Genomic DNA, 72,089 nt, shown 5'->3' with positions numbered 1-72,089 from the left:
ATCCAGAACTCGTTAGTATGGAATTTCGGATAATCATCCTTTTCTAAATAAGAAGGAATGTATTAGCACGATTTGATTTGTTAAATTACCATAAATCACAGAAAATATAGAAATATAAAGGAAATATTTTCTTGATATGTTTAGAGGTTAAGTAGAATGAAAGAGTTATGTAACATGGCACATGATGACGTTATGATCTGTGAATCATCATGTCCCATTAGAAACTCAGCATGACTTATTGTAATATAATCACGTTGATCAAGTGTCATTATATTATACTAACTCATGCATCAGTTCCCAACGTTACTTCAATAACATTCATATTTTAAGCTCGAAAATTTACAGAATATAGAAACTATCAGTTTCTATATGATGTAACGCTGATAGTGCGAAGAGATTAATGATTTCAGATAAGAATAGTTATGAAAATATCTTCAAAAATATGGAGAATATTTATAATGAAAGATACGATGATATCTTGGAATTTCTAATATCGAAGGATGGTGAAAAACAATTTTCCGCATGATTTTAACATGACTTCGGAGCAAGATATTCTTTAAAGATTTTATCGGATCCAGAATTATCTGGATTCTTTAAATATAGGGTATGGTCCTTGTATTTGTCCTTGGTCTCCTTCGTGGCTAGCTCAATCCGTTTTCCAGTTCCAACTTTTCTGAGCTTTTCCAACATACTATTCTTTATCATCAAACTGCCGATGATTAAAGGTCATTTACGGTTGTCTACGGTTTCTGCTGCTTCATTCAGCTTTTTCAACATTCAGAGTATTGATTTGTAGACTGAGTGCTTTTCAGAATTTCAGAATGAAAGATCATAATTCTAAGAGATAAAGGTTATATGTATACTTATAACTGTTGATGTAGACATGCTGCGAGATTTCAAAATATTAATTGATAATTCCCAGTGGTTGGTATAGTAATTCTCGTTATAAGTGTGGATGAGTATATGATAAGGTTTTTAATGAACTGTTGGTTTTTCGGAGAAACTTAAATCAATGAGTATTGAAACTCCTGGTAAGTTTACTGCTAATGTGGTGGAATATAAACGGTTCCTCGGTAACGATGACGAAAGGCAAACTTATATATTAAGATTATAATAAGACCAATCTGGATGAAAAGTTGAAGTTGACTTGCTGAAGCTGTGACAAAACTGGCTATTTTGGAAAGAGATTGCAAAGTTATTTTCGGTAATAATAATGCTAAAGGAATTAGCACAGCTACGCGTTAAACGTTTACACAGGTTCCGAGTGTTTTCAGGTGCATAACTATATGCATCAATATCTTCTTCTGTAGATGGAGTGCGGTTGGTTCATCTTCTCAATTGAGGTGTTTTCAAGAATCATAAAAGATTTGAACGCAGATTGTAATCGTCAAGATACAAATAAGGTTTAAGATGAAAGCAAGTGGCAAACTTGTAGAAATGTTTTAGTTTCATATGTTATAATCAATATTTTAATTAATTTTAATTGTCCAATATTATTAGTCCACAGTTGATAGTCCACAGTTAACAGTCCAATAATTCATATATAATTTAATTTATAATATTCGAATTAATTAATACATATCGTGACCCGTATACGTCTCAGACTCGATCACAACTCAAAATATATATATTATTGTAGAATCAACCTCAACCCTGTATAGCTAACTCCCGCATTACTGCATATAGAGTGTCTATGGTTATTCCAAATAATATATATATATGCGTCGATATGATATGTCAAAACATTGTATACATGTCCCGATATTTAAAATGCGTAAATAACAGTATTTAAATGACGATAAATAAAGTGCGTAATATAAATAACAGAAATTAAATGATGATAAATCAAATTGCGAGAATATAAATTACGATAAATAAACTGCGATAAAATAAAATGTAATACGGAATTAACAGTTAACTAGGAACAATTAGCTAGGATCTTGTGAGCGTGGTTTCTTAACAAAATTTCATATTGTTAATTAGTCTGTTTCTAATCAATTTTTATTGTGTCCATTATTTCTTCATTATGCCACTTGTTGAATTCTGATAGGTCAAAATTCAAATATGAAATTAAATGAAATTAGTTATTCTGCGGTGAACGGATATGTATATCTGTGGATGTAACTAGGATAGTGAATGACTATTGAATTAGATTCGAAGAATGTATAGTGTAACTTATTAATGTGAAATCTAAATATTTCTAGGGTATTACCTACCCGTTAAAATATTTTCACCATTAACAGTTTGTACAAAAGAATTTTTAATTACAATCTTTATGAAAATATACTTGCATATATATTTTCTTCAGATGTAATCATGGATTTAATGAGTCAATATGATATTAGACTCACTTGATTTACCGTTAGAATAAGAATATATAATCTCTAAAACACTAAAGATTATATAATCGCCATGTCGAACGAAGATAATTAATGTAGAATGATTCGTAGAACGATGATTATACTCGAGGTACAAAATGAGATGTTGAGCATGTAATGTTGAAACTTATGTTGTTGGTTGTACTGTTGATGTAGGTGATGTTGCTGAAGCTGGTACATTTTGCACCATATTCTCCAAATTGATTACTCGAGCGCGAAGTTCGTTGACTTCTTGTATTACTCCGGGATGATTGTCGGTCGGAACGAGCGAATGAATAAGATCTAGGATTTGAGATAGTATATAGTCGTGACGAGATACTCTGGAAATGAGGCTGAAAATGATGTTTCGAATAGCTTCGTCGGTAAGTGCTTCAGGTTCTTCGCCAAGAGGTGAATTCGGTTAGTGGAAGGGATCGCCTTCTGCGCGTCTCCATTGATTAAGTCGACTACGAACCCATCAGATGAATTGGTTGATTCATTCTGGTGACACTACTTTCGGAGCTTAGGTGAAACTCCAAATCGGAATAGCTGTCGGAATCCGAGGGATTCGAACTGGTTGAGGGATTCGTCTTGTACGATCATATGAAGGATTTTCGATAAGAATAGACTATAGGATGTAGATTAGTACCCTGCAATACATAATTTGCATATGCATATAAAATACTAAAATCCCATAAGTCACGGAGGAATCTACGGAATATGTCAGGCAAGGTTTACAGTAACAGATACGCTAAGATACAAATTTATCTATACACTATCTATGAAATAGAGGCAGTAAGATGTGTCTAGACTTTATGGATGATAAGCAAATAATTTTCGACCCTAAATGATAAGCAAAACTTTTGACATGCAGACACGGTCGAAGTCCAGACTTACTAATGCATCCTAACGACTATCAGTTAGACACACTAATGCAAGACCTGGTTCACTAAGACCACCGCTCTGATACCAACTGAAATTACAGTGGGGACAACACACGTCCCACCCAGTGCCTTCCTAGCTAACCGCTTGGTGACCACTGAGTGTACCTCAGACACTGATTTTACAGCCCTGCCTCTCGACAAAACCAACCATATTCGGACCGCGAGGAGTAAGAGCCAATGCTTCATCACAGGTAACACTGTAAGAACCCCCTCTACGATTAAGCCGGCGACACAGCTTAAACCAGCTCTGATACCAACTAAAATGCCCCGTCCTAATCCATCTGGACGAAGTCATCAACATTTGATCCCAGAGCGATGATTGACTCCAAGTAATGTCCTTAAAATGAGCAAATGCACAGCGGAAGATTTCTTTCATACCTAAGAATAAACATGCTTTAAAGTGTCAACCTAAAGGTTGGTGAGTTTATTAGTTTATCATAAATAATCATTTCATAATTTTAATAGACCACAAGATTTCATATTCCCAATTCTCATAAATAAACGTCCCATGCATAGAGACAAAAATATCATTCATATGGATTGAACACCCGGTAACCGACATTAACTAGATGCATATAGAATATCCCCTATCATTCCGGGAAACCCTTCGGACATGATATAAACAAAACGAAGTACTAAAGCATCCGGTACTTTGGATGGGGTTCGTCGGGCCCATAGATCTATCTTTAGGATTCGCGTCAATTAGGGTGTCTGTTCCCTAATTCTTAGATTACCAGACTTAATAAAAAGGGGCATATTCGATTTCGATATTTCAACCATAGAATGTAGTTTCACGTACTTGTGTCTATTTCGTCAAACATTTATAAAGCAGCGCATGTATTCTCAGTCCCAAAAATATATATTGCAAAAGCATTTAAAAAGGGAGTAAATGAAACTCACCTAATGTATTTTGTAGTAAAAATACATATGACAACATTAGACAAACTGAACAATGCAGGGTTGGTCTAGGATTCACGAACCTATATCAATTATATATATTAAAACATGTAATTGAAATCTTAAAATTTCATTTACTAATATATATTATTTATACAAATTTTGTAGTTATATAAGATTTATACTAGATTTCATTTTAAGAATATATACTTTATTTTATATCTTTAAATTATATGTTGTATATATTTATGTTGTATATGTATTTAAAGTGATTAATATAGTTATTTTGATATCTATACATATTTAGCATTATATTGAAAATATATAATTTGTTGTATGTAAGTTTTTATATATGTAATGTTAATATGATTTATATATAGAATATTAATATATATGTAAATAATATGTTTTATGTACAAAATATTTATTTGTCTAAAAATGATAGTTTTGATATTACTGATTTACTACTAATATTAATAATTACTTTATTAAAATGATAATATTAATAATACTAATGATATTGTTAACAACGATACTTTTGTTTAATAAGAATGCTAATTATACTAATAGTTACAAAAGTGATACTAATACTAAAATAATGATAACTTGTATTATTTTCATATTAGTAATCTTAATCATAATAAGGATAATAATAATAATACAACTATTAGTAGTAGTAATAATAATAATAATAATAATAATAATAAGTATAATATTTGTGCTATTAACAATAACAATCATTAATAATAATAACATCGGTAATACCTATCATATTTATAATAATAATGATAATAATAATTACAATTGTGAGGATACTACTAATATTAATGAGAGATATATTATATTTCATTATAATAGTAATATTAAAACTAATAATACTTAATATTAATACTTAGGAATCATATCAATAATCATAATACTAAATATGTTCTATTGTTAGTAAAAATAATGATAATGATAATGATAATAATACTAATAACTATATTTCTAATAATAATAACATTAATCATGATAATGATAATAATAATAATATTAGTACTAATAATAATAGAACAATAACAATAACAATAATAATAATAATAATAATAATAATAATAATAATAATAATAATAATAATAATAATAATAATAATAATAATAATAATAAATGTGAGTAACTACCTCATAAAGCCCTTTCTAAAAACAAATATTGGCTGCTGCGAGAATCGAACCCAAGACCCCTCGTAAACCCGCTAACACTCAAGACCATGGAACCATTCCTGATTTTCTGAATTTATACACTCTTAAATCATTATAAACCATATACAATCTGTTTCTATTTCTCTTCTTCTCCAATCAACTTATACGACCCAGAAATCCAGATTAATCAATTATAATGAATAAGGATTTACGTTACTCATCAATTTCATACAATATCCATATGTGTTTGTAAAAAGTAAAATATATAAAAAAAATAAAAAAAATATAACACAGACTTGCTGTAGCGACGGTATAAAAAAATATTGATTTCGAGATTGAGGCTGTTTTAGATCAAAAGTTTAACATGAAACAGGTTATAATTCATTTCTAAAAACTTTCTCAATCCTTAATTTTACTTAAAACATAACAACGAATTTGAATTTTAGCAAGAACATAATGTTTGACCTTTTAGAATACAAGTTTGACTCCAAAAATTCTAGCTCGGTATAAAGAATTGAGGATTGAGATTTTGTAGATAGATTCAATAAAAGATTCCTAACCTTACTGCATTTTTACTTTTTTAATTAAGGATCGAATTTAAAATGTGGCTGTAAAGTTGAAGAACAGAGCTTGACGTGCCTGTTATGGTTTTTAATTTTTAATTTTGCAGTTATACTGATATAGTGTGATTGTATGTTTGATATAGGATCTATAATTGAACAAAATTGATTCGAAAAACTGACCTATCACATATTATAGAACAAGTCGACGGGGATAAAAAAAAATTGAAGCAGAGAAATAAATAAAAAAAATACTTCACTTGTGATTTCCAACTGCTTCTTTAGATTTGCTGTAGTGATGTAACTTGATTGGTACGATTTATAAATCAAGAACAGTTATGAAAGTAACGCGAATAGATTCTGAAGACTTATTGTTCGTTTATATATATATATATATATATATATATATATATATATATATATATATATATATATATATATATATATATATATATATATATATATATATATATATATATAGAAATAATTCTATTAATTAATAATTACAATTTAATAATAATAAAATTTGATAATAATATTTATAAAAGTAATAACAATAATAATCATGATTTAAGAAAAATAATAATAATGAAAATGATAATAATAATGTTTGTGGTGACCAAATAATATTAGTTATATTAATACTATTAATGATAATAATAATATCCATATTAATGATATAACAACTTATACATATCATATTATATATATATATATATATATATATATATATATATATATATATATATATATATATTAAAATTGATAATACAATTATTTATATTAACAATAGCATTAATAATAATATTGAATGTAATAATCATAATATTGTTAATAACAATAATACTAATAATAATATATCAATTTATATTTATCAACTTATTCATACCGAATTTCATATATATATATATATATATATATATATATATATATATATATATATATATATATATATATATAGATATATATATATATATATATATATATATATATATATATATATATACACTTGTATTAGAAATTATAATATAAATGATACAAATATTAATATTAACAATAAAATTAATAAGGAAAGTAATAGTAGTAATGTTAATAAAAAATCATATTTTTAATGTATAGTTATATTTAACATATTATACATTATAATTGTACCACATATAACATATGTTGAATATTATTTATTCATTTTAATATAAATACATTATATAATATGTGTGTGCACTCTTAAATATAATTGTCTTATATATTTACAAGTATTATATATTTATTTACTTGATATGTCATTTTCTTTTAAAATAATTTCGACACATAATATTTATAACTTATATATATATTGGTAAGAAACTTTGTGATTCGAAAGTTTAAATCTCCACCAACCAAAACCGTTGAACCAACAAAAATGATTGGTAAGAACCATGTTGTTTTACCAACTCCAACGGTAGTGCTTGAAAATAATAAAACGCCTAAGTGTGGGGAAGAAACTTATTAAACGGTTCAATGAAGAACCCCGTTGTTGATACGAAATTAAATGACTCCGTTATTAACAGTTCAATAAAGAAACTTATTAAACGGATTCGTGATGCTAGAACAAAGGGGAACTTTAAGTTATGTAACCGATTAGTATCCAATCTATCAGCTAAAGAAATGGCGAAACTAGTTGAATTTGTGAATATTACACAAGAATCCAACTAATGGCTTAAAGAAAAAGTCACAGATATGCAAGTTGATTATGGTCCAAGAGAAATTAACAATGAAGTTAATCACAAATTTGACACCACATCTACCTAAGTGTGGGGAGATTCAAATGTTCTAAAAAGAAAACAATGTCTAGAGTTAGTTGTTCTGTTCACGTGTAGTTCCGAGAATGGAATCCGATTGGTCTTTTCCATTAGCAGACACTAAAGGACTAGTTTTCTTCCCCCATTCTGAATTATTGTTTTGTAGGTTTTGTATGAAATTAATATGCATTTTTAAATTTAAGTTTTATGTGAATTTAAAAACAAAAATTACTTTATTTCATTAAGTTTAAAAAATGATTTCTAAAATTCATCGTAAGTTGAAGACTAGGTCATGGAACCGAAATTGCTTTACCCGAGGGCGGGGCGAAAAATTTTGTTATCATTATTTTTAATTTTATTGATCTAAAGTATACCAAAAAAAATAAAAAAACCCAAAAATATTTGCTTTTAAAACAATCGCTTTAACGACAAATTTTAAATTTTGTCGAGGGACTGACTAGGTAAACATACCGAAAATACCTAAAGTAAAAGGAAAAAAAATTTTAAAAAATTATTCATTTAAATTGTTTTAATAAATAAAGGTTTTATAAAAAAAATTTAATAAAAATATTATGTATGTTTGTAGTTTATCTTATGTACAAAACAGGGTAAAACAGCGCACTTTCAAAGACTGACATTAAGTTCAGCAAAAGCTACTAATTTTGACGATAAGACGCAAAACATATGTGAAATTACAACAAAAGGAATGAACGATGAGGCGAACCATCCATCATTTGACGAGCTTAGTAATTACAAACTAGGTATTTTTAATCATTTTTCTACACTAATCACCCTCATGAATTTATAATTATAGTCTGATTTCATGCAAATGAGGGCATTGCATGATCTCAAGTGTGGGGAAGGGTTATAAATTCTCTCGGGTTTACACTTAGTTTAATTGCCAAATTTTGTGAACATTTGAAAAATTTTCAACTAAATGAATTCAAAATCATGTTTATACATATTTATGAACGATAAAACTAGGTGTTAGTGCCAAAATTATTGTTACCTCGGAAAGAACATAAATGGAGAAACAACCCAAAACGTTAGAATTCATTTAAAATGGAATAGAGGAGAATAAAAAGGCAAAGAAAAAAATAAATAAAAGCTAAGTGTGGGAAGAATTTACCAAGTTATTTAAAACACATATCACATATGTTTGTACAAGATTATTACAGGTACTTTTGTTTTGGACGATTTTAATCAGTTTTACCCGAATTATTGTAATACCCTTGAAAGAATAGATGGATCTACACGATGAATCAATTCCATCATTAAAAGGAAGTAAAGTCTTCCAAAAAAGACACGCGCTTCTTGATTTAGGTTAGGAAGTTGTCGTCCAGACCAGCTGTAGGTTGACGAAAAATCTAGAAAAGTCATCTCTAAAATCAGCAGGAAATCCACGGACCTCAGCATCAAACAGGGTCGCCAAGTGGTCAGACTTATCCTAACCATGAGAGGATCTATCTCGTAAAATGGGGAGGACGCCGTGCAAATTAGCTTGATAAGACTAATGAATCAGACCCCCAGAAAGGATAATCTCCTTAAAGATTAAAAATCAGCTTTTAAGCCTGATATTACTCAATCCTTGAGATTGACCTTAAAGATTGAGAATTACAAACTCATGGAATTCGATGATATATAAACTCGAGCTTGAACGAGAAAATGTTTTGATCAAAAATACAACCGAATTATTTTCTGAAAACCCATTTTTAATGCGTTCATTACCATTGAACGTAAAATCCTAGGAATTCACCTGGAATTCATTAGGTCACCTGAACCAAATCGGGTGTCAGCCGTAAGAATGGTGGTTGCATAGCATGGTTAAAGACAGGACCTTGTGCCAGATCGAAAAACTATAGGGTGATCTTTACTATTTCTCCTACAAAGGATAGTAATTGCATCCGACACATTTTTGACCATATTTATCTGCATGTCACGGGACATTGCCTTAACAGTTGCTTGTTCAACGCTTTCCTTTACAACCGGACGGTAGTTTACCAAAAGGTAATATACAGAGCAAGTATACTGGACGTGTTGCTTTCCCAATACAAGGTTAGCAAGTGGGTGACTCAAAACCATAAGTTTTGAGCTAAAATTTTCAAATCTGAAACCCACCAAACCCACAAAAACATTTTGCAAACACCGGTGAAGGGTTATTCCAGAAAACTTATCTAGGGTAAAAGCTAGATTGAATTTTTAAAAGATAAAATGTTTTCATAAATATCCAATTTCCTAAGGGATCTAAATTTTCATAGTCATGTGGGACTGTAAACCACATCGTTACTATCATTGTGTATACCTTCGTATTAAAATCACTGATGTATAAAGTGTGAGAATAAAAAAAAGTGATTCGAGTGAAGTGTGATTTTATTTCAAGTTCTGTATTGCTTGAGGACAAGCAACGTTCAAGTGTGGGGATATTTGATAGTGCTCCAAATGAACATATATTTAGGCACAATATCCTTCCAATATGTAAAGCTTTTAGTTGCAATTGTTCTATTTTTATGTAATATTTGTTTAAATAAATAAGTGCGAAGACAAAAGAAGAAAACGACGATTTGAAGATGCAAATGACCAAAAAGTTCAAATGTACAAGATATAATTCAAGTGGTTCAATTTATTGGTGAGAAACGTCTCAAAATTACAAGAGTACGAGCCGCAAAACGCAAAATACAAGATATTAAATTGTACGCAAGGACGTTCAAAAATTCAGAACTGGGACATGAACCAACTATCAACGCGCGACACAACGGAGCTAAAATGACAAGTCAACTATGCACATGAATATAATATAATATATAAATAATTCTTAAATTTATATATATATTATATTATATAATAAAACGTCGGCAAAACAAGAAAACAAAAGTAGTTGGCCTGATACAGCTGGCCATGCGATCGCATGGCCAGGATGCCTATAATCTATGCGATCTCATGGAGGGAAAATCCTGACCAATCTATAAATCGAGCAGTTTTTTGGACGAATTTTACACACCTTTTTCTTTTCCTGCATATGCAACGTAAATATATATATATTTATAATATAATTTTAATTTTAAGTTAATAATAATAAAGTTATTTTAAGAATGTTTTACGGGTTTTAAGTCGAAATTCTGTCGGTGAAACGCTACGCGATTAATCACCACTGTAAGCTATGTTCTTCCTTTTAAATTAATGTCTCGTAACTAAGTTATTATTATGCGTATTTGAGACAAAGTAATTGTGATGTTAGACTAAATGTTAAGACGGGGTTATTATATTTTGTACCATAATTAAGGTTTGGACAAAAGACCGACACTTGTGGACATTGGACTATTGACTATTAATAGAAAGGGGGTATTGTCTAATCGAATGACAACTCATTAGAATCTGTCGAACCTATCTTCAAATTAGTTAATCTAATAATTATTAAAATGATTATGTATGTTCTATTTAGTGACGTTTATACGACATCTTTTACGATAATTTAGTTAATTATTCGGATTGGGTAATTGATTATTCATTCTGATCAAGTGGGTGAATTAATATTCATATCTCATTAAAACAGGGGTGGATTACATACAAGGATAATTGGTGTAATTGTTAACAAAGTATTAAAACCTTAGATTACGCGCAGTCGATAACCTGGTGTAACTATTAACAAAGTATTAAAACCTTGTTACAGTTCGAATCCCTAATTAGTTGGAATATTTGACTTCGGGAATAAGGTTAATTTGACGAGCATTTTATAATTATGACCGATGGACTATTATGGACAAAAACCAAATAGGTATCAAATAATCCAGGACAAAAGACAATTAACCTGGGTAACAATTAACTAAAATCAAAACGTCAAACATCATGATTACGGACGTTTAAATAAGCATAATACTTTTATTTCATATTTCATCGTACCTTTATTTACTGTCATTTTAATTACTGCAATTTACTTTATCGCAATTTAAATTCTGTCATTTATATTATCGTCATTTATCTTTACGCTTAAAATATAAAATTGACAAACCAGTCATTAAACGGTAAAACCCCCTTTTATATAATTGTATTACTACTTATATATATATATAAATTATATAAATATAGTTATTAAAAATATAGTACGTATCACTAGCTCCCTGTGGAACGAAGCAGACTTACTAAAAACTACACTACTCTACGATTAGGTACACTGCCTATAAGTATTGTAGCAAGGTTTAGGTATATTCCATCCGTAAATTAATAAAACTTGTGTAATTTGTATCTTATTTTTTAATAAAAATAATAGTAATTCGTACTACACCTCTGCGCACATCAACCAGCTTGTGATCCTTTAGAACCAGTAGACCTATGCTCAAGTTATAGGACTTCAGTAGAGCCAGTAGGTTCACTTGGTTTAGACATAGATGGAGCAGAGTGTTCCATCTCATCATCAGAGAACCCAGCAACATGGATTGGTGAGGGATTTGCAGCTGGTTCTTCATCATCATCATCAAGAGCTTGCTGAGTAGGCTCTTCAAACAATAACTCTTCATCTTCTTGACTGGGAGATGAAGCTGGGGCAGTTTCATCAAATGTAACATTAATTGATTCTTCAACACAACTCCTTCTTTTATTGAAAACCGTATATGCCTTTGACATGTTGGAATATCCCAAGAATATACCTTCATCAGCCTTAGCATCAAACTTGCCTAGCTGATCCCTATTGTTTAGAATGAAATAGGGAGCGCCAAATACATGAAGAAATGAAATTGAGGGTCTTCTTCCTTTGAGAACTTCATAAGCAGTTTTCTAATGTCTTTTCACTATTAAAGATCTATTCTGGGTAAAATATGCAGTGTTCACAGCTTCTGCCCATTATGAATTTTTCAGCCCAGACTCAGCTAACATAGATCTTGCTGCTTCAATGAGAGTTCTGTTTCTTCTTTCTGCAACACCATTTTGTTGAGGTGTTCTCACAGCAGAAAAGTTATGTGAAATACCTTTGTCAGCACAAAATTCTTCTAATGTAGCATTTCTGAATTCTGTACCATGATCACTTCTTAGCTGTTTCACCAGTTGCCCATTTAAAAGCTCTATTCTTTTGATAAAATTGATAATTTCATCAGCAGCTTCACTCTTTTGCTTCAAAAAGAATATCCAGGTGTATCTGAAATATTCATCAATAATAACTAGTGTATACTTCTTCCCACTACAGCTGGCCACATTAACATGACCAAATAGATCCATATGAAGTAAATGAAATGGTTTCTCAACAGATGAGATTTTCTTTGATTTGAATGACGCATGGTGATGTTTTTCCTTTTCACAGCCAGGACACAATCTGTCCTTTACATAAGACATAGTGGGTAGCCCAGACACCAAACTTCTACTGGATAATTTGTGAATGTCTTTAAAGTTGAGATGTGAGAGTCTCTTGTGCCATAACCACTTCAGGTTGTCTGCTGCCTTTGAATAGAAACAAGTATCAGTTGTTGTGACTGCTGTGTTCATGTCAATTTGATACATGTTTTCATGACGTTTTGCAGTCAGCAGTGGCTTCCCTGTCTTATCAAAAATAGTGCCAATTTTCCTTCTGAATTGGACTATCTTATTCTTACTTCTCAGTTGGCTTATGCTGAGTAAATTATGTTTAAGCCCAACGGCATATGCAACATTTGAGAACGTGACATTCCCATTTGTCAAAGTACCAAAACCCTTTGTGTAACTCAACGAATTATCTCCATACGAAACAACTGGACCATCCTTTTCTTGATAGTCCATCAGCAGGGACTTACATCTGGTCATATGTATCGAACAACCACTATCGAGATACCAGATTTGCTTGTTTTGAATGCCCTGCACAGTAGCTAAGAGATTAGTTCTTTTTAAGAACCCATCCAAGGATGGGTTCTGGAAGGGTCATCTTTGATGATCTCTTCCTGTCTGCTGGTTTGCTTGAAGAAGCAGCAGCAGGTGGGGTTAAGGTTAGAGTACACCCGTTGGCTAAGTGAAACTTGCTGCCACATTTGTAGCATTTTCTCACATTTGGTATCGGTGACTGGTCATACACTGAGTAAATGGGTGTAGTAAGATCGGGTTGACTTTTGGTTACTGCCTCAATTAGCTGGTCAAGCTTGACTGTCATAATCTCAGTGATAGACAGCTCATCATTCGAGTCCACTTTTGCTTTTCCCTTAAGGGCAGCTTTCTTCTTAGAACCAGTACCATAGTCATAGCGTATTTGTAACGACCCGCACTTTTCCGATCGTTCTATACTTATGATATTAATATTTACATAAATTAAACCTTACCAACATGATAAGCAATCCAAATTGTTGAGACTTATGTTTTTGAAAAGAGTTTTACACAACGTTTGACCGTCTAGTTTGACCGATGATATCACGAACTATACAATATATGATAATTATACATACATATTTAACATGATCTAAGGATGTTTTAATATCTCATTTTGTATTAATAACAAAAGTCATAAGTATATTTTGAAACTACTAACTTAAGTTTTCAAAACAATAACCTACGTAACGTTATTTGACATAAATACTGATGATTTATAATGTTTATACATATATCGTATAAGTAATGTATTTAATCATTTTTAAAGGGCTTTTATACATAAAACAATATAAGTATATTTACAAAAGATAGTTATATTTGAATTCTCGTTCCGTTTCTTCAATAATCCTATACGTATATCTAGGGTACTATACACAGCTTCTAGAAGTATTTACTATTGGTATATACCAATAGAAATCTTCAATTATTGGAATAATATGTCATTCATGACATAATAAATTTCAACTTATCTTAGATATTTTCACTAAAAACCAAATTTTCAAGCCTATAAATAAGCACCATTTCTAACTCATTTTTACACATTCATTTTCCAAATTTTACTTCCAATTTTCACACACACTTGCAAGAACTCTCTCAACTTTTATTTTACTACTTCTTTCCAGCAACTTTACATTTTAAACTTGAGGTAAAAACTCTACTTCAACTCTTTTTCAATTCATATATTTAAAGCTATATATATATAAGAGTTTATAAACTAGAACATAGTTTGAATGATTTCAAACTTGTTCGCAAACTAAATAGATCCTTCTAACTTAACTTTTAAAATACTTCAAGACCTGTAACATATCTTAATTATATGCTAACTTAACAAGGTATAACTTGGTTTTTCAAAGAACACCTTAAAAACTGAATTTACGACGTCGGTGTGCAACCGGGGGCTGTTTTGGGTTGGATAATTAAAAACCATCTTAAACTTTGAATTGGAGGTTTATTTTCTGGAAAAATGATTTTTACTATGAATATGATAACACATAAAAATTTCATGATTTAACTCAAAGTATAAGTATTTTTAGAAAAATAATCATTTGAGGTTGTTTACATGATGGAAAATGATTAACTTCATAAGTTTCACTAAAGTTTGACCTATTCCGTGTGATTTTGAATACAAACTAAGGTATTTACAGTTCATAGTCTTAAAGAAGGACTCGATCCAAGGAGATGGCAAGTTGAATCAACGAAAACGGAGTTGTAACGAAGAAATTATGACCGAAACAAAATCGGATATCCAAGACTAGTTTAGCCACGAAAATAATTGGGAAAAAAATTAAATAAATCACATCTTTTTAAGTTAACATGATATTTTATATATATGTACTTATAATTCAATTTTATATGGCTCAGGATCACCCGTAAACAACACGAGAAGATTAATCATAAGATCCCATGATTGTACGCAACACGTCATTTGACAACACCGGTACCATGGGTCAAGATTAATCTCGACCAATACATATACGATGGGATTTTATTTATTTCGTTGGGGGTTTTATTTATTTCATTGCGGGTATATTAAACATCTAAAAATGAACCATTAAAATTGAATTACTAACAACGAACTGCTAACTACGGACTAAGGAATTATTCAAAGTATTAAAAGTATAACAAGTATATATATGTGACGTTTGTTTAAAAAGAAAAGGTATTGATATATTATATATGGATAGGTTCGTGATATCAATCGGAGACCAAGTCGAAATTACATATCTTCAAGACGAAAGTGAGTATATAGTCCCACTTTTAAACTCTAAATATTTCGGGATGAGAATACATGTATTTTATGTTTTACGTTATGGACACAAGTAACTGAAAAATATATTCTACGTTGAGTTGTACCACTGGCATACTTCCCTGTAGCTTGGTAACTAATATTTACAGCGGTATTGTAAACGCGAATCCTGTTGATAGATCTATCGGGCCTGACAACCCCAACCGGACTGGACGACCAGTATTCAACGGTTGCACAGTACTTCGTTTCGTGACTACACTTGGTACGGTGTAGTAAGATTTCATAATAAAGGGAATATGCGACGTGATTAAATGTTAAGTATGGTTACCAAGTGCTCAACCACTTAGAATATTTTTATTAAACTGTTTATATACGAAATCTTGTGGTCTATATATATATATTGCTGCCGGCATTAAACCTATATCTCACCAACTTTATGTTGACCTTTTAAAACATGTCTATTCTCAGGTGATTACTAAAGCTTCCGCTGCATTATGTTGAATTTGAGCAGGATCTTGCGTACGCATATTTGTGTCAAAAATAAAACTGCATACCCAAGGATTTGTGTTGTAAAATATGCTCGAAATCGTGTTGTTATCATTATACGTAAAGTTTGTAAGTCGAAGATTATCGCTAAACGATAATCATCTTTTTATTGTCTAAAGCTTGTAACAAAAATAATGGTTATGGTTTGTAATGTATAATATATGCAGTTTCTCTTTTAAAAATGTCGCATATAGAGGTCAATACCTCGCAATGAAATCATACGTTATCTAACACGTTCTGATGGTTAAGGACGGGTTATGACATGTGGTATCAGAGCGGTGGTCTTAGCGAACCAGGTTTGCATTAGTGTGTCTAACCGATAAGTCGTTAGGATACATTAGTAAGTCTGGACTTTGACCGGGTCTGATTTAAAAACCATTGCTTATCATTGTTGGTTAAAATTTATATGTAAATATTATGTAGTACTAATGGGTTAGTTGTTGTATGATAGATGTCGGGCTCAAAACTTGTTATCACATTCAGCGACTCCGAACCAGAATCTTCAGATGGTGTTCCAGTCATTAACCTATCCGATGACGAAAATGATATCTTTGGGGAAGACTCACAAATTTCGGATGAACCAACTATAGAGAACCCGGAAAGTGAACCCGAGGAGGAAAGTGAACCCGAGGAGGAAAGTGAACCCGAGGAGGAAAGTGAACCCGAGGAAGAAATACAGGAAATTACAAAAGACGAGTTCGAACTAGGAAAGAAACGAAAGGCTAATGAATTAGAAAATTCAAATCCTGAGTTTAATAAGGATGATGTGGCACCAACTCCACTAGACACTACCACCCCTATTCCCGCTATTCCTATTCGTTCTGTCCCGGCATCCAGTTCTTCAGCCCCACAGCCAAAATATAGGCAGACAGCTAGGATAAGCGTTAGGCCATTCCTTGAACCTAAACGTCCTAGAAAATAGACCAAACGATGCGCTGCCGTATTAAACCATGGGATCATATAATGTTTTGTATAATATTATTAGTGTGGTTTGCTTAATGTTCGATATAAGATAAGCATATGTAAAATAGTGAAGTGTGAAATGCAATAATTTTCCATGGTTAAGTATTATTTAGATGGTAGTAATTGATTCTGTACTAAGCTATTAAGTATGGACATTAACGGGTAGGTACTACCCTAGATATAATTATAAAACGCTAATAAGAAGAAAAGGCTTTTATAATAATACCTGGTTCATATTATTAATAAGCTATAATGTACTGTAAATATACACTACATCTATAATATTCCATGTGAATAATTATTTTCTTTTCATTCTTATAGAAGAATATGGCGCGATTGAACCGAATGACGGAACAAGAAATCCAGGAACTCATCAATCAACGAGTGAACGACAGAATGTTATGGGTCGAGGCTGCAAGAGGTGCTGCAGTTAACCCAAATCCTCGTGTGGGGTGCACTTACAAAACTTTTCAAGCTTGCAAGCCCTCATCATTCAGTGGAACAGAAGGACCAATCGGTTTAACCCGGTGGATAGAAAAGATGGAGACTGTGTTTAAAATCAGTGATTGTGTTGAAAAGGACATGACCAAGTATGCATCGTGCACTTTACAAGATAGTGCACTCACGTGGTGGAAAAATTATGTGAAGGCTGTAGGAGGAGATGTAGCTTATGATACTCCGTGGGAAGAATTCAAAACAATGTTAATCTACGAATATTGTCCAAGGAACGAGGTTAGGAAGTTGGAAGATGAGTTACGAAGTCTGAAGGTTATTGGTACTGAAATCACCAACTACAATCAGCGATTCATGGAATTAGTTTTGCTATGTCCTGAATTGGTTCCAACCGAAGAACGGAAGATTGAAATGTACAAAGATGGTTTGCCCAAAAAGGTCAAGGCAAACGTTACAGCATCGAAACCTAAGACAATTCATGAAGCTATAACCATGGCAAACGAGCTAATGGATCAGGTCATCATGGATAAGAAAGCATCCAATACTGATGTGAAGGTATCAGGTAACAAAAGAAAGTGGAATGGAAATTATGATCGAGGTAACCAACAACAATCTTTTAAGAAACAAGAAACCATACAAGGTGCAGGTGGTGGTTCAAGCTTTGGTTACAAAGGACAAAATCCTTTATGCAACCGATGCCACAAACATCACTCTGGCTACTGTAATGTGGTATGCAACAAATGTAATCGAAAGGGTCATCTTGCTGAAGATTGTAGGGCTCTCGTTACAAATACAAATGGTACCAAGACTCCTGCCACCAATGCAAATAGAACTGCTTTGGCTACCATTACTTGTTATGGGTGTGGAAAACAAGGTCACTATAAGAGCCAGTGTCCGAATCCAGAGAAGAATAATGGATCTGCACGTGGAAGAGCATTTGTTATTAATGCTAGAGAGGCGTGTGAAGACCCGGAGCTTGTTACGGGTACGTTTACCATTAATAACTTATCCGCATCTATTATATTTGATACTGGTGCCGATAGAAGTTACGTGAGTAGAGGCTTTTACGCTAAATTGAATTGTTCATCATTACCTCTAGATGCTAAGTACATGATTGAGTTAGCTAATGGTAAACTAATTAAAGCCGATAAAATTTGCCGTGATTGTAAAATAAATTTAGCCGGAGAAACATTTAAAATTGACTTAATACCCGTAGAATTAGGAAGTTTTGATGTAATAGTCGGCATGGACTGGATGTCCAAAGTAGGAGCTGAAGTTGTGTGTGCCAAGAAGGCAATTCGCATTCCTTGTAAGGATAGAATGCCAGTAATGATTTATGGAGAGAAGGGTAACTCAAAGCTAAAACTCATTAGTTATTTGAAAGCTCAAAAGTGCTTGAAGAAAGGGTGCTATGCTATCTTAGCACATGTTAATAAAGTCGAAACAAAGGAAAAAGTGAAGAGCATCAATGACGTGCCTGTGGCAAGAGATTTTCCTGAAGTCTTTCCGGAAAAGTTGCCGGGATTACCTCCATTTAGATCTGTAGAATTTCAAATAGATTTAGTACCAGGAGCTGCACCAGTGGCTCGTGCTCCATATAGACTTGCACCGTCCGAGTTAAAAGAACTTCAGAGTCAGTTAAAAGAATTACTGGATCATGGATTCATACGACCAAGTACTTCACCGTGGGGAGCTCCGATTCTATTTGTTAAAAAGAAAGATGGATCTTTTAGGATGTGTATAGATTATCGTGAATTAAATAAGTTAACTATCAAAAATCGGTATCCACTACCGAGAATTGACGACTTATTTGATCAACTCCAAGGATCATGTGTTTATTCGAAAATCGACCTAAGATCGGGTTATCATCAATTACGTGTCAAAGAAGAAGATATACCGAAAACTGCTTTTCGGACACGTTATGGTCATTACGAATTTTTGGTCATGCCGTTTGGGTTGACAAATGCGCCAGCTGTATTCATGGACCTCATGAATCGAGTTTGTAGTCCATATTTAGATAAGTTTGTTATCGTTTTCATTGATGATATTCTTATCTATTCCAAGAGTGAGCAAGAGCATGAGCAGCATTTAAGGTTGATATTAGAGTTGTTGAGAAAAGAACAGCTATACGCTAAATTTTCTAAGTGTGCTTTCTGGTTGAAAGAAGTACAATTTCTTGGCCACGTTGTTAGTAGCAAAGGAATTCAGGTTGATCCAGCAAAAACTGAAGCCATTGAAAAATGGGAGACTCCTAAAACACCAATGCAGATACGCCAATTTTTGGGTTTAGCCGGTTATTATAGAAGGTTTATTCAAGATTTTTCCCGAATAGCTAAGCCGTTGACAGCATTAACGCAAAAAAGGGAAGAAATACGAATGGACCTCGGAGCAGGAGAACGCATTTCAATTACTAAAGAAGAAGTTAACTACGGCGCCTATTTTATCGTTACCTGAAGGGAACGATGATTTTGAAATATATTGTGACGCTTCGCGACAAGGTTTTGGTTGTGTTCTTATGCAACGAAAGAAAGTTATTGCATACGCATCTCGACAATTGAAGATTCACGAGCGGAATTATACGACGCATGATCTAGAACTGGGAGAAGTCGTGTTTGCATTAAAGATATGGAGACACTACTTATATGGGGTTAGATGCACTGTGTTTACTGATCATAAAAGTCTTCAACATATTTTTGATCAGAAACAGCTGAACATGAGGCAACGTAGGTGGGTCGAGTTAATAAACGACTATGATTGTGAAATTCGTTATCATCCCGGGAAAGCGAATGTGGTGGCTGACGCACTAAGCAGAAAGGAACGAGAACCAATTCGAGTACGAGCGATGAACATAAAAATTCGCATTAATCTCAACTCACAAATCAAAGAAGTTCAACGAGAAGCACTTACTAAAGAAAATATAGGAAATGAAATAATGAAGAAGTATGAGAAGCAACTCGTTATGCGGGAAGATGGAATTCGATATTTTGCAAATCGTATTTGGGTACCGAAGTTGGGTGGATTAAGGAAGTTGATATTGAACGAGGCACATAAGACAAGATATTCGATACATCCTGGAGTTGGAAAGATGTACCAAGATCTTAAGACGCATTATTGGTGGCCTAATTTGAAGACAGACGTTGCAACATATGTTGGGGAATGTTTAACTTGTTCCAAAGTCAAAGCAGAACACCAGAAGCCGTCAGGGTTACTTCAACAACCAGAAATTCCAGAATGGAAATGGGACGGTATTACCATGGATTTCATCACGAAGTTACCAAAGACTGCCTGGGGATACGACACCATTTGGGTAATTGTTGATCGTCTTACCAAATCTGCACATTTCTTGCCTATAAAGGAAACGGATAGAATGGAGAAACTATTACGATTGTATATAAAGGAAATTGTTTCAAGGCATGGAATACCTATTTCCATTATATCCGATCGTGATAGTAGATTTACCTCAAAGTTCTGGCAATCACTGCAGGAGGCACTAGGAACTCGTTTAGATATGAGTACCGCATATCATCCGCAAACCGACGGGCAGAGTGAAAGAACGATTCAGACTCTTGAAGACATGCTCAGGGCATGTGTGATCGATTTTGGAAACGGATGGGATAAGTATCTACCGTTAGCAGAATTTTCGTATAATAATAGTTATCATGCAAGCATTAAAGCTGCACCATTCGAAGCATTGTATGGAAGGAAGTGTAGATCTCCTATCTGTTGGAATGAAGTAGGAGATCGACAATTAACTGGTCCCGAGATCATACACGAAACGACTGAGAAGATAGTACAAATCAAGGAGAGATTGAAAACAGCCCGAAGTCGCCAAAAGAGCTACGCCGATGTCCGAAGGAAACCATTAGAGTTTCAAATTGGGGACATGGTTATGCTAAAGGTGTCACCTTGGAAAGGTGTAATACGTTTCGGTAAAAGAGGTAAACTGAACCCAAGATATGTAGGCCCGTTCAAGATCATCGAACGCATTGGACCGGTAGCTTATCGACTCGAGTTACTGCAACAACTCGCCGGAGTACACAATACCTTTCACGTCTCAAACCTTAAGAAGTGTCTTGCAAAGGAAGACCTCACCATTCCTCTTGAAGAAATCCATGTCGATGAGAAACTACAATTCATCGAAGAACCAATCGAAATCCTGGATCGTGAAGTTAAACAGCTCAAGCAGAGCAACATACCAATCGTTAAGGTTTGTTGGAATGCTCGAAGAGGTCCTGAGTTTACTTGGGAACGAGAGGATCAGATGAAACAAAAGTATCCACACTTGTTTCTCGATGACGCAAAATAGGTACAATTTTAAAATTTCGGGACGAAATTTATTTAACGGGTAGGTACTGTAACGACCCGCACTTTTCCGATCGTTCTATACTTATGAGATTAATATTTACATAAATTAAACCTTACCAACATGATAAGCAATCCAAATTGTTGAGACTTATGTTTTTGAAAAGAGTTTTACACAACGTTTGACCGTCTAGTTTGACCGATGATATCACGAACTATACAATATATGATAATTATACATACATATTTAACATGATCTAAGGATGTTTTAATATCTCATTTTGTATTAATAACAAAAGTCATAAGTATATTTTGAAACTACTAACTTAAGTTTTCAAAACAATAACCTACGTAACGTTATTTGACATAAATACTGATGATTTATAATGTTTATACATATATCGTATAAGTAATGTATTTAATCATTTTTAAAGGGCTTTTATACATAAAACAATATAAGTATATTTACAAAAGATAGTTATATTTGAATTCTCGTTCCGTTTCTTCAATAATCCTATACGTATATCTAGGGTACTATACACAGCTTCTAGAAGTATTTACTATTGGTATATACCAATAGAAATCTTCAATTATTGGAATAATATGTCATTCATGACATAATAAATTTTAACTTATCTTAGATATTTTCACTAAAAACCAAATTTTCAAGCCTATAAATAAGCACCATTTCTAACTCATTTTTACACATTCATTTTCCAAATTTTACTTCCAATTTTCACACACACTTGCAAGAACTCTCTCAACTTTTATTTTACTACTTCTTTCCAGCAACTTTACATTTTAAACTTGAGGTAAAAACTCTACTTCAACTCTTTTTCAATTCATATATTTAAAGCTATATATATATAAGAGTTTATAAACTAGAACATAGTTTGAATGATTTCAAACTTGTTCGCAAACTAAATAGATCCTTCTAACTTAACTTTTAAAATACTTCAAGACCTGTAACATATCTTAATTATATGCTAACTTAACAAGGTATAACTTGGTTTTTCAAAGAACACCTTAAAAACTGAATTTACGACGTCGGTGTGCAACCGGGGGCTGTTTTGGGTTGGATAATTAAAAACCATCTTAAACTTTGAATTGGAGGTTTATTTTCTGGAAAAATGATTTTTACTATGAATATGATAACACATAAAAATTTCATGATTTAACTCAAAGTATAAGTATTTTTAGAAAAATAATCATTTGAGGTTGTTTACATGATGGAAAATGATTAACTTCATAAGTTTCACTAAAGTTTGACCTATTCCGTGTGATTTTGAATACAAACTAAGGTATTTACAGTTCATAGTCTTAAAGAGGGACTCGATCCAAGGAGATGGCAAGTTGAATCAACGAAAACGGAGTTGTAACGAAGAAATTATGACCGAAACAAAATCGGATATCCAAGACTAGTTTAGCCACGAAAATAATTGGGAAAAAAATTAAATAAATCACATCTTTTTAAGTTAACATGATATTTTATATATATGTACTTATAATTCAATTTTATATGGTTCAGGATCACCCGTAAACAACACGAGAAGATTAATCATAAGATCCCATGATTGTACGCAACACGTCATTTGACAACACCGGTACCATGGGTCAAGATTAATCTCGACCAATACATATACGATGGGATTTTATTTATTTCGTTGGGGGTTTTATTTATTTCATTGCGGGTATATTAAACATCTAAAAATGAACCATTAAAATTGAATTACTAACAACGAACTGCTAACTACGGACTAAGGAATTATTCAAAGTATTAAAAGTATAACAAGTATATATATGTGACGTTTGTTTAAAAAGAAAAGGTATTGATATATTATATATGGATAGGTTCGTGATATCAATCGGAGACCAAGTCGAAATTACATATCTTCAAGACGAAAGTGAGTATATAGTCCCACTTTTAAACTCTAAATATTTCGGGATGAGAATACATGTATTTTATGTTTTACGTTATGGACACAAGTAACTGAAAAATATATTCTACGTTGAGTTGTACCACTGGCATACTTCCCTGTAGCTTGGTAACTAATATTTACAGCGGTATTGTAAACGCGAATCCTGTTGATAGATCTATCGGGCCTGACAACCCCAACCGGACTGGACGACCAGTATTCAACGGTTGCACAGTACTTCGTTTCGTGACTACACTTGGTACGGTGTAGTAAGATTTCATAATAAAGGGAATATGCGACGTGATTAAATGTTAAGTATGGTTACCAAGTGCTCAACCACTTAGAATATTTTTATTAAACTGTTTATATACGAAATCTTGTGGTCTATATATATATATTGCTGCCGGCATTAAACCTATATCTCACCAACTTTATGTTGACCTTTTAAAACATGTCTATTCTCAGGTGATTACTAAAGCTTCCGCTGCATTATGTTGAATTTGAGCAGGATCTTGCGTACGCATATTTGTGTCAAAAATAAAACTGCATACCCAAGGATTTGTGTTGTAAAATATGCTCGAAATCGTGTTGTTATCATTATATGTAAAGTTTGTAAGTCGAAGATTATCGCTAAACGATAATCATCTTTTTATTGTCTAAAGCTTGTAACAAAAATAATGGTTATGGTTTGTAATGTATAATATATGCAGTTTCTCTTTTAAAAATGTCGCATATAGAGGTCAATACCTCGCAATGAAATCATACGTTATCTAACACGTTCTGATGGTTAAGGACGGGTTATGACAGTATTGCTTTGCCTTTATCACTTGACGAGCCAGCATGAGAAGTTACTGGCTTATATACTAAAGCTGATGAGCTAGAAGAAGTTTTACCTGCTGCCTTGGAGTTGCCAGTATTTCGATTGACTGGCTTGTCTACAGCTACTGGTTGACCAGTAAGTTTGTCATCAGCTGGCTCAGCACAATTGGAACTCGAACACGAAGGGGAATCAGTTGATTTAATTTTTCTTAGATTATTTTCAGTGATTTCCCTTTTAATATGTCTTTCTTTTGGAGTCATGTAGTAGATGCTTGAGGGGTCAGTAGTCTCATCAATTGAGGTACTGGCTTCTCTTGCTCTAACTTCATCCTCCAAAATCTCTTTCATGGCAGGTGGTGGGGACACAGAAGGTCTAACAAACTTATTTATCAAGACATTTTTATCCTTAACTATCTTGGCAAAAGTATTTGGCAAGATAGCTTCAGGATCAGTTTCAAGAATTGGGCCCATGAAAGTAACTTCTGCAATAGCAGCAGCAGCAGCATAGTCACCAACAAAGAAAGCTTCAACTTGGGCAGGCACCTGCTAGTTAACACACTTGGCTGTGCGTTGAGCAGATGTACACCATGAAGCGACAACCTTTTTAAGATTATTCAGCTGGTTCTTGACTTCTGCTGCCTCAACGTGAAGAGACTTTAAAGCAAAGTTTTGTTTTTCAAGTTTAGAAATATCATCTTTCAAGATTTTAATTTCATCATTTTTGCTTTTAAGTTTCTCATTTAAAGATTTGTTGTCAGTTTTCAAAACTTCTTCATGTTTGCTGCCTCTACATAAGTAAACTCTTAGGTAGTCAAACATTTCATCTTTTTCATCATCAGTATAAGTTTGAAAATTATCAACCTTATACATCAATTCAGTTTTCCATTGAGGTGAATCTCTTTTCTGATCAGCTTCCCTCATATCAGCCAAAAACTTACTACCACTATCATCCTCATCAGACTCCTTGACCTCCTTGGCCATTAAACACAGCTTTTTATCAGAAGCATAGCCAGCACCATCATCATCAATATCACTATCAGAGGATGATGACGAGCTAGTTTCATCCCAATCATGATGCTCAACAACTAGAACCTTTTCTGGCTTTTTACCCTTCTTATTAGTCTTAGCACTTTCCTTCATCTGAGCTTTCATAGCTTTGTACTTGTTCTTGTACTTGTTAGCTTTTGAGAAAGAGTTAGCATGTGAAGTTGAAGGTTTTCTGGACATGCATTCAGCAGCAAAATGTCCAACCTTCCCATAATTATAACACTCAGATTTAGGACCCTTGACTGACTTGCTGCTATACCTAGCACTCGGTTTCTTACTCCCTTTGTATGACTTGCTGGTTCTATTACGATTGAACCTTTTGAACTGCCTAGCCAGCAAAGCCATACCTTCAGCAAACCCTTCTACATCACTTTCATCATCACTACTTTCTTCAGACCCAGTACCACTATCCACATCACTCTCAGCTGTCTCTTCTTCTGCCAACAACTTTTGAACCAGTAAAGCCTTTTTAGCAGCAACAATAAGAGCAGTATCATCTGTCTTAGAAGATTTTGAAGTGGTGGGGGCAGACCTAAAGTTTTCTTTCAAGTTAAGTTCAAATTAAGCCTCTGCTTTCTCATGGCTCCAAAGTGAACTGTAGAGAGAAGACATGTTAAAGTTCTTTAAGGTCTGAGTGGTTCTTAAAGGGTCAGTAATAGATTTCCATTTAGTAGGCAGTGAATCAATAAATTTTTTTACTTGTTCAAATTTAGTATAGGTGACATTCAAAGTGATCAGGTCTGCAATCAAGGAGTTAAACCTAATAAAGATTTGCTTAAGGGTTTCATTCTTGTAGGCAAAGAACATTTCATATTCTCTTTTCAAAGCAATCATTCTGTTCTGCCTTACTTCTCCCATACCCTCATAGGTGACATCTAGATAGTCCAACATAAGCTTGGCATTTGATTTTCCCTTAATCAGTTTGAACAATGGGTTAGGCAAAGTTATAGCTAACAGGGTTCTGATTTTAGGGTCAAGTCTAATACGACGTTTATCCTCAGCATCCCATCTAGAAGGAGTGAGAATAACCTCTCTGCCAGGAACATCAGGAGTGTCAGCTGTAACTGGAGAACTACCAATAGTCTCAGTGGGAACAAATGGACCATCTGTGGCAATACCAAGCATGAGTGGGTCAATAGACTCAAGGTGAAGCATGAATCTTGCCTTCCAAGTTTCATACTCATCTTCATCAAATTTGGGTGGTCTATTGGATGAGCCATTTTCAAGGTAAGCTGTATTTGAATATGCAGCCATGAGAGAATTCAGATCCAAGATATTAATTATCAAGACTGAAGCTCTGCTACCAGTTGTTGGTCCCTTGATAACAACAGGAGTATTGTAGGGGGGGGGGGTTGAATACAATTTCTTTTAAATAACTTAACAGTTAAACACGATTAGTATTCAAGCATGTAAATTAAATAGAGTCACATGTAATTTTTAACGGTTATTCTTTATTGATTGAATCATAAAGAATCACAACTATCCTTGGCGGAATGATAGTTGGTTGATACAGATTACCTAAAAGATAGCTAAGAGGTAAACTAAAAGCTATTACACGTTTTTGACTCTAAATAGATAAACCCACACCACTAGTTGTTACAATAGTGGATTCAACAATTTATAGTAGTCCTATTGACCGTGTAATGGTTCTATTGTCCACTGGTACATAGGATGTCTGTACTTGTGGTGACAACTGCATCAGAGAGCATGCTCTCCTCTTTCCTCTTTGGTAGCTATTTGTAGGAACACCCCAATTCGGTTTGGCACTACTATTTGATTAAACAAATAGAATGTTGTATTCCCTAGGTGTTGACAAAGTATAACCCATGTCTGTACATGCGTTAAACTTCTGCATTCCCACGTGGTCTTGTAAGGTCACTTGTCGGCCGCCGACGCGTGTCCTTTTCTGTTCAACTTTGTCTTTGACTTCTGTTGAATAGTACAATTGATGTAGACCACTCGGGAAACTACTATGCTTATAATGGAGCATAGCTGTCTTGTCTAGTAAGCTGCATTCCAGCTGTGATGGTTCTTCATTGCTGAGACACTTGATATTCTTGAACTGCTGAGTACACATCCTGTGCTGATTGAAGAACACTGTCTACCTTGTACTGGTAGACTGAGTAGCAAACTACACTCGACACAGCAATATCTGTTGTCTATACATAAACAAACTTGTGCTGGCTGCACATAACATTTTAGTGCAAATAAATTACAGTTTTGTCATAATTAAATCCTTAACTATTTTGGGGACTCAACAGGTTTGATTTCATCCCTCTCACCCCTACTTCTTGGTCTGTTTATTTTATAAAAAGAATTAAAAGGTGAAGGTGCACCTTTTTCAGTGACAACACCACCGAAAGCTACATCGGTAGTTGTGGCGGTGGTAGGTTCTTCAGCCGTTGTTGCCTTGTTTTTGCTCGGATTTGTCCACCACTCTAGATACCCTTTTAATTCAAAGCATTTTTCTTTTGTATGTTTCTATCTACCACAATCAGTGCACCCAAGTTTTGATTTATCGATTCTTGGTGAGTAACTGTCTCGATTTATCTGGGTTACATGATGTGAGGTTCCTTTACTGTCACTTGCTAATTCTGTAGCAACTCCATGGCTGGCTGAAGGTTCACTCGATGATAACCCTAATTTGTGATCTAATTCTTTAAAAAACTGAATACTATTTTGTATGAAATTAGCCAATTGACTAGTTAAGTCATTAATTTGGCTCATTTGGGTTAATTTGGTTGAGAATAGTAATTAGCTGCCGTCCAACCTTGACATGGCAGCTTGGTTTGAGATTTCATCATTTTGCGGGTTCTGAGAACTTTCTGTTGAGCTTGAAAAAATTAGGTTGCCGTCACTAGACATGGCAGCCCTTTGATTTGGTAAATGATTGATGCTTTAACAGGATGTAATGATCAATGGATCTACACCTTAAAGCTCTGATACCATGTTTCAAATTAAAGAGAATGATAAGTAATATGATCTTGTATTGAATTGGAATAGATTTCATACAATTGTATTATGTTACATGAAAAATTACAAAGTGTGCTTATATGCACAATATTTCTAACAGCTAATTCTATAAATAGTTAGGCTCCATATTTGATTTTGGAACCATCTTTATGAAAAAGGAAATGTGCAGACTCCTTGTACAGGTCAGACCCGTTATCTTTGGCTGCTACTTTGACCTTTTGTGTCTTTATCCAAAATGGGAAGTGATGAGTGTATAATCTGATCCCAATTAAGTCAAATAACCAAATTTGGTTATTTGACTTTGTCTTGATGCTTGTATTCTAACACATAAGTCATAATCACTAACAAAACTTTTATACATACATAAACATTGAATCGAATATACTTAAAAAGTGTTAAACGGTAGAGAGTGTTAAACGGTAGAGAGTATTATTATTTGATAATCACCAATGTAAGTACACAAAGCAATATAAAGCCTATAACCCTACAATTGATAAGTGGGCTGAGCCCAATACAAAAGGGACATGGGCTAACAAGGGTCCATATAAATATCTAGTCTAACATCCCCCCGCAGTTGGAGCGGGAGTGCTGCGGACACTCAAACTGGATCAGAAGTCATCAAACAATGCATACGGGAGACCTTTAGTGAAGATGTCCGCAAACTGATATCTCGAAGGCACATGTAGAACACAGACCTGTCCCTGAGCAACCAAATCTCTAACGAAGTGAATGTCAATCTCGATGTGTTTGGTTCGCTGATGTTGAACTGGATTGGATGAGAGATAGACGGAGCTGACGTTGTCGCAGTAGATGAGTGTAGCTGAAGTAAGAGGACAATGCAGCTCACGAAGAAGGTTACGTATCCAGCATGTCTCAGCAACGGTGTTGGTCACACCACGGTACTCGGCCTCAGCACTAGATCGAGAAGGTGTGAGTTGTCGTTTAGACGACCATGATAGCAAGTTGTTTCCAAGGAACACACAATAACCAGATGTAGAGCGTCTGGTGGTGGGGCAGCCAACCCAATCAGCGTCAGAGTAGGCAACCAAAGTGGTGGGTGATGATGCGTACAACTGTAAACCAAGATCTGTAGTACCCTGAATATATCGTAAGATCCGCTTGAGAGTGTGAAGGTGTTGCTCTCGTGGATCGTGCATGAAGAGACAATTCTGTTGAACATCATAAGTGATGTCAGGCAGAGTGAAGGTCAGATACTGTAATGCACCTACAAGGCTGCGGTATAAAGTCGGGTCCTTCACGGGATGACCGTGAGTAGTGAGTTTAGCCCCTGGTTCGATCGGGGTCCTACATGGGTGACATGTGGCCATATCAGTACGCTCAAGAATCTCTGTGGCGTACTGTTTCTGAGACAGAAATAATCCAGCGGTGGTGCGAGTGGCGGAGATACCCAAAAAATAGTTCAGTGGCCCTAAATCAGTCATGTCAAATTCTCTGTGCAGAGAGGCGATAATCTGCTGAAGCAAACTTGTGGAAGATGTAGTCAAGATAATGTCATCAACATAGAGGAACAAGTAAGCGGTGTTGGAGCCATGGCGATAGATAAATAAAGATGTGTCACAATGGCTATGATGAAATCTAATCCACTGAGCATACCCTGCAAATCGCTGAAACCAAGCTCGAGGTGCTTGTTTGAGGCCATACAAAGATTTCTGCAAAAGACATACATGATCAGGGTATCTAGGATCTCGAAAACCTGGAGGCTGGTGCATATAGACAGTCTCAAATAACTGGCCATGAAGAAAGGCGTTCTTGACATCCAGCTGATGAAAATGCCATTGTCGAGAAACTGCCAGGCTGAGAACAGTCCGTATCGTAGCGGTTTAACAACCGGACTAAAAGTCTCATCACAATCAATGCCAACCTGCTGGCTGCGACCGTTAGCTACGAGTCGAGCCTTATACCTGCTCAAATTACCATCTGCATTAAACTTGTGCTTGAAGAGCCACATGGAGCGAACTACGTTCGTGTCCGAAGGGCGAGGCACAAGTGTCCAAGTACTATTTTTAATTAAAGCATTAAATTCGTCAGTCATAGCTTGTTTCCAATTAGGGTCACTAAGTGCGTCTGAGTAAGTGCGAGGAATGGAAGAGATGACAGAGGTATGAAGATTAAGTCGTTGAATGGGCTTAGTGGTACCAACGCGAGTGCGGGTGATCATAGGTTGAGTAGACTGAGATGTGGTAGTGGTGGTAGCCTCAGTGGGAGGAGGCTGTGTCTCCGAAAGTGTAGTAGGGGGCATGGGTTTAATGGCGGTAGCCTCAACAGGAGGAGGCTGAGTCTCCGAAGTAGCGGTAGTAGCCTCAGAAGGAGGAGACTGTGTCTCTGGAAGCGAGTGAGAAGGAGTAGTGACAACGGGTTCAGAGAAGTGAAGAGTATGAGAAAAAATATTAGGTGGAGGGTCCAAGAAATCATAAGAAAGTGGTTGAGTAGGAGTCATGGAGCCGAAAGGAAATGAGGTTTCATCAAACGTAACATGGCGGGATAGGATGATTTTGTTGGTAGTAAGATCGAGACAGTGGTAGCCTCGGTGGTTCGATGGGTAGCCAAGAAAGATGCAGGGTTAGAGCAAGGTTCAAGTTTATTTGTGGTGTGGAGGTGCGGGTATCAGAGACAACCAAAGACGCGGAGAGTGGAGTAGTTTAGTTTTTGTTTGTAGAGGCGAGTATGTGGTATGTCATGATTTATGACGGAAGAGGGGAGAATATTGAGGAGATAGGCAGCCATATGAAGGGCTTCAACCCAGTAGATAGGCGGAAGATGAGCTTGGAATAAAAGGGTGCGAATGAGGTTGTTAATGTTGGAATTCATCATATAAACAAGTTTCATGAACATATATGTCAAAACCCGATTTCAACATTAATCGGAAGCATATTTATAAACAAATTAATATGAAGTTTAACCTTTTAAACATGAATTCCAAAACCATATCAAGTCTAGAAAATATGCTTACAAAGTAAAAGAGCTAGTAAAGAGGATATACCTACTCCAAGTTAGGAGGTTAAAAGGATGATGAGGATGATGAAGAAGATGATGAATAAGCAAGCTCCTTACTTGAAGCCTCAAGCTTTGTATACCCACAAGCCTTTGCAAATCAACACCCTTGAACTTGGTTAGGATTTAGACACCAAAATGCAAGTAAAAATCAAATGAAAAACACCCTTTCTTCCTCCCAAAATTTCGGCCAAAACTAGATAGATGGAGAGAGTTTTGACTTTTTTTTTAAAAAGCTAGTAATTATGTGTGTATGTGTAAGTGTGCAAGCATGCTAGTTGAAAGAGGGTAAATGCACTTAACCAAGTAAGCATGGGTGGGTTTTCTTGGAGTCCCAAAACCGCCACCCACCTCCCCCTTTTTTTTTTTCTTCTAACTTTTAAGTAAAAGTCTTGCATTATTTACTAGATACTTGCACATCCTTTTAATTTTATAAACCTTTTATAAAATTGTATTTTATAAACCACTTATAAAATAATAACACACACTTAAGTTTAATCATATAAATAATTAAACTTGTATTTATAATTATTCAAATAATTATTTCAAGCATTTTATCTTTAGAAAACCAATTTCTAAAGTTCAAGTGTCGAGTATTAATTTTAAAGATCCAATCGTTAAAATAAATACTAAAAGGTGTTGTTGGCTTGTTATTGGGTATGACCCGACTTGAATCATAACATATTGGCCACATTAATTTATTATGTCTCTCGGGCATATGAAATACCTTCAGTTAATGGTGCGAAGCATTCGTTCAGATTTCCCGTTTTGCTGAGAAGTGTGAGGGCATGAGAATCAGAATTGCATTCCGTTAGATTGTAAGAGATGATGAAACACTTTATTATCAAATTCACCATCGTTGTCGCATTGAAAGCTTTGATTTCTTGTTTAAATTGAGTTTTTACATAGGAACGAAATTGAACAAATGTATTAAGCACATCTGATTTATAACGCAATGGAAATACCCAAACATAATGAGTAAAATGATCGAGAAAAATAATATAATATTTCAAACAACTAATACTAGCAACAGGTGAGGTCCATAAATCAGAATGAATGATATCAAAAGCTGCATTAACATTAGAACTAGAAACAGAAAATGGGAGGTGCACATGTTTGCCAAGCTGACATGCGTGACAAAACAAAGGAGACATAGTTTTATTACACGAAATATCTTTATTAGAAATAAGTTTACGAAGAACATCATGTCCTGGATGACCGAGTTGTTGATGCCATGTGACGGGGCTAGTGAGAAGAGCATGCTGAGAGTGAGGTGTGACGGGGTACAAATCTCCGGTGCTATCACATCGGAGAAGAAGCTGGCGTGTCAGATAATCTTTAACAGAAAAACCAAAGGGATCGAATTCAACAGAAACAAAATTATCACGTGTAAATTGACGAACGGAAATTAGATTTTTAACAATGTTAGGTGTAACAAGGATGTTATGTAAGTGAAGAGGTCGGTGGGGACTAGGTAACAAGCTATGGCCAGTATTGGTGACGGGAATGGTGTTCCCGTCACCGACAGCGACTGACGGATATTTGCAATTATTAAAAACAGTACTCAGAGTATTAATACTATAGATAAGATGCGTGGACGCACCAGTATCCATATTCCAACCAGGATCATTAGTACCATGAGGATAAGGCCCAAGCAAACTGGGTTGAGTAGAAATGGAAGCCTGAAAAGCTTGTTGCTGTTGTGGCCGAACATGGGCCTGCTGTTGGGCCTGAATAATATTTAATAACTGGGCTTGAAACTGTATATATCCCAATAATTGTTTGCTCTATAATTCCTCATCTCTTAGACAAAATAAAAATTGCTCAAAAAGAAATTGATGTCACGTGTACAAAACCTATTTCACTTAGCACGCAAATCAAAAATAAGAAAATGAAAAGAACGGCTTCTCTGTTTCCTTTAATTTGATTACCACCAACACAATTATTATTATTATTTATTATTATATGTAAAGTGAAAAGTGATACCAATACCAATAATTTGTTTTGTGTAGAGCGATGACAAAATATTTTCTTGGATGCGGCAGCAGAAAGTGGCGATGGAATTCTTTTATTCTCTCTCTCTTTTTTTTTAATTCGTGAATCGGGAAACAAGATTAAACAGCAGCAACAATTAATTTCTCCTTTTTTTTGAACGAATCGATCAGAGCAACAGGGAGTCAAGATCAATTTGATTTTGCAGGATGATTGAGAAAAAAAGCTACGATTGTTTTTGTGGCTTCTCTTTTTTTTTTTTTTTTTTTTTTTGATATTATGAATTGAAGAACGGTAGCAACGATTTATGATGAAGATTTTTTTTTTTTTTGGATGAAACCGATTGATTGGATTTGCAGGGATCAGGAGAGACACAGATCGATCAGAAATAGAAACAGGGATCAATTGGACTATGATTTTGAAACGAAAAGGAACAGAACAAGAAGATGCGATGCAGGTATCGATTGATATATTTTTTTTTTTTTTAAGTAGGCTCTTGATACCATGTTAAACAGTAGAGAGTATTATTATTTGATAATCACCAATGTAAGTACACAAAGCAATATAAAGACTATAACCCTACAATTGATAAGTGGGCTGAGCCAATTACAAAAGGGACATGGGCTAACAAAGGTCCATATAAATATCTAACAGTAGAGAGTATTATTATTTGATAATCACCAATGTAAGTACACAAAGCAATATAAAGACTATAACCCTACAATTGATAAGTGGGCTGAGCCAATTACAAAAGGGACATGGGCTAACAAAGGTCCATATAAATATCTAGTCTAACAAAAAGGTCAAAACTTTAATACCATGTAGGATAAAAATAGCACAGAGTGCTAATCTCAGTCCACCTAAACTACAACATTTAAGCAAGGAATATATTGAATAGGTTTTCAATTTAGGACTTACATAAGTGTCAAACTACGAAAATCAAAATTGACAATATGCAAAAGATTGTAAGGTCCAAATAAAAGTATACAATATAGATTTAAATAATACAATTTATGTCATTAAAGTTACATATTATGGTTTAGGATATTATAAATCAAAACCAAAAGAAGTTGACACACCCTTTAACATGGATGGGTTCAGACATATAATCATGCATATATGTTTGAACTTCCATTGATTTGTGTTCTTCAAGTGCTTTCATCACTCCAATTCTACATAACAGAAGTAGCCATCTAAAAGTGAGCATTCAGCCCCTACAATGAAACTATTTTTGTTAAACAACATAACAAAACCCATAGATATCACAACCCTAAAAAAAAAAAAAAAAAAAAAAAAAAAAACCAATTTTCTCTATTAAAAGTCAAATTCGACAAAAATTCTCTAAGATTAAATAACAAAGACCGAGTCAGGTGTAAGGGGCAAAGGAAAAGACTTATAGGTTGAGAAGATGTTGTTATTGCTTTGCATATGAAATCTAAGTATAAAGTCAACTTCTAAAGCTCATACACAATTGATGTTGAACCAAATACAATGTAACAAAATTCAGTTTTCATCCAAGCATTTCACCGAACACCTAATATGTATGAATCAAATAATCATAATAGATTATTAAAATAACTACATTCAATGTTAAAAGTGTGACGACCCGAAAATTTCCGACAAAATTTAAACTTGATATTTATATGATTTCGACACGATAAGCAAAGTCTGTAATATTGAGTCTTAAAATCTTTGAACTGTATCATATATCCATTTGACCTTCGACTGTTTTCGATGATTCACGAACAATTGTGTGTAAATAGACATGTACAAATATATATATATATATATATATATATATATATATATATATATATATATATATATATATATATATATATATATATATATATATATATATATATATATATAAATATATGTAGCGATTTGAAAATTATGAAATCCAAACATTAGAATTAGATATGTAAAATAAGATACAAAATAATTAAGTACAGTTTAAAATGAATCTATATATAAAGACATATGAGATCTATGTATAACTAATAAATATAATATATATAAAATTAAATAATAAAGAATCAATAAAAGCTATATTATAATATATTATGTGATCATTAAATATTACATAATTAATATATTATTAACAAATTAAAATATAGTTGTTACAATAAGATTTGTTATTACTTTCATTATTATTATTATTAATACTAAAGTTAATATTAATAATTAATATCAGTATTTGTTATACTATTATAGATAATATATAGATATGAAGTTTAATGCCTTTGCTACCTTTACTAATATTATAATTATTTTCACTACTATCATTAGAGTATATATCTAATATTAACAGCAGTGTTATTATTATTTTGTATATATATATATATATAAGTATGAAATTTGATATAATTGATGTCTTGGATAATTACTATTATTATTAGTATTATTAGTATTGTAGTTATCATCATTCATATTAGTAATAAGATTACAACTTTAGTTAATATAAATTATTACGTATTATTATTATTATCTTTAACAAGATTATTAATATTAATATTATTATTATTATTTAAACTATTAAGGATAATATTATTATTCTATTTATTAAAAGATTAACTATAATCTATAAATATAGATATAGATATATAAATATAGAAGGAATACAAATAAATATATAAATGCAGATGTATAAATAGTGAAAAATATATATAATACTGATACGCATATATAGATTTAATATACATACAGGAAACAGATATATAAATAAAAATGGATATATATATATATAGTATACACTTAAATATATTTATATATATATATATATATATACGGTTATAATCCGTATATTAGTACAAAACAAATACATAAAAGTAGGATTTAGTTGCACATCGTTTTCCCCTTCTGTAGCTAATTGATTTATGTAGTACCAATCAAATTTTAAACACAGGGATCAATCCAAAATCAGTTAGGGGTCTGCATCACTTTTATCTTTTTATTCTTAACCTTGTCTGATCGAATATTAAGTCTATCGACTGAATGATACTATAAACCAATCGAATTACCCAACATTATTCATCCAGATATCCAAACTATCCATACTCATTAGCAATTAAAATCATTACAACTGAGTTGTTTAAATTTAATAGAAAATACATCAAAAACCCATCTTTCTTTTGTTACTAGTCGACTTCCACACTCACAAGAAATTCATTTGAATCAACCACTTAATGATGTTGTTGTTTATTGTTGCTGCTTACTCTTGTTACTCAATCACCACTCGCAAACAACCATCACCTTTGCTCATTTATTTCTGTTTGTAACCACAGCTATACACCACCTTATAATCATAGTAAGACCACTTAAAACCTATTTAAAATACCAACCACCATAAACACCACTCGATATTTTTTTTTTCTTTTCATTCGTGAACCTGCAACCCACCTTTGTTGTTTCTGTTTCTACTTAAGTTGTTAACTTGCAACTGCAGCTGCTATACTTCTGTTTCCCGGCGATAACTCACAACATGGTCACCATTAAACCATCATCAGAGTTTCATCATCCATAACCCTATGTACACTTTCTCTCTCAATTCTCTCTCTCACTATATTTTTTTTTCTGTTTCAAATCAACGCAAAGCCACAAACCATTTAAGTACTTCGGTTCTGCTTTTATGCAACAATTAGAGTGGAGACATGAATAACCATAATTAAATATCATAGTGGGTCTCCTTCACCCTATGGTCGACATGTTACTTTTCTCCATACCTTTCGAGTTATAAATAATAAAAAGAAGAAGAAATTGATCTATTAATAATCGATGATGTGGCCTGTTAATTTATTTTAGGCTGCTGTAGGGTCGACGGCTACACCAACCCCCACTAACACTTTAAAAAAAAAAAGAGAAACAGAAGTATTTTGCTCTCAACTTCCAGGTCGATATTTTTTTTTATCCGAATACGTACAACCACTACCATCATCTTCTTTGTTTCGTCTATTTGTTCTGTCCAAGACCCAAGTTCCATAAACCCACCTAACCTACTTGAATGTTACTAATTTATCTTTTCTGAGCTGACAATTACATAGTGGACAACTCCACATAGTTGTTAATAATATATATTCTATTTCATTGAATGTCGGGCGAGTGAAGGAATACAGACAACCACGTGAAGGTTTACTTGGGCCATTCTTTTCTTTTTTCCTAGTGATGTGCTGTTGTTGTTGGGCCAAGGATTTCATTTTTCTGTTGGGCCCAAAAATTCGACCATGTTGCTGTACGTTAGATTGATTAAACTGGTTTTGCTAGGATCGACTTATTATGGAGGAAGAACAAGAAGTCAGAGATAAGTGATATATATATTTAGTACACGCATAATCAAAGGAAGAAACAGATAGGACGCTGGTTAGGTGTGTTTGGTTTAAACGAGAGGTCGCGGTCCAGGCTGGGACATTTTTTTTTTCTTTTTTTTAAATAAAGAAGAATCAGGAAGGAGTACATAGGTTATATATTTGTTAGGTGGGGATTTAAAATCAGAAATGAGATGGCAGATGATTGGTTAAAGGTGTTTTTGGGTTAGCGGGACGTTGCTGGTTCAAACCCGGACTTGGGCAATTCTTTTTAGGATTACTCCATTGAGGTAGTTATTTATTTATTTACTTATCATTATTATTCTTATCATTATTATCATTATTATTAAAATTATTATTTTTAGGATCATTATTATTATTTTATCATTATTATTACTAGTATTAACATTATTATTAATATTTTTATCATTTTTAGTATTATTATTATCATTATTATTACAACTATATTATTTTTATTATCAATATTACTATTAATATTATTATTATAAAAGTTAGTTATATTTGATAAAACTACATTTTTTTATTATTTATTTAAAGTATATAAAGTAAATATATTTAAGTTAATAATGAAACACATGTATTACTAAAACTAACAGTTATATTAATAATAATATATAAATTTATTCGACTTCAATTATATGTGTTAATATATATATAAATGATATTGGTTCGTGAATCCGAGGCCAACCCTGCATTGTTCAATATAGTCATATGTATTTTTTTACTACAAAATATATTAGGTGAGTTTCATTTGCCTTTTTACCCTTTATATTTTTGGGGTGAGAATACATGCGCAATTTTTATAAATGTTTTACGAAATAGACACAAGTAATCGAAACTGCATTATATGGTTGAATGATCGAAGCCGAATATGCCCCTTTTAGCTTGGTAGCCTAAGAATTAGGGAACATCACTAATTTTGAGAATTAGTGCACGCCTAATTGACGCGAATCCTAAAGATAGATCTATGGGTCCGACGAACCCCATCCAAAGTACCGGATGCTTTAGTACTTCGATGTTGTTTTATATCATGTCCGAAGGATTTCCCGAAATGATAGGGGATATTCTTATATGCTTCTTGTTAATGTCGGTTACCAGGTGTTCAATCCATATGAATGATTATTTTTGTCTCTATGCATGGGACGTATATTTATGAGAAATGAAAATCTTGTGGTCTATTAAAATGATGGAAATAATTATTTATGTTAAACCTATGAACTCACCAACCTTTTGGTTGACACTTTAAAGCATGTTTATTCTCATGTATGATAGAAACCTTCCGCTGTGCATTTGCTCATGTTAAAGATATTACTTGGAGTCGTTCAAGGCATATAGATGTCAGTTCATCGCGATGGTACCGTATGTTATTGTGTTCATTCAGGAAGATTTTGGACGGGGTATGACATGTAGTATCAGAGCGGTGGTCTTAGCGAACCAGGTCTTGCATTAGTGTGTCTAACTAGTAGTTGTTAGGATGCATTAATGAGTCTGGACTTCGACCTAGTAGTTGTTAGGATGCATTAATGAGTCTAGACTTCGACCATGTAGTTGTTAGAATATATTAATAAGTCTAGACTTGAACCTAGTCTGCATGTTAGAAACTTTGCATATCATTCCTTGTCGAAAAATATCTACCTATCATTTTCAGTCTCGACACGTCTTATTGCAATTATTGCATAGATGGTGTACAGACAAATTCATATTCCATCACATTAAATCTTGTCTGACACGTTTCCTTAATTCTCTTCGTAATCTACGGGATCTTCTGTATTATACATAGGTATTTTATATGATTAGAATATCATCCGATATCCGAAAATCATTTCATACCGAAAACCCTTTATCTAACCGAACAAAATGGAACTCACAACTAGTTCAAATCCATCGGATTTCGACAGCTATTCCCTTATGGATTTCGACTCGAGCTCCGAGGACAGTGTAACCGGAATGAATCAACCAATTAGCCATCACCAATTCTGGATGAATTGGGGATGGGTTCGTAACCTACTTCATTATTAGAGACAAGAAGAAAGCGATCTCTTCCATCCACCACATTGCCCTCTTGGCGAAGAACCGGAAGCACTTATCGGCGAACCTGTTCGTAATACCATTTTCTCTCTCATTTTCATGGTATCTCGTCATGATTATATATACTATCTCGAATTTTAGATCTTATTCATCTGCTCGTCCGAACCGACAATCATTCTGGTGTAATAAAAGAAGTCAACGAGCTTCGCGCTCGAGTAATCAATTTGGATAACATGGTGCAAAACCTACCAGCTTCAGCAACAACACCGGCAACACCAGTACCACCAACAACAACATCCGCATCCCAAGCCTCAATTTCACAATCTGTCCCACGAACATCAACATCATACGCACCATAGATACCAAGGAGTACCAACAACAATGAACGATGAAGTATTGATCCATAACTTCATTGAAGAAATATTCTGCGAAGAATATGTGATCCCTAATAGTTAACAATGAAGTATTGATCCATAACTTCATTAATATTCTGCGAAGAATATGTAGTTCCTAATAGTTTTAGAGATTACTTATTCTAGCTCAAACCGAAAATCATATGAGTTTAATATCATATTAACTCATTAAATCCATGATTACATCTGAAGAAAATATATATGTATATATGTTTTCATAAAGATTGTAATTAAAATTTCTTTTGTACAAACTGATAATGGTGAAAATATTTTAACGGGTAGGTAATACCCGAGGAATATTTAGTTTCACAATAATAAGTTATACTGTACATTCTTCGAATATGATTCAACAGTCATTTACTATCCTACTTACATCTACATATATACGAATCCGTTCACCACAGAGTAATCATTTTTTTATTCGATTTCATATTTGGATTTTGACTTATCAGAATTCAACAAGTGGCATAATGAAGAAAACATTGGACAATTAAAATGAATTAAAATATTGGTTATAACATATATATAATAAAAAAAATAATTTCTTCAAGTCTGCCACTTGATTTCATCTTAAACCCCATGATTCCAATCTACGTTCAAATATTTCATAATTCTTAAAAAAACACTTCAATCGAGAGGAGGAACCAACCGCACTTCATCTACGGAAGAAAAGATTGATGCATATAGTATGCTCCTGAAAACACTCGGAACCTGAGTAAATGTTTAAAACGTATCTGTGCTAACCCTTTGGGAGTTGTTATTACCAAAAATAACTTTGCAATCCTTTTTCAAATTAGCCAATTTTCTCACAGCTCCAGCAAGTCAACTTCGACTTTTCATTCGAAACAACCTTATTATAACCTTGATATATATACGTGCTCTTTTATTATTATCGTAGAACCTTTTATATTCCACCACATCACCAGCAGATGTACCAGCAACTTCGTTGCTCCTTGGCTTAAATCTCTTTGACAAATCACTATATTTATCTATTGAAGTCTTATCATGAACTCATCCGCACCTTGTAACGAGAATTGCCATACCAATTACCAGAAATCAACGTTTAATCATCTAAAAACACAATTCTCTTGAAACCCCTCAGTTTGATAACCAATGATCCAGATCCGTTAACTTTGAAAATGCAGATGAAGTAGCATGTAGAAAATGGTCTTAATGGTCAAAAGTGATGATAAAAGAATGGAGTGTTGGGAACACTCGATAGAAAATTTGGTACGGAAAAAAGGATTGAGCAAACCATGAAGGAGACCAAGGACAAATACAAGGACCAAACCCTATATTTAAAGAATCCAGATAATTCTGTATCCGATGAAATCTTTAGAGGATATCTTACTCCAAAGTCATGTTAAAATCTTGCGGAAGATTTTTTTTTTCATCAACCTTCGAGACTTAGAAATTTCAAAATATCATCATAAATATCTTCGATATTTCTGAGGATATTTTCATAAATATTCTTTTCCGAAATTATCTACCTCTTCGTGTTTTCTGTATTCCATTATATTGAAAACTTCTGTAAAATCTAAGTATAAATTATGAATGAATTGTGGAGAAGTGTTGGGAATTGAAGCATGGGTTAGTATAATATAATGACGCTTAGCCAATGTGATTATATTACAGTAAGTCATACTGAGTTTCTAATGGAACGTGATAAAGGATCACAGATCATAACTTTATCATGAACTATGTTACACGACTCTTTCATTCTAACTTAACCTCCGAACATATCAAGAAAATATATTCTTGATAGTTCTATCTTCTGTAGTTCTGGTTATTTACCAAATCAAATCGTGCTACTACGTTCCTTCCTGGTTAGAACATTATAATCAATCGAAACTCTATATCTACAAATTCTGGACCATTATTCACTTGACTTAAAGTCGGGAAAAGAAAATCCAAAGAGTAAAACTCCAAAATATAAAGGAAACGAAGGGAGTAGATTTATAGTGAAATATCCGACAGAGCAATCGAAATAGTTCATCTCATTTAATTGAAGAGATCATAATTTCCTTAATTATCGAAGAACCAAATCTTATTACAAAGATTTTATTTAAATCCCTTGAATTTCGGAATTCAACCAAAACAACGTCAAGAGCTAAGATGCACCTTATTTTCTAAATTCAACCATGACTACGTCAAAAGTTATGACGAAACTTACTTTCCTCATTTCACTCGTTTGTGATAACTTCATTTGTACAATTCGAGTAATAGAATCGTTTTATCTATATTACTCAATGATGTTAAAACTTTATTTATCAACTCATATTCGTCACGAAAACATTTTTATTGTTAGTCATGTCTACATCACTCAAATTTCGGGACGAAATTTCTTTAACGGGTAGGTACTATGACGACCCAGAAATTTCCGACAAAATTTAAACTTGATCTTTATATGATTTCGACATGATAAGCAAATTCTGTAATGTTGAGTCTTAAAATCTTTGAACTGTATCATATATCCATTTCACCTTCGACTGTTTTCGATGATTCACGAACAATTGTGTGTAAATAGACATGTATATATATATATATATATATATATATATATATATATATATATATATATATATATATATATATATATATATATATATATATATATATATATATATAGTGATTTGAAAATTATAAAATCCAAACATTAGAATTCGATATGTAAAATAAGATACAAAATAATTAAGTACAGTTTAAAATAAATCTATATATAAAGACATATGAGATCTATGTATAACTAATAAATATAATATATATAAAATTAAGTAATAAAGAATCAATAAAATCTATATTATAATATATTATGTGATCATTAAATATTACATAATTAATATATTATTAACAAATTTAAATATAGCTGTTACAATAAGATTTTTTATTACTTTCATTATTATTGTTAATACTAAGGTTAATATTAATAATTAATATCAGTATTTGTTATACTATTATAGATAATATATAGATATGAAATTTAATGCCTTTGCTACCTTTACTAATATTATAATTACTTTAACTACTATCATTAGAGTATATATCTAATATTAACAGCAGTGTTATTATTATTTTGTATATATACATAACTATGAAATTTGATATAATTGATGTCTTAGATAATTACTATTATTATTAGTATTATTAGTATTGTAGTTATCGTCATTCATATTAGTAATAAGATTACAACTTTAGTTAATATAAATTATTATGTATTATTATTATTATTATTATTATCTTTAACAAGATTATTAATATTAATATTATTATTATTTAAAATATTAAGGATAATTTTATTATTCTATTTATTAAAAGATTAACTATAATCTATAAATATAGATATATAAATATAGAAGGAATACAAATAAATATATAAATGCAGGTGTATAAATACTGAAAAATATATATAATACTGATACGCATATATAGATTTAATATACATACAGGAAACAGATATATAAATAAAAATGTATATATATATATAGTATACACTTAAATATATTTATATATATATACTGTTATAATCTGTATATTAATACAAAACAAATACAGAAACGTAGGATTTAGTTGCACATCGTTTTCCCCTTCTATAGCTAATTGATTTATGTAGTACCAATCAAATTTTAAACACATGGATCAATCCAAAATCAGTTAGGGGTCTGCATCACTTTTATCTTTTTATTCTTAACCTTGTCTGATCGAATATTAAGTCTATCGACTGAATGATACTATAAACCAATCGAATTACCCAACATTATTCATCCAGACATCCAAACTATCCATACTCATTAGCAATTAAAATCATTACAACTGAGTTGTTTAAATTTAACAGAAAATACATCAAGAACCCATCTTTCTTTTGTTACTAGTCGACTTTCACACTCACAAGAAATTCATTTGAATCGACCACTTAATGATGCTGTTGTTTATTGTTGCTGCTTACTCTTGTAACTCAATCATCACTCGCAAACAACCATCACCTTTGCTCATTTATTTTTGTTTGTAACCACAGCTATACACCACCTTATAATCATAGTAAGACCACTTCAAACCTATTTAAAATACCAACCACCATAAACACCACTCGATATATTTTTTTTCTTTTCATTCGTGAACCTGCAACCCACCTTTGTTGTTTCTGTTTCTACTTAAGTTGTTAAGTTGCAACTGCAACTGCTATACTTCTGTTTCCCGGCGATAACTCACAACATGGTCACCATTAAACCATCATCAGAGTTTCATCATTCATAACCGTATGTACACTTTCTCTCTCAATTCTCTCTCCCACTATATTTTTTTTCTGTTTCAAATCAACGCAAAGCCACAAACCATTTAAGTACTTCGGTTCTACTTTTATGCAACAATCAGAGTGGAGACATGAATAACCATAATTAAATATCATAGTGGGTCTCCTTTACCCTATGGCCGACATGTTACTTTTCTCCATACCTTTCGAGTTATAAATAATAAAAAGAAGAAGAAATTGATCTATTAATAATAGATGATGTGGCCTGTTAATTTCTTTTAGGCTGCTGTAGGGTCGACGGCTACACCAACCCCCACTAATACTTTAAAAAAAAAGAGAGAAACAGAAGTATTTTGCTCTCAACTTCCAGGTCGATATTTTTTTTATCCGAATACGTACAACCACTACCATCATCTTCTTTGTTTCATCTATTTGTTCTGTCCAAGACCCAAGTTCCATAAACCCACCTAACCTACTTGAATGTTACTAATTTATCTTTTCTGAGCTGACGATTACATAGTGCACAACTCCACATAGTTGTTAACAATATATATTCTTTTTCATTGAATGTCGGGCGAGTGAAGGAATACAGACAGCCACGTGAAGGTTTACTTGGGCCATTCTTTTCATTTTTCCTAGTGATGGGATGTTGTTGTTGGGCCAAGGATTCATTTTTCTATTGGGTCCAAAAATTCGACCATGTTGCTGTTCGTTAGATTGATTAAACTGGTTTAGCTAGGATCGACTTATTATGGAGGAAGAACAAGAAGTCAGAGATAAGTGTTATATATATTTAGTACACGCATAATCATAGGAAGAAACAGATAGCACGCTGGTTAGGTGTGTTTGGTTTAAACGAGAGGTCTCGGGTTCAAGTCCAGGCTGGGACATTTTTTTTTTTAAAATAAAGAAGAATCAGGCAGGAGTACATAGGTTATATATTTGTTAGGTGGGGATTTAAAATCAGAAATGAGACGACAGATGATTGGTTAAAGGTGTTTTTGGGTTAGCGGGACGTTGCGGGTTCAAACCCGGACTTGGGCAATTCTTTTTAGGATTACTCCATTGAGGTAGTTATTTATTTATTTACTTATCATTATTATTCTTATCATTATTATCATTATTATTAAAATTATTATTTTTAGGATCATTATTATTATTTTATCATTATTATTATTAGTATTAACATTATTATTAATATTTTTATCATTTTTAGTATTATTACTATCATTATTATTACTTTTACCATTATTATTATTACAACTATATTATTTTTATTATCAATATTACTATTAATATGATTATTATAAAAGTTAATTATATTTAATAAAACTACATTTTTTTTATTATTTATTTAAAGTATATAAAGTAAATATATTTAAGTTAATAATGAAACACATGTATTACTAAAACTAACAGTTATATTAATAATAATATATAAATTTATTCGACTTCAATTATATGTGTTAATATATATATATATAAATGATATAGGTTCGTGAATCCGAGGCTAACCCTGCATTGTTCAATATAGTCATATGTATTTTTTACTACAAAATACATTAGGTGAGTTTCATTTGCCTTTTTACCCTTTATATTTTTGGGCTGAGAATACATGCGCAATTTTTATAAATGTTTTACGAAATAGACGCACGTAATCGAAACTGAATTATATGGTTGAATGATCGAAGCCGAATATGCCCCTTTTAGCTTGGTAGCCTAAGAATTAGGGAACATCACTAATTTTGAGAATTGGTGCACGCCTAATTGACGTGAATCCTAAAGATAGATCTATGGGCCCGACGAACCCCATCTAAAGTACCGGATGCTTTAGTACTTCGATGTTGTTTTATATCATGTCCGAAGGATTTCCCGGAATGATAGGGGATATTCTTATATGCATCTTGTTAATGTCGGTTACCAGGTATTCAATCTATATGAATGATTATTTTTGTCTCTATGCATGGGATGTATATTTATGAGAAATGAAAATCTTGTGGTCTATTAAAATGATGGAAATAATTATTTATGTTAAACCTATGAACTCACCAACCTTTTGGTTGACACTTTAAAGCATGTTTATTCTCAGGTATGATAGATACCTTCCGCTGTGCATTTGCTCATGTTAAAGATATTACTTGGAGTCATTCAAGGCATATAGATGTCAGTTCATCGCGATGGTACCATATGTTATTGTGTTCGTTCAGGAAGATTTTGGACGGGTATGACATGTCACATACCTTTGATTGATGATGTTAATACCAAATTTATAAATAGTTTCTATTATATTTTTGTCAAATTTAAACAAAATCGAAGCAGTTCAACCTTATAGAGAAGTTCAATAGGATCGAAAACAGTATCAAGTTCATCATGCTTAAAACCCACCAAAAACTAAATTGTTAAATAAAATAATTCACAATTTGATTTAACCTAACAACTTATTTTGTGTACCTTTTCGCGTAACTTCAATTGAAGTGAAGCAAACAGATTCATCGATGATTTTTGCAGTTGGGATGATTTCACTGTCCCAAACCCGATTTGATTCGTTTTCACAAAAGCTTCAAGCTAATACTTGCAAATTTGATTCCTTGTTTGACGATGAATTAATTGGAACAATTTTTTTTTCAGATGAAAGGGTAAAGAAAGAAAGATTACTACCAAAGAAAGATTCCATTGAGGATTGGATTATCTAGGTTTAATTTGAATTTGAAATAGGGTAAAGAACGAATGAAAAGAGGAGGTGTGTGAGTGATGATGATTTCCAAAGTAGTTTCAGGCACGCGTGTATTTATTTTTATCCGGCATGCAATTTTTTTTTAAAAAATGGGCGTTTTATATTTTTTAAACTGTATTTGTTAATTAAAAGAATTTATTACTTAATTGTAAATTAAATTATTAATGACATCACTAACTCATCCTAAATTTTTTTTAATTTTTTTTGATTTTTTTAAAGCTTGGTTAAATCTTATTAATGACATCACTTTCTTAGTCTTTTAAAAGATTATATTAGATGATCTTTATTATCCAACATTACATCAGGTGGCTTCGGAAAAATCTTTTGGTAGTAACGAGTACTTGGCTGTTACTCCTTGTTGGCTGTCTATGGAGCTAATGAAGGTGGGTTTGATCTAGAGCAAACTCGGTATAAGAAAAGAAAGGAATCATAAATCATAAATCTCGTTCAAGGTATCTTAAATATCTTTTCTAAGTACAAAGCATTACATAACTAAACATGTGAATTTATTTTATAATGTTGTTGGCAGAGGGAGAGGGAGGCAAGACTGGTAGAGGGATGGTAAAGAACCAACTATAGTTACCTTATATTAGTTTAGTGTTTTATTAGTGTTTTTTAGTTTAGAATTCATCTATTGTAAATTACATTTATGATTTTTTTGTAAATACTATATATATATATATATATATATATATATATATATATATATATATATATATATATATATATATATATATATATATATATATATATATAGTTTGGTTTTGTAGTAAATTTAATTTGGTATATTTGATGCATTTTGTATTTCGCGGGTGTTATTTGAAATATTTGAGATTTTAATTTATTTGGCGCTAGAAATTATTTGGCGGTATTTGATAGGTATTATTTAAAATATTTGAGTTTAAGCATGGAACACGTCTAATTGCAACTAACGGAACACCTTCAATTGCAACTGACGGAACACGTCTAAAAGACATAACAGAACAACATAATCTAACGATTTGACAACATGTCTACTTGAGAGTTTTTAGAGCGGTTCCTTGAACCGCACTATATGTCACCACTCAATTGAAGCCGTCACATGTAGACGTGTTGTTCAACACGTCTAAAAAGGATTTTCCACACATCTAATTGTGCCGGAATGTAGTAGTGATCCATTCCGGGGTGGTAAAGTCCCCCTCGGGTGATCCCAATCGCCGTTAAAAAAAAGTAGTGATCCATCCATTCATCCATTCCGGGGAGAAAAAGACGTGACGATTGGGCGACATCAACTCTCTTCAAGCATCTTGTCTAGCGTCTTGCTCACAGAGTTTTTCTTCTAAAATATTCTTCATTAAAAAAATCTCGTAATTTGAATAAAATAATGAAATTATGATACGCGTCTCATTTGAACTAGTGTAGTACAGTACTAGTACTCCGTAATATTTAGTCTGTTATTGCTTATCGCATGACGCCGTGACCCGACCCATACCTAGCATGAATCAAGTCACTTGTCATACCCCGTCCAAATTCTCCTGAACGAATACAATAACATCTAGTACCATCGCGATGAACTGACTTCTATATGCCATAAACGGCTCCATGTAAATGAGCAAATGCACAGCGGAAGGTTTATTTCATACCTGAGAATAAACATGCTTTAAAGTGTCAACCAAAAGGTTGGTGAGTTCATAAGTTTATCATAAAATAATAAAATTCATCATTTTAATAGACCACACGATTTAAATCCTGCATGGTACAAATGGGCCCGAATTCCTATACCCACCTGTAATGTACATGCGATATCTTTTAAATACAGTACACCTTTTTCGTGTACGAAATCATCTTTCATAAATCTTAGTAACGGTACACATATCTCGTGCACAAAAATAATATACACATAACCTGTGTATAAAATCATTCTCTCGATACATAACATTCACATCAATTGGTGGCAATTATCATGTCCACATAATTCAATGGTGGCAATTATCATGTCCACATAATTCAATGGTGGCAATTATCATGTCCACATAATTTAACGGTGGCAATTATCATGTCCACATAATTCAACGGTGAAAATTATCATGTCCACATAATTCATTTAAGGAATGTTTTGCTTGTGTCTATCTCGTCAAACATTTATAAAAGCATTTCATGTATTCGCAGTTCAAAATATATTTCAAAAGCATTTAATAAAGCAGTTGTAAAAACAGCGCATGTATTCTCAGTCCCAAAAATGTAAAGAGTAAAAGGGAATCAAATGAACTCACCTAATGTATTTTGTAGTGAAAATACATATGACTATATTGAACAATGCAGGGTTGGCCTCGGATTCACGAACCTATATCATTTAGGTATATATATTAACACACATAATCGAAATCAAATAAATTCATATATTATATCTTATATTATATATCTTATATATTTAATTTGTACATATTTAAAATAGTTAATATTTATATAGTTTAATATTATATTTAAAATCAATAATTTGTTATATGTAAATATTTATATAAATAATCTTTCTATATATAATTATATGTAATATTATGGTAGTTGGAATATATATACACTTGTATAGAAAGTATTTATTTGTTATAATAATATTGTTAATGTAAGAGTAGTAATGATAATAATAATAGAAATAATAATAATAATGATAATAATAATAATGATAATAATAATAATACTACTAATAATAAAAACTATAAAAATAATGATTTTACTAATAATAATATTACTAACACTAATTTTAATAACTATACTAATATTAATGATAAGAATAATAATAATGATAAGTAAATAAATAAATAACTACCTCAAAGAAGTAGTCCGAAAAAAAAATGCCCAATTCAGGGTTTGAACTCGCGACCTCCCGCTAAGCCAAAACACCTCAAACCATTACACCAAGTGCTTCATTTCTATTACAATAACAATTTTATTTTCTTTTATCCTATACTTCAGCCTCTTCTTCTTTCTCATCATCATTTTATCATCATCATCATCAATCAACGACTACCACCTATCCAACATGTGTTTCGGCCCAAAAAGAAAAACGGACCCATAACAAATTTATAAGTTAATTCAATACCCAAGATATTTGGCCAAAGTACCGATTTACATCGGGTTCCATTTAAATCCTTCAACCCTCGCCACATGTACGACCCCACTCCCCACTAAGATTATGTTATCATCATGTTCCACTCCACAAGTCCACATCGATTCCATAACTCATAATCATATGTGTTAAAAAGAACCGGCTCCCACCCATGTATTCATACGTACATATGCTTTTAATAGAAAAAATCAAATGGGTGGGGGAAGTTGTCGGCCAACAAGGAAATATATAAATTGTTCTTCAATCCAGTTCGACAGCTTGCAGCAAATAAAAAAAATGTGTGCTTGTTCTTGTATAGCTCCACATAAATAATTTATAGTAACAATAAAACTATCATATTGCAAAAATAGTTAGTGATACCCCATCTTGTTCTTCTCCTATTCTCTTTTAAAATCTTGAAAACAATTTCCCATCATTCACTTTTGTATTTCTTAAACAGGAACTGCAGCAACATTCAAGTAATATTCGATGGTTTGTTTGTTGGGTGAAAGGTGGCGAGTTTGTAATATGCAAATTACACAATTGGTTTTGTTGGGTTTTTAGACAACGTGATCGTGGTTAATAGATTAGTTGATAGGTTTTGTATGGGTTTATTAAACTCGAACAAAGTGGAATAACAGTTGAAATTTGCAGTAAAGAAATGGTGATGATTCGGTGGAGGTGGTGGTATTAATGATTAAGTTCGACAAACAAGAGAAGGAAAACGTAGGTGCTTTTGACTACTAGTAATTTACGAGGACTCTCATGGCCAAGGTGGTGGTGTTTCATGATACAACGAAAAGGGTATCGGCTCTTGGTGGCTTAAGGGTTATAAAGGGTAACGATGGAAGACCATTGTGATGGTGGCCAAGAGTTAAGGATGGTTGAGTTCGAAAAGAAAAATGATGCAGAAATCAAGATAAGTTTTGTTTGTGTTGATAGTAATAGTTATAGAAGATGCCGGACAATCGAATAATAATTCAACAACTGAGATGTCGTATTATTGTTATATAGAGAAGATGTATCTATAATAATATAGATAGAGAGAAGAGAAGAAGAATCACAATTAAGTGATGTATGGCATCGACAGAGATATTCGCACCAGGAAGAAGAAAACAAAGAAAATATAAAGTTGATACTGACCTTCAACATATTTTGTTTATATTACACTCGTGATTGACAAACAATTCAATCAGAAGAAAGATTAAATAAAGTGATAGAGATTGGAAATAGAATTTGGTTGTATCTTAAATCAAATTCGTTCTAGTACAGATTTTAGAGACAGAATCAAAGATCACCTACAGATGTATAATGACCTGAAACAGAATACGTATACCATTGTATTTAATCGTATTTTTATATATATGTCTATATATGTAATTATATATATAACTGTATTTAATACATATGCATTTATACATCTGATTTTCTATATCTATTAATATATCTGTATATATTTATATCTGTGTTAATAAAGTATAAAATCAATATTTATACTAATTAATAAAAATTGTAATTATAATACTTATCATTAATTATAGAAATAGAATTTACTAATAATAATATTAAATATAGAAATACCTATAATAATAATAAAAGTAAAAATATAATGATATTAGTAATAATAATATAACAAATTTCATATCCTTATATTATATTGTTAAAAATAATAATATTAGTAATAACGTAACAAATCAAATGTATCAAATTTCATATAATATTATTAATGATACTGGTATTAATATTAATATTATTATTAATATTTATAATGATAATGAAAGTATTAATTTTAATACATCAACTATATTTTAATTTGTATTATATATTATTAATTACATAATATAATCATATATAATATGATAACCTTTATTAAATATTTATTATTTATGAATTATATATATATATTATAATATTCATATAATAATAATTAATCATAGAAATCATATATATTTATATATAGATTCATTTTAAATTTACACTTAATTATTTTGTATTCTATTTTACATATTTAATTCAAATGTTTAAATTATATTTTATAAATTCAAATTAATATACATATACTTACATTTACATATACATATTTATTTACAAACAATTGTTCGTGAATCGTCGGGAATGGTCAGAAGGGCAAATGCATTCATGTAACTGTTCCAAAATTTTCGAGACTCAACATTACAGACTTTGTTTATCGTATCGGAAACATTTAAAATTAAGTTTAAATTTGGTCGGAAATTTTCGGGTCGTCACAGTACCTACCCGTTAAAGAAATTTCGTCCCGAAATTTGATCGAGGTCGTCATAGCTAACAATAAAAATGTTTTCATGACGAATATAAGTTGGTAAATAGAGTTTTATTACCATCGAGTAATATGGATAAAATAATTCGATTACTCGAAGAGTACGAGTGAAGTTATCACGAAAGAGTGAAATGAATAAATGTAGGTTCGTCTTAACCGGTGACGTAGTCACTATTGATTTCCGGAATTCAAGGGATTTAGAGGAAATCATAGTAATAAGATTTGATTTTTCGGTAAATAAGGAAATTAGGATCCTCTTTGATTAATTGCGATAATCTGTTTCGATTACTTTGTCGGATATTTCACTATAAATGAACTTATTCCGTTCCATTATTTTCATCATTCCTATACTTTCCTTCTTACTTATTACTTCTAAAAGATTGTGAAAATGCTTCATCCAGTTCTAATCCTTGATATTTTCCTAATTAACATTTCTATCATCCTTCTTTTTAATCTTCCACCAGAAGAATCTGTTTACTTCTACTATTACCTTGGGGTGATACTATTCTTAATTATGTCGTGTCTTTATATTGCTATCCGTATTAATATCCACGGTTTGTAACCTCCGTGTTGTTATTGGGCTTTATATTTTCTCTTATATTTCGGAGCTCCATGCTTTTGTTTTCTCTTCCCGACTCCAAGCCAAGCGAATAATGGTCCAGAATTCATAAGTATGGAGTTTCGAATAATTTAAAGTATTCTAAGCAGACAGTAATGTATTAGCATGATTTGATCTGTCAATTTACTAGAATCACTGAGAATAGAACTATTAAGAATATATTTTCTTGATATGTTCAGAGGTTAATTAGAATGAAAGAGTTATGTAACATGTCACATGATGATGTTATGATCTTTGAATCATCACGTCCCATTAGAAACTCAGCATGACTTACTGTAATATAATCACGTTGGCCAAGCGCATTATATTAAACTAACTCATGCTTCAATTTCCAACACTTCTCTAGAATTCATTCATAATTTAAAACTTGAATAGAGAAACTAAAATAGTTTTCTTTATGATGTAATACGGATAGCACGAAGAGATAACTAATTTCGGATAAGAAGAGTTATGAAAATATTTTCAGAAATATCGAAGATATTTATGATGATATTTTCAGAATTTCTAAGATCGAACGCTGATGAAGAAAGATTTTTCACAAGATTTAACATGGGTACGGAGTAAAATATTCTCTAAAGGTTTCATTGGATACAGAATTATCTGGATTCTTTGAATATAGGGTTTTGTCCTTGTATTTGTCCTTGGTCCCCTTCATGGTTAGCTCAATCCGTTTTTCAGTACCAAATTTTCTATTGAGCATTCCAACACTCCATTCTTTGTTATCAAACTTTTGGTCATTTAGAACATCTACGATTTTGCTGTTTCCTCTACATTTAATGCTACCCTATCTGAATCATTGGTTATCAATTCGAGGTAGTTTCAAGATAATTGTGTTTTTAGATGATTAAACGCTGATGGTAATCGTCAAGATACGAATGATTGTTTAAGATGAAATCAAGTGGCAAAATTATATATCAAAGTTATAATAAGGCTAATCCGAATGAAAGTCGAAGTTGATTTGCTGGAGCTGTAACAAAATTGGCAAATTTTAGAAAGGTATTGTAAAGTTATTTTCGGTAATAACACGCCAATGGATCTGGCACAGTTTTGAATTCAAAGTATAGCTTTGAAAGATGTAGGAATCTAAAAGTGATGTCTTCTGTTATATCTTGACTTGGATTTTGATCGGTAAAAAAAATTCCGAGTATGAAATTAAATTTGAATGAAAAAGGTTATTCTTTGATGAACGAATACGTATATCTGTGATCGTAAGTAGGATTGTAAATGATTGTTGAATTGGATTTGAAGAATGTACAGTGTAACTTATTAATGTGAAATCTAAATATTCCTCGGGTATTACCTACCCGTTAAAATATTTTCACCATTAACAGTTTGTACAGAAGAACTTTTAATTACAATCTTTATGAAAATTATATATACATATATATTTTCTTCAGATTTAATCATGGATTTAATGAGTTAATATGATATTAAACTCATATGCTTTTCGGTTTGAGCTAGAATAAGTAATCTCTAAAACTATTAGGAACCTCATATCCTTCTCAGAATATTTCTTCAATGAAGTTATGGATCAATACTTCATCGTTCATTGTTGTTGGTACTCCTTGGTATCTATGGTGCGTATGATATTGATGTTCGAGGAATTGATTGTGATGTTGAGGTATGGGTTGCGAATATTGCTGTTGTTGGTGGTGACTGTACTATTGATGTTGCTGGAGCTGGTAAGTTTTGCACCATATTCTCCAATTTGATTATTCAAACGCGAAGCTCGTTGACTTTTTCCATTATTTTGGAATGATTCTCGGTCGGAACGAGCGGATGAATAAGATTTAGAATTGTAGATAATATATAATCGTTGCGAGATATCCTGGAAATGAGAATGAAAATGGTGTTTCGGATTGGTTCGCCGGTAAGTGTTTCAGGTTCTTCGTCAAGAGGTGAATTCGGTTGGTGGAAAGGATCGCCTTCTTCTATTCTTCATTGATTAAGTCGATTACGAACCCATCAGATGAATTGGGGATGGCTGATTGATTGATTCATTATGGTGACACCGCTTTCGGAGCTTAGGTGAACAACCATGTCGGAATAGCTGTCGGATTCCGAAGAACTTGAACTAGTGGCGAGTTCCATTTCGTACGATTGAGTAAAGGGTTTATCGATATGAAATGATTTCTGGCTATCGGTTGGTATCCTAATTATATAGAATACTTATATATAGAACAAAAGATTTCGTAGATTATGGAGGAATTTACGGAATATGCCAGACAAAGTTTACAGTAACAGATACGCTAAGATATGAATTTTGTCTATACACTTTTCATGCAATCAATGCAGTAAGATGTGTCTAGACTAAGAATGATAAGTAAGTGATTCCCTAAGAATGATAAGTAGATAATTTTCGACAAGAAACGATAAGCAAAACTTTTGACATGCAGACACGGTCGAAGTCCAGACTCACTAATGCGTACAAACAACTATCAGTTAGACACACTAATGCAAGACCTGGTTCGCTAAGACCATCGCTCTGATACCACATGTCATACCCCGTCCAAATTCTCCTGAACGAATACAATAACATCTAGTACCATCGTGATGAACTGACTTCTATATGCCATAAACGACTCCATGTAAATGAACAAATGCACAGCGGAAGGTTTCTTTCATACCTGAGAATAAATATGCTTTAAATTGTCAACCAAAAGGTTGGTGAGTTCATAAGTTTATCATAAAATAATAAAATTCATCATTTTGATAGACCACACGATTTAAATCCTGCATGGTACAAATGGGCCCGAATTCCTATACCTACCTGTAATGTACATGCGATATCTTTTAAATACAGTAAACCTTTTTCGTGTACGAAATCATCTTTCATAAATCTTAGTAACGGTACACATATCTCGTGCACAAAAATAATATACACATAACCTGTGTATAAAATCATTCTCTCGATACATAACATTCACATCAATTGGTGGCAATTATCATGTCCACATAATTCAATGGTGGCAATTATCATGTCCACATAATTCAATGGTGGTAATTATCATGTCTACATAATTTAACGGTGGCAATTATCATGTCCACATAATTCAACGGTGAAAATTATCATGTCCACATAATTCATTCGAGGAATGTTTTGCTTGTGTCTATCTCGTCAAACATTTATAAAATCATTTCATGTATTCACAGTTCAAAATATATTTCAAAAGCATTTAATAAAGCAGTTGTAAAAACAGCGCATGTATTCTCAGTCCCAAAAATGTAAAGAGTAAAAGGGAATCAAATGAACTCACCTAATGTATTTTGTAGTGAAAATACATATGACTATATTAAACAATGCAGGGTTGGCCTCGGATTCACGAACCTATATCATTTAGGTATATATATTAACACACATAATCGAAATCAAATAAATTCATATATTATATCTTATATTATATATCTTATATATTTAATTTTTACATATTTAAAATAGTTAATATTTATATAGTTTAATATTATATTTAAAATCAACAATTTGTTATATGTAAATATTTATATAAATAATCTTTCTATATATAATTATATGTAATATTATGGTAGTTGGAATATATATACACTTGTATAGAAAGTATTTATTTGTTATAATAATATTGTTAATGTAATAGTAGTAATGATAATAATAATAGAAATAATAATAATAATGATAATAATAATAATAATAATAATGATAATAATACAACTAATAATAAAAACTATAAAAATAATGATTTTACTAATAATAATATTACTAACACTTATTTTAATAACTATACTAATATTAATGATAAGAATAATAATAATGATAAGTAAATAAATAAATAACTACCTCAAAGAAGTAGTCCTAAAAAAAATGCCCAGTTCAGGGTTTGAACTCGCGACCTCCCGCTAAGCCAAAACACCTCAAACCATTACACCAAGTGCTTCATTTCTATTACAATAACGATTTTATTTTCTTTTATCCTATACTTCAGCCTCTTCTTCTTTCTCATCATCATTTTATCATCATCATCATCATCAATCAACGACTACCACCTATCCAACATGTGTTTCGGCCCAAAAAGAAAAACGGACCCATAACAAATTTATAAGTTAATTCAATACCCAAGATATTTGGCCAAGGTACCGATTTACATCGGGTTCCATTTAAATCCTTCAACCCTCGCCTCATGTACGACCCCACTCCCCACTAAGATTATGTTATCATCATGTTCCACTCCACAAGTCCACGTCGATTCCATAACTCATAATCATATGTGTTAAAAAGAACCGGCTCCCACCCAATTATTCATACGTACATATGCTTTTAATAGAAAAAATCAAATGGGTGGGGGAAGTTGTCGGCCAACAAGGAAATATATAAATTGGTCTTCAATCCAGTTCGACAGCTTGCAGCAAATAAAAAAAATGTGTGCTTGTTCTTGTATAGCTCCACATAAATAATTTATAGTAACAATAAAACTATCATATTGCAAAAATGGTTAGTGATACCCCATCTTGTTCTTCTCCTATTCTCTTTTAAAATCTTGAAAACAATTTCCCATCATTCACTTTTGTATTTCTTAAACAGGAACTGCAGCAACATTCAAGTAATATTCGATGGTTTGTTTGTTGGGTGAAAGGTGGCGAGTTTGTAATATGCAAATTACACAATTGGTTTTGTTGGGTTTTTAGACAACGTGATCGTGGTTAATAGATTAGTTGATGGGTTTTGTATGGGTTTATTAAACTCGAACAAAGTGGAATAACAGTTGAAATTTGCAGTAAAGAAATGGTGATGATTCGGTAGAGGTGGTGGTATTAATGATTAAGCTCGACAAACAAGAGAAGGAAAACGTAAGTGCTTTCGACTACTAGTAATTTACGAGGAGTCTCATGGCCAAGGTGGTGGTGTTTCATGATACAACGAAAAGGGTATCGGCTCTTGGTGGCTTAAGGGTTATAAAGGGTAACGATGGAAGACCATTGTGATGGTGGCCAAGAGTTAAAGATGGTTGAGTTCGAAAAGAAAAATGATGCAAAAATCAAGATAAGTTTTGTTTGTGTTGATAGTAATAGTTATAGAAGATGCTGGACAATCGAATAATAATTCAACAACTGAGATGTCGTATTATTGTTATATAGAGAATATGTATCTATAATAATATAGATAGAGAGAAGAGAAGAAGAATTACAATTAAGTGATGTATGGCGTCGACAGAGATATTCGCACCAGGAAGAAGAAAACAAAGAAAATATAAACTTGATACTGACCTTCAACATATTTTGTTTATATTACACCCGTGATTGACAAACAATTCAATCAGAAGAAAGATTAAATAAAGTGATAGAGATTGGAAACAGAATTTGGTTGTATCTTAAATCAAATTCGTTCTAGTACAGATTTTAGAGACAGAATCAAAGATCACCTACAGATTGATAATGACCTGAAACAGAATACGTATACCATTGTATTTAATCGTATTTTTATATATATGTCTATATATGTAATTATATATATAACTGTATTTTATACATATGCATTTATACATCTGATTTTCTATATCTATTAATATATCTGTATATATTTATATCTGTGTTAATAAAGTATAAAATCAATATTTATACTAATTAATAAAAATTGTAATTATAATACTTATCATTAATTATAGAAATAGAATTTACTAATAATAATATTAAATATAGAAATACCTATAATAATAATAAAAGTAAAAATATAATGATATTAGTAATAATAATATAACAAATTTCATATCCTTATATTATATTGTTAAAAATAATAATATTAGTAATAACGTAACAAATCAAATGTATCAAATTTCATATAATATTATTAATGATACTGGTATTAATATTAATATTATTATTAATATTTATAATGATAATGAAAGTATTAATTTTAATACATCAACTATATTTTAATTTGTATTATATATTATTAATTACATAATATAATCATATATAATATGATAACCTTTATTAAATATTTATTATTTATGAATTATATATATATATATTATAATATTCATATAATAATAATTAATCATAGAAATCATATATATTTATATATAGATTCTTTTTAAATTTACACTTAATTATTTTGTATTCTATTTTACATATTAAATTCAAATGTTTAAATTATATTTTATAAATTCAAATTAATATACATATACTTACATTTACATATACATATTTATTTACAAACAATTGTTCGTGAATCGTCGGGAATGGTCAGAAGGGCAAATGCATTCATGTAACTGTTTTAAAATTTCCGAGACTCAACATTACAGACTTTGTTTATCGTATCGGAAACATTTAAAATTAAGTTTAAATTTGGTCGAAAATTTCCGGGTCGTCACATCACTAACCTACGCTGGCTTTTATTTATTGGTTCGGACTTCACAACATTAAGTTAATCATTTAGTATGACTTCCAAGTTATGGAGGTTCTTGTTGGGGTGAAGTAGCTTGAACAAAACGTAGAAACACAAGGCTCGCGACCGCGAGTATTAAAGTCGCGATCGCGAGTGCTGCATGGACAAGAGTTCGCGATATGGAAAGCTGAATTTGTGACTGGAGATTTTGCTCAGAACATATCTCGCGTTCGCGAGAATAAAAGCATAGAGAGCCTCGCGATCGCGAATTAAGAGCTGGTCGGCCATTGTTTCCAAAACCGAGTTTTCTTGGTCCCTAAGTTGTTTTCTTGTTATGTTATGCCTATATGAACCCCTTAATGTAACCCATATCATGTATCACAAATTATATCAATAAAATATCTCTAGTTTGGTATGTGGATTAAAGTAATCAACCCTTGATTACATATAACCACATTAAATTATTGTGTTCTTATTTTTTTGTTATTGTCTTTGTTTTTCTTTGTGGCAGGGTAATTTTTTTGAAAATCACTCCTATTGTTAGGTCCTAAACCCTAACAATTGGTATTAGAGAACATGGTCATGAGTTTGAGAAGATGGCTGAAGACGAAAAATTTATAATCGATAGATTTAATGGAAAAGCCTTCGGCTTTTGAAAGATGCAAATTGAAGATTATTTGTATCAAAAGAAGCTACTCCAACCCTTGTTGGAGATCAAACCCGAAGGCATGGATGATGTCGATTATAGTCTTTTGGATCACCAAGCTTTGGATTCAATTCGTCTTTCTCTTGCTAAGAAAGTTGCATACAATATTGTGAATGAGAAAATGACTTTTACATGTTTGAAGGCTCTCTCCAATATGTATGAAAAACCTACAGCCGCGAATAAGGTTTTTCGTATGCGACAATTGTTCAATACGAATATGAGGGAAAGCTCGAATGCAACGGATCACATCAATAAATTCAACAATATCATATCAAGCCTTGAATATGTAGATATCAAGTTTGATGGTGAACTAAAAGCACTAATCTTGCTTTCATCGTTACCAAAAAGTTGTACGGGTACGGTTACCATTGTTAGTAGCTCTATGGGAATTACTAAGCTAGCGTTTGAAGGTATTAGGGATTTGATTCTCGGTTAAGACACTCGTAGGAGAAAATCAGGGGAATCGTCATCCGGATCCTTGTTAAGTGCCGACAATCGTGGTAGGAAAATTGATCATGTAGAGAAGAAGAGTAGGAAGAAGTCTAAGAAGAGGTATCTATCAAAGGACCGAAGTGAAGCTATTTGTTGGGGTTGCAATCAAAAGGGGCACTTTCAAAGGAATTACACGAATTTCCCAACGAAAGGTGTCAACTTTACCGCGAAAGATAAGGATGATGCACTTTTATGTAGTGTTAAAGATTCGGTGGAGTCTTGGATCTTTAATTTGGGAGCTTCGTTTCATGCCTCACCCACTACAAGTTGATGACAATTTTCGATCGAATCAGGGTAAGGTTAGATTGGCAAACAATAAAAGGCTTGAAATTGAAGGTATAGTAGATGTTGTATTGAAGACCACTCTTGATTCTAATTGGACTTTGAAAGACGTGAGGTTTATTCCTAAGTTAAAAAGGAAGCTTACCTCGGTTGGTCAATTAGATGAGGAAAGTAAATGACGTGGAACGGCCCACTCGGACCACTCAGGAATCATCCTGATAGGCCTACTACCTTTATTCAGTATTTGATTTGGTTTGATTTTATTTATTATTTAAATTATTTAAGATAAGTATGAATCTTCTTTATTTTAGGAATTGACTTCTTTTCCAAGTTCTTTCTTTTAGTATATATATATATATATATATAAGGATCGTAAGCCATTCCTGGCATTCACTTATTAATAAAATTTCAATTCAGTTTTGATTTATTACGCATTACGCGTGTTTGCAATTGCGGACATTATTTTGTCTCCTCAATCACCTGCATTCACATTAGTTGGTATCAGACAGGTTCTCCTTTACGATGGCCGATAATGATGGGCAAGGTAACCCCCAAGTCGATCTCGCATGCATACTCGAGGGATTGACGGTGGCGATTCAAACCCTAACTACTCGGATGACACATACCAAGAATGAGATCCGACATTTACGATCGGATCGCAACGCCCACCACACCGATGATGGCGGCGACATGACTCACCTGAATCGTCCCCCGAATCAACCACCCCCACCCCGCCAACCACCACCGTACCTGAATCAACAACGAAACAATCACTACAACTGTCAACCACCCTACCACCAATAAACCTGGGATGTTTATGATGATTTCTCTACCGAAGATGACCTCGAACCACCGCCACACCGCGTTCAGCAACTGGCCGTCACCAACACCGCCAAGAAGATTTTCGCTTAAAAGTCGACCTACCTTCTTTCAATGGTAATCTAGGCATTAAAGAATTCCTAGACTGGATAGCTGAGGTCGAACGTTTTTTCGAGTTTTCGGATATACCCGAACAAAAGCATGTTAAACTCGTCACTTACCGCTTAAAGGGCAGCGCTTCTTCATGGTCGGAACAAACGCAAAATCAATGACATCGGGCCCAAAAACCTCCTATCTGCTCCTGGACAAAGATGAAACACATGCCTTTGGCTCGGAACAATTTACTGGAAATCGAGGGTCAACAGATCTCCTGTTTTCTTTACGGTTTACGATCAGCTATCCACGAGAAGATCGGGTGCCAGGTGATTATGTCACTAACAGAAGCATGTAATCTAACTCGTCGAGCCGAGACCATGACCGCACGCAGTAGCTACGGTAACTATCAATCATCTTCAATCTCTCGCGCACCCCCTAAACTACCCCATCGGTCACTATTACCGAACGTACCGCACCTATAACCACCATCAAAGACATTGGCAAGAAACCACCCACGTCTTCTACTGTCCGACCAGGAAACTCGAACGATAAGTTTTTTCGCTGCAATCAGATGGGGCACAAATCCAACAATTGCCCTCAATGACGACCGGTCTCATATACCCAGTATAATGATGGTAATGGATGAAAACCCGGTCGACGATGATGGTGTCTGCGCACCAGATGGTGAAGACGATCACTCCTCCACACTTGTTGTCCGCAAAATATTTCTCACACCCAAACGTGTGGAATCGCAACGTCATTTACTATTTCACACCAGCTGTACCATTTCAAACCACATATTTAACCTGATTATCGATAGCGGCAGTTGTGAGAATATCATCTCGCGTGAGGTGGCCAATAAACTCAAACTTCCAAAAGAAAAACACCCTGAACCATATAGCATTGTTTGGATCATTGACGGTCTGGGTATTAAAGTTACTGAACGATGTCGCGTTCCCTTAACTATTGGCAAGTATTATAAGGATTAGGTGCTTTGTGACATTGCGAACATCAATGCCTGCCACCTACTTTTCGGCTGACCTAGGCAATTTGATCGCAACACGACACATGAGGGTAGGGATAATATTTATTGTTCAACATGCAAGGGAAATTGATTACTTTGTTGCCCCTAGATTTCAAGGCAGTGACTACATCACCGCGGGCTGAAAATTTCCTCACGTTATCGCACTCGACTCCGGAATTCACTCGTGATGTTACTACTTCTCGAGAGTTATATGTTCTTGTTGTCAAGAATGTTTGTGCCTTGGCTTCCACACTTCCTCCTGACACCGTACCATAAATGATACAACAGCTACTGTCATAGTTTCCCGACCTCATGCTCGAAGAATTACCAGGTCAACTTCCTCCTATGCGCGACATTCAACACGCTATTGATTTCGTACCTGGTTCTAGCCTTTCGAATCTGGCACATTACCGAATGAACCCCAAATAAAGTGCCATTTTACAACAAATGGTCGAGGATGATCAATCCTAGATTATCCAATAAAGGCTAATCAAGGATTGAGTGCAATGAGGGGGTATAATGGATGTTTATTATGGTTTTGGGACCTTATTGTCATATTTCGTTAAGTACTAAACGATCAACAACCATGTCCCGGTCTTCGTAAATTACCTTAACCAACAAAGATCAAGTCTTAGGCAAACTCACGAGAGAGATCAATATGGCTAGGGTAATCCTTCCAGAATCAACAACCTAAAATGAGAGGCCAAGCTCCCTATTTATAGGCTTGAGATCTGCGCGGAAGTAAGATGTGCGCGCACTTAGGCATTTCGCACTAGTACTGGAAAATCCTACGCACTCTTTAATATCCCACGTAATCTCACTGCATTCATTAGCATTTACGGCGGTTCATCAGTTTCGCGTCTTTGTCCTTAAGTAGCTTTTCGTACTAAAAATATACATATACATATGTATGTATATGATCAAGTCCCCCCCCAGTTTATTGTGTTACATTTTTGCAGAAAATGTAATACAATAAACACTAACAAATAAAAATTGTAGTTTGTCTGCTTTCGCGAACAATTTACGCACAATCTTTATGCGCAGATGCATTTTACGTTTTCAACGGCTAATTTTTTATTCGTTGATTAATGATTATTGTGTGACGACCCGGGAATTTCTGACTAAATTTAAACTTAATCTTTATATGATTTCGATACGATAAGCGAAGTATGTAATGTTGAGTCTAGAAAATTTTGAAATGATGTTCATATATTCGATTGACCTCCGACTGTTCTCGACGATTCACGAATAATTAATTGTAAATAGATATGTGCGTATTATATATAAATAATAATTTGAAATATAATTTTGAAGTAATAAATGTTGTTGTTAAAAAAAATTAATAAAATAAAAATAGGATATTATAATAATTATTATTTAAAATATATCACTATATATATATATATAATGTATATTAAAAATAAATATTAAATAATTGTAATACTCATTTGATTTTTTGAATGATATTAAGCAAGTTAAATTCAAAATATTGTAATTTTAAAATAAACGGTGATACGAAAATGAGTTCTATAAATTTTAGGCTTACTAAAATTATATCTAGGACCTAGTCATTAAATTTCAACACTTTTTATATTTTACCCATAAATGAGAGGGACAGTTGATGTAATTTTTTTTAACAAACTAAAGGTCAAATTTTATACCATAATGACAAAAATAAATAAGTGGGCTTAATTTAAAAATTTGGAATTTTTAAGAACACTTTTATATTTTAACTGTTTAGCAATGGACACGAGATAATGCCCCAGCTAAGTGTCGGTAGATAATGTTAAATGGATGGCTGCGTACTGTTTTTCTTTTGACAACTAACTTTCACATGTTTTGCTTTATGTGTTGAATATAATATATTTATTATATTTAACTCTCCTATATAATACTCTAACGATTACATTTTCTTTTTGGTAACTCAACCCACAAATATCCTTAACTTGTTTAATCAATCACAACATTTGAAATTGATAATGTTCTCTTCTTTTGATCGACCCACTTTCGACAACAACTCACCTTCTTTTCCTTTCGCCAACCCCACCAAGAGCAAACCCATATTGATCGACCAAACCCACCACCCTTGGACTCAAATTAACCACCACATGCTATAATATGTTTTCTATTTCTGTTACAACCATCAACGAGCCACCTAAAGAGCCACTACAATCACACCTTACTCGACTTTTTCTGTTTTGGATTCACCATTTTTTTTTTTCTTTTTATCACCATAATCATCACATCAGCAGCCTGCTCAGCCGAATTGATTTAAGCTCCTACTGTTCCTGTTTCGATCTTCAAACTACACCATTATTTCTTTTTTTACATTCGCTAAACCACCACATCACCCTCATCAATTTTTCTATTTTTCTGTAAACCATATACGACCAACAAAGCCACTTATTATTTGGGTTTGTCAACTTGCAAAAGTGGGCAATGATGAATCAATTAAATATCAAACTTGTGGGATCCTTGTAGTTTCATTGTCAACGAGTACAAGAGATGGTGGGCAACACTTTTGGTTCCACTTTTTTATTATTTTAATTTATGGGTTGAATATCCAATTGGTTTAATTATTTGCATGAACGAAAATGAAGACAAAATGAATCATGACGTCTACTGCAATTCAGAATCCATTCGGTTGATATATATATATATATATATATATATATATATATATATATATATATATATATATATATATATATATATATATATATATATATATATATATATATATATATATATTGTGCGTTAAGAAAAGGAACCAGGAAACCCTAGTGTTGCTCTACATATATAACTTATACACACACACCAACTGGGCTACGATTAGGTTTCAAGTAGATTTATAAGTTGGGCCGTGTTTCCTTAGTAAATTGGGCCGTGTACTTATTTTCTGTTGGGTCGATTCTTGACTTGTTGGGCTTCCTTTAAACGATATTTGGACTAATTGTTTGTTGGACTTTTATTTGGTCAGAGACCCAACATACACTTCATGTTGGATGATCTGATGCAGAAAATGGAAATAGGCTTAAAAAAATTTAAGTAATAAATTAAAATAAAAAGACAACAGTAGAATAGACGATTTAAGGGTGTTTGTCTTAAACGAGAGGTCTTGGGTTCGAGTCCTAGCTGTGGCATCCTTTTTAGAAAAAGAAGAAGAAAGGGAAACAAGAAGAAAGGGGGTTATATTCAAATGTCCCGTTCTTATTGATTAAAAACGTTCCATATTAATTGATTTCGTTGCGAGGTTTTGACCTCTATATGAGACGTTTTTCAAAGACTGCATTCATTTTAAAACAAACCATAACCTTTATTTCATCAATAAAGGTTTAAAAAGCTTTACGTAGATTATCAAATAATGATAATCTAAAATATCCTGTTTACACACGACCATTACATAATAGTTTACAATACAAATATGTTACAACAAAATAAGTTTCTTGAATGCAGTTTTTACACAATATCATACAAGCATGGACTCCAAATCTCGTCCTTATTTAAGTATGCGACAGCGGAAGCTCTTAAAAATCACCTGAGAATAAACATGCTTAAAACGTCAACAAAAATGTTGGTGAGTTATAGGTTTAACCTATATATATCAAATCATAATAATAGACCACAAGATTTCATATTTAAATACACATCCCATACATAGAGATAAAAATCATTTATATGGTGAACACCTGGTAACCGACATTAACAAGATGCATATATAAGAATATCCCCATCATTCCGGGACACCCTTCGGATATGATATAAATTTCGAAGTACTAAAGCATCCGGTACTTTGGATGGGGTTTGTTAGGCCCAATAGATCTATCTTTAGGATTCGCGTCAATTAGGGTGTCTGTTCCCTAATTCTTAGATTACCAGACTTAATAAAAAGGGGCATATTCGATTTCGATAATTCAACCATAGAATGTAGTTTCACGTACTTGTGTCTGTTTTGTAAATCATTTATAAAACCTGCATGTATTCTCATCCCAAAAATATTAGATTTTAAAAGTGGGACTATAACTCACTTTCACAGATTTTTACTTCGTCGGGAAGTAAGACTTGGCCACTGGTTGATTCACGAACCTATAACAATATATACATATATATCAAAGTATGTTCAAAATATATTTACAACACTTTTAATATATTTTGATTTTTTAAGTTTATTAAATCAGCTGTCCTCTTTAGTAACCTACAACTAGTTGTCCACAGTTAGATGTATAGAAATAAATCGATAAATATTATCTTGAATCAATCCACGACCCAGTGTATACGTATCTCAGTATTGATCACAACTCAAACTATATATATTTTGGAATCAACCTCAACCCTGTATAGCTAACTCCAACATTCACATATAGAGTGTCTATGGTTGTTCCGAAATATATATAGATGTGTCGACATGATAGGTCGAAACATTGTATACGTGTCTATGGTATCTCAAGATTACATAATATACAATACAAGTTGATTAAGTTATGGTTGGAATAGATTTGTTACCAATTTTCACGTAGCTAAAATGAGAAAAATTATCCAATCTTGTTTTACCCATAACTTCTTCATTTTAAATCCGTTTTGAGTGAATCAAATTGCTATGGTTTCATATTGAACTCTATTTTATGAATCTAAATAGAAAAAGTATAGGTTTATAGTCGGAAAAATAAGTTACAAGTCATTTTTGTAAAGGTAGTCATTTCAGTCGAAAGAACGACGTCTAGATGACCATTTTAGAAAACATACTTCCACTTTGAGTTTAACCATAATTTTTGGATATAGTTTCATGTTCATAATAAAAATCATTTTCTCAGAATAACAACTTTTAAATCAAAGTTTATCATAGTTTTTAATTAACTAACCCAAAACAGCCCGCGGTGTTACTATGACGGCGTAAATCCGGTTTTACGGTGTTTTTCGTGTTTCCAGGTTTTAAATCATTAAGTTAGCATATCATATAGATATAGAACATGTGTTTAGTTGATTTTAAAAGTCAAGTTAGAAGGATTAACTTTTGTTTGCGAACAAGTTTAGAATTAACTAAACTATGTTCTAGTGATTAAAAGTTTAAAACTTCGAATAAGATAGCTTTATATATATGAATCGAATGATGTTATGAATATCATTACTACCTTAAGTTCCTTGGATAAACCTACTGGAAAATAGAAAAATGGATCTAGCTTCAACGGATCCTTGGATGGCTCGAAGTTCTTGAAGCAGAATCATGACACGAAAACAAGTTCAAGTAAGATCATCACTTGAAATAAGATTGTTATAGTTATAGAAATTGAACCAAAGTTTGAATATGATTATTACCTTGTATTAGAATGATAACCTACTGTAAGAAACAAAGATTTCTTGAGGTTGGATGATCACCTTACAAGATTGGAAGTGAGCTAGCAAACTTGAAAGTATTCTTGATTTTATGTAACTAGAACTTGTAGAATATATGAACACTTAGAACTTGAAGATAGAACTTGAGAGAGATCAATTAGATGAAGAAAATTGAAGAATGAAAGTGTTTGTAGGTGTTTTTGGTCGTTGGTGTATGGATTAGATATAAAGGATATGTAATTTTGTTTTCATGTAAATAAGTCATGAATGATTACTCATATTTTTGTAATTTTATGAGATATTTCATGCTAGTTGCCAAATGATGGTTCCCACATGTGTTAGGTGACTCACGTGGGCTGCTAAGAGCGGATCATTGGAGTGTATATACCAATAGTACATACATCTAAAAGCTGTGTATTGTACGAGTACGAATACGGGTGCATACGAGTAGAATTGTTGATAAAACTGAACGAGGATGTAATTTTAAGCATTTTTGTTAAGTAGAAGTATTTTGATAAGTGTATTGAAGTCTTTCAAAAGTTTATAAATACATATTAAAACACTACATGTATATACATTTTAACTGAGTCGTTAAGTCATCGTTAGTCGTTACATGTAAGTGTTGTTTTGAAACCTTTAGGTTAACGATCTTGTTAAATGTTGTTAACCCAATGTTTATAATATCAAATGAGATTTTAAATTATTATATTATCATGATATTATCATGTATGAATATCTCTTAATATGATATATATATATATACATTAAATGTCTTTACAACGATAATCGTTACATATATGTCTCGTTTAAAAATCATTAAGTTAGTAGTCTTGTTTTTACATATGTAGTTCATTGTTAATATACTTAATGATATGTTTACTTACCATAGTATCATGTTAACTATATATATATATATCCATATATGTCATCATATAGTTTTTACAAGTTTTAACGTTCGTGAATCACCGGTCAACTTGGGTGGTCAATTGTCTATATGAAACATATTTCAATTAATCAAGTCTTAACAAGTTTGATTTCTTAACATGTTGGAAACATTTAATCATGTAAATATCAATCTCGATTAATATATATAAACATGGAAAAGTTCGGGTCACTACAGTACCTACCCGATAAATAAATTTCGTCCCGAAATTTTAAGCTGTTGAAGGTGTTGAAGAATCTTCTGGAAATAGATGCGGGTATTTCTTCTTCATCTAATCTTCACGCTCCCAGGTGTACTCGGGTCCTCTACGAGCATTCCATCGAACCTTAACAATTGGTATCTTGTTTTGCTTAAGTCTTTTAACCTCACGATCCATTATTTTGACGGGTTCTTCGATGAATTGAAGTTTTTCGTTGATTTGGATTTCATCTAACGGAATAGTGAGATCTTCTTTAGCAAAATATTTCTTCAAATTTGAGACGTGAAAAGTGTTATGTACAGCCGCGAGTTGTTGAGGTAACTCAAGTCGGTAAGCTACTGGTCCGACACGATCAATAATCTTGAATGGTCCAATATACCTTGGATTTAATTTCCCTCGTTTACCAAATCGAACAACGCCTTTCCAAGGTGCAACTTTAAGCATGACCATCTCTCCAATTTCAAATTCTATATCTTTTCTTTTAATGTCAGCGTAGCTCTTTTGTCGACTTTGGGCGGTTTTCAACCGTTGTTGAATTTGGATGATCTTCTCGGTAGTTTCTTGTATAATCTCCGGACCCGTAATCTGTCTATCCCCCACTTCACTCCAAAAAATCGGAGACCTGCACTTTCAACCATAAAGTGCTTCAAACGGCGCCATCTCAATGCTTGAATGGTAGCTGTTGTTGTAGGAAAATTCTGCTAACGGTAGATGTCGATCCCAACTGTTTCCGAAATCAATAACACATGCTCGTAGCATGTCTTCAAGCGTTTGTATCATCCTTTCGCTCTGCCCATCAGTTTGTGGATGATAGGCAGTACTCATGTCTAGACGAGTTCCTAATGCTTGCTGTAATGTCTGCCAGAATCTTGAAATAAATCTGCCATCCCTATCAGAGATAATAGAGATTGGTATTCCATGTCTGGAGACAACTTCCTTCAAATACGGTCGTGCTAACTTCTCCATCTTGTCATCTTCTCTTATTGGTAGGAAGTGTGCTGATTTGGTGAGATGATCAACTATTACCCAAATAGTATCAAAACCACTTGCAGTCCTTGGAAATTTAGTGATGAAATCCATGGTAATGTTTTCCCATTTCCATTCCGGGATTTCGGGTTGTTGAAGTAGACCTGATGGTTTCTGATGCTCAGCTTTGACCTTAGAACATGTCAAACATTCTCCTACGTATTTAGCAACATCGGCTTTCATACCCGGCCACCAAAAATGTTTCTTGAGATCCTTGTACATCTTCCCCGTTCCAGGATGTATTGAGTATCTGGTTTTATAAGCTTCTCTAAGTACCATTTCTCTCATATCTCCAAATTTTGGTACCCAAATCCTTTCAGCCCTATACCGGGTTCCGTCTTCCCGAATATTAAGATGCTTCTCCGATCCTTTGGGTATTTCATCCTTTAAATTTCCCTCTTTTAAAACTCCTTGTTGCGCCTCCTTTATTTGAGTAGTAAGGTTATTATGAATCATTATATTCATAGATTTTACTCGAATGGGTTCTTTGTCCTTCCTGCTCAAGGCATCGACTACCACATTTGCCTTCCCCGGGTGGTAACGAATCTCAAAGTCGTAATCATTCAATAATTTAATCCACCTACGCTGCCTCATATTCAGTTGTTTCTGATTAAATTTGTGTTGAAGACTTTTGTGGTCGGTATATATAATACTTTTGACCCCATATAAGTAGTGCCTCCAAGTCTTTAATGCAAAAACAACCGCGCCTAATTCCAAATTATGCGTCGTATAATTTTGTTCGTGAATCTTCAATTGTCTAGACACATAAGCAATCACCTTCGTTCGTTGCATTAATACACAACCGAGACCTTGCTTTGATGCGTCACAATAAATCACAAAATCATCATTCCCTTCAGGCAATGACAATATAGGTGTCGTAGTTAGCTTTTTATTCAATAACTGAAATGCTTTCTCTTGTTCATCATTCCATTCAAATTTCTTCCCTTTATGCGTTAATGCAGTCAAGGGTTTTGCTATTATGGAAAAGTCTTGGATGAACCTTCTATAGTAACCAGCTAGTCCTAAAAACTGGCGTATGTGTTTCGGAGTTTTCGGGGTTTCCCACTTTTCAACAGTTTCTATCTTTGCCGGATCCACCTTAATACCTTCTTTGTTCACTATGTGACCGAGGAATTGAACTTCTTCCAACCATAATGCACACTTTGAAAACTTAGCGTACAATTCTTCCTTCCTCAATACTTCTAACACCTTTCTCAAATGTTCACCGTGTTCTTGATCATTCTTTGAGTAAATAAGTATGTCATCAATGAAAA

General features: G+C 32.8%; 1 protein-coding gene and 1 long non-coding RNA gene across 3 annotated transcripts; one reads left to right on the top strand and one right to left on the bottom strand.

The window, feature by feature from the left end:
• Positions 1 to 28,811: 28,811 nt before the first annotated feature.
• LOC139847596 (uncharacterized mitochondrial protein AtMg00810-like) lies at positions 28,812 to 32,844 on the bottom strand. 2 transcript variants are annotated; one of them, XR_011759587.1, is made up of 3 exons: positions 32,535 to 32,844; positions 31,797 to 31,898; positions 28,812 to 29,115 (listed from the first exon to the last, which is right to left on the bottom strand). XR_011759587.1 is itself a non-coding variant. In XM_071837300.1 (2 exons), exon 2 carries the CDS (start codon positions 30,523 to 30,525, stop codon positions 29,404 to 29,406), a length of 1,122 nt encoding a protein of 373 aa, XP_071693401.1. In that variant the 5' UTR covers positions 30,526 to 31,898; positions 32,535 to 32,844; the 3' UTR covers positions 29,211 to 29,403. The 2 variants fall into 2 exon arrangements, 1 of the variants encoding a protein (XP_071693401.1); XM_071837300.1 differs by lacking the exon at positions 28,812 to 29,115 and having other exon boundaries at positions 29,211 to 31,898.
• Positions 32,845 to 33,699: 855 nt separating this feature from the next.
• LOC139847597 (uncharacterized) lies at positions 33,700 to 47,633 on the top strand. The gene is made up of 3 exons (XR_011759588.1): positions 33,700 to 34,256; positions 46,901 to 47,033; positions 47,440 to 47,633. It is a non-coding gene; the product is annotated as an uncharacterized lncRNA (long non-coding RNA).
• Positions 47,634 to 72,089: the final 24,456 nt, after the last annotated feature.

This window comes from Rutidosis leptorrhynchoides, chromosome 5, assembly GCF_046630445.1.
Source record: "Rutidosis leptorrhynchoides isolate AG116_Rl617_1_P2 chromosome 5, CSIRO_AGI_Rlap_v1, whole genome shotgun sequence".
Classification (NCBI taxonomy): Eukaryota; Viridiplantae; Streptophyta; class Magnoliopsida; order Asterales; family Asteraceae; genus Rutidosis; species Rutidosis leptorrhynchoides.
This window is presented reverse-complemented; position numbering and strand designations above follow the sequence as displayed.

Coding starts and splice junctions, on each gene's coding strand:
- LOC139847596 (XM_071837300.1), bottom strand. CDS start 30,525: ATGCACCAGCCTCCAGGTTTTCGAGATCCTAGATACCCTGATCATGTA.